Source organism: Martes martes (genome assembly GCF_963455335.1).
Source record: "Martes martes genome assembly, chromosome: 14".
Classification (NCBI taxonomy): domain Eukaryota; kingdom Metazoa; phylum Chordata; class Mammalia; order Carnivora; family Mustelidae; genus Martes; species Martes martes.
The window spans coordinates 37,380,809-37,451,356 of record NC_137902.1 but is presented as its reverse complement, the minus strand read 5'-3'; the positions used below and the strand labels follow the sequence as shown (position 1 = coordinate 37,451,356).

At 46.7% G+C, this 70,548-nt stretch overlaps 2 protein-coding genes and 1 long non-coding RNA gene across 14 annotated transcripts in view; 2 read left to right on the top strand and 1 right to left on the bottom strand.

Moving 5' to 3' along the window:
• HNRNPF (heterogeneous nuclear ribonucleoprotein F) overlaps positions 1 to 193 on the top strand; it is a 20,326-nt gene extending 20,133 nt beyond the window's left edge. For all 8 annotated transcript variants that reach the window (XM_080823410.1, XM_080823408.1, XM_080823414.1 and 5 more), the window contains one exon: positions 1 to 193. This exon is cut by the window's left edge and continues 1,725 nt beyond it. The gene's annotated coding sequence lies outside the window, so the exon portion shown is untranslated.
• Positions 194 to 11,807: 11,614 nt separating this feature from the next.
• FXYD4 (FXYD domain containing ion transport regulator 4) lies at positions 11,808 to 18,363 on the bottom strand. Of its 5 annotated transcripts, XM_080823405.1 has the most exons (10): positions 18,027 to 18,363; positions 15,641 to 15,741; positions 15,004 to 15,050; positions 14,133 to 14,192; positions 13,542 to 13,574; positions 13,402 to 13,425; positions 12,653 to 12,727; positions 12,521 to 12,557; positions 12,193 to 12,230; positions 11,808 to 12,000 (listed from the first exon to the last, which is right to left on the bottom strand). In XM_080823405.1, exons 4-10 carry the CDS (start codon positions 14,170 to 14,172, stop codon positions 11,981 to 11,983), a joined length of 267 nt encoding a protein of 88 aa, XP_080679531.1. In that variant the 5' UTR covers positions 14,173 to 14,192; positions 15,004 to 15,050; positions 15,641 to 15,741; positions 18,027 to 18,363; the 3' UTR covers positions 11,808 to 11,980. The 5 variants fall into 5 exon arrangements, with proteins under 5 accessions (XP_080679531.1, XP_080679528.1, XP_080679532.1 ...); XM_080823402.1 differs by lacking the exon at positions 12,193 to 12,230 and having other exon boundaries at positions 18,027 to 18,286; XM_080823406.1 differs by lacking the exon at positions 15,004 to 15,050 and having other exon boundaries at positions 11,809 to 12,000; positions 18,027 to 18,170.
• A 19,339-nt stretch (positions 18,364 to 37,702) lies between these two features.
• LOC308355285 lies at positions 37,703 to 65,106 on the top strand. Its single transcript, XR_013967946.1, has 4 exons — positions 37,703 to 37,770; positions 54,585 to 54,742; positions 62,107 to 62,149; positions 64,525 to 65,106. It is a non-coding gene; the product is annotated as an uncharacterized lncRNA (long non-coding RNA).
• Positions 65,107 to 70,548: the final 5,442 nt, after the last annotated feature.

The window sequence follows — 70,548 nt, the reverse complement described above, 5'->3', positions numbered from 1 at the left end:
GTTTAAGCTTTTAAAAAATAAGTTAGTTTTGAAAATTGAGACACATTACTAATACTGTAGGAATTGGTGAGGCCTTGACTTAAAACTTTCTTTGTACTGTGATTTCCTTTTGGGTGTATTTTGCTAAGTGAAACTTGTTAAATTTTTTTGTTAACTAAATTTTTTTCTTAAAATAAAGATTTTTTCACAATGACTGGCACCGACTATATACTCACCAGAAAGGTAGCAAAATGGGTGGTTGAAGAGAATTTAGTACTGCTGTATTTCAGTGTGAATTTCAAAATAATTTAGCACATGAAATCTAAGATTTCCCTTATATTCCTATAGGCTAAATTAGAAGTTTGATTTTAAAAATGTTAAATGTGAGTGGTGGAAATGGAAACACATCCCAGAGATTATGAAAATTAGAAGCACACAGGCCCCAGCCTCCTTTGAGACTGGGGTGCTGTTATCAGCCATTTGTAAGGTCCTGCTTTTCACTTATTTTATGCTGGAGTCATGTTCATTTCTTATAAGCAGAGATCCTTAATTTTGGGTGCCACATACATTGGCAGTCACTGACCACAGAATAAGCCGATTTGAGCAGTTTTTTCTTAGTAGCTCCAATACTCCTGGGTTAGCAGTTACTGGTTATTACAGTATACACACAATAAGTTTGGGACAGACCTGTTTCTACATCAGCAAGTGGTTCCACCTAGCAGTAGAAAACTGTCCAAATTCCAGGCACCTCTGCACACAGCATTATACACTAAAACAGACTTTGAGATGGGAATGGAGTTTTTATTAACTGCTTGAGAAGGGTACTATTGGTGATTTCCCCACCCCTACTTATCTTTAATAACTGTAGAATGTAGCCCAGATACCCTAACTATATGCCACTTCTAGATCTCCCTCTGGTATAATTTCAAAGGATCAATCCTCTGTTGGTTAAGCCCGGAAGAATTTGTTAAAACATTTATGTAGACTAGAGTCTTACCCAGACTTTCTGAGCCTCCTGTGGCTTCGCAGACCCTCTTTTTCTGCCCATCTTTCCCACCAGTGTTCCGCAGACTCAGATGGCCTGAGATACGGCAGTTTCAGTGCCCAGGAATGCTAGAGGTGCTTGGACACAGGCTGAACTAGAAAAGATCTACTGTGAAGACTAGGTAATACAAGAATTCTAGGGAGGCGCAGATCACACAACTGGTTTAAGCCATGTTCACAGGGTCTCCACCCATCCCACGCATCTACCGTGTCCCCTGGTCTCCCAACAGCAGTCCCCCAGAGGGAAGTAAAGACCTGGGTTGTGAAGAAGACTCAGAGAAACCCAGATAGAGCACCTGGGAGCTTATGAAACTTGTCCTGGTAAGATACCATGAGAGCCCAAGATGTGGTAAGATAGTGTGAAGTTTAAGGAATACACTCACCCCCCCCCCCCCTTAAAACCTCCCTACCTCCCTTTCTAGGTTTAGGGTCCATATAAGGAGTAGGGTTCAAGAACCTGGTATGGGATATCCAGAGGAATGTGCTATATTATCTGAAATTGCTGGGCTAGCAGCAGTGGCTCCGAGAAGTGAGACTATGTGGAGGCCTCGCCTGTGGTAGATGATTCATGAGGTGATGTCTACCTCATTAAAGTCTCCAGGTACCGTTTCTAAAATGGATTGGCAAACCACCCATCAAACCCAGACTACCTGTTTTCACATGATCTGTGACATAAGCATGGTTTTTACAGATGAGTTGATTTAATGTCTGGGGACCCCAAAGAAAACTCCCCAAATGAATTCAATTCTTAACAGTAGAATTGCACTGTAAAACATTGTACTGAGTTTCATAAGTAAAAAATACTGGAAATTTCAAATATGCCTCTGCCTGCAAAACCTAAAATGCTCACTATCTAGCACCTTCAAGAAAACTTGATTTTTATGTTCCAGAAAACTAGTGTCAGGACTTAGCATGACACAGAAGGGAGATGCCCCACTATGGAAGGAAACACATGCTACCAAGAAGCTTCAGGGCCTGATATGTGTGGACATGACTCCTGGCACCCCAGGGGATTCTGGAGGGGTGGGCCAGAGGGTTGAGTGTAAAATGATTGGTAATGGGTACTCGGGACTCAGATTAAAATTCTGAATAAAATGCTTGGGGAGTTCATCATCATTTGCTCAAGTGAACTCTTGAAACTTGGAGATTGTGACTTAGAGGAGGGAGGGATGTTGGGTATTGAGAAAGGGATAATCAGACTCAAGTGGGCATGGTAGGGTTTTGCATATGAGGTGGGAGAAACAAGCTAAAAATGTTTGTGGAGGAGCGCACGGTATCCCTTGATCTTGGGGTTATAAATTTGAGCCTCATGTTGGGTATAGTGCAAGTTTTTGTTGAAGGACCCAAGGATGCTTCTAATTTGATAAAGGAATGTGCTAGTGATGTGCACCGGCATTTTAAGTTTAATGGAAATTCTCAGCCGTGGTTGGCAGTACAATAATATAGGGGCTAAAAGGATGACAAAAGCAGAGACTGGGTAGTGGCATACAGTAAAGCCCAAAAGGCAGTATAAGGGTTTCACTTCTGTCTGCCGAGGGGCCACATGGCACAGCAGCAAGGTCTCAGCTTCTCCCAGCTGTTAGACTCTGGCTGTATGAGCAGAAAGCTGATTGAAAATCAGAATCTTCTCTGTTAGAGTGGGAACATGAGAAGGCTAGGTGTCAAATGGGTCCCCAGGCCAAGTTCATCTCACTGTAGGTCAGAATAGGTTTGCAGACCCTTTAGGTTATCTCACTGGGTGAATTAGGAAGGGGCACTAGACAACTGACAGAACACCCACCCCACCCCCACACACGATCCTTGGCATGTGAAGAGCCATAATGGTAGGAAAGGCCAAGTCCTCTTGGCCTCTCAAATGGCCAATTCAATTGGCCATTTCAATTCCCCATTCAAGACCTGAATAAGAAGTGCCACATCTGAGGCTTGGGCCATGCTCATAGACTAAAAAGGCAAGTGAATGCCCTTTTTAAAAAAAAATTTTTTTTTTAAGATCATACTTAATTTACAGAGAGAGAACTGAGAGGAAACACAAGCAGGGGGAGTGGGAGAGGGAGAAGCAGGCTTCCCACAGAGCCGGGAGCCCGATTTCAGAGCTCAGTCCTAGGACCTTGGGATCATGACCTGAGCCGAAGGCAGACGCCTAACAACTGAACCACCCAGGCACCCTGCAAATGCCTTTTTTTTTTTTTTTTTTTAAAGAAAGGCAGTGTTTTTGTTTTCAAAGATTTTACTTATTTATTTGACAGAGGGAACCAAGCAGGGGGAGTGGGAGGAGAAGCAGGCTTCCCGCAGAGCAGGGAGCCCGATGTGGGACTCGATCCCAAGACCCCGGGATCATGACCTGAGCTGAAGGCAGACTCTTAATGACTGAGCCACCCAGGCACCCCTGCAAATGCCCTTTTAATTTGCTTGTCTGATCTCAGTGAGCATCAGTTGAATTCTGGCAGAGGATAGCTGATGACCAGGACCTTAACCTAGTAATTGCCTCCCACAGCTCAGTGCTTAATGTGGTGCTCTTGCCAGTTACAGAGCATTAAGTCTCCAGCACTTGAGAAGCTCCTGACCTAGTGAATACATTCTCCTCAATCAGGAGATTATACCTTCTCATAACATGGATATTAGAACACATTCCCTGTCTTTTCCAGGGCTCTGGTAACTCTCCGGCTGTGTGTTACAGTAGAGGCTGAAGAGACTGATCATCTCGCCATGATCCACTGTATTAATGACCTCATTGGGTTTGTTGGGGAAAAAGCAGCGAGTACTCTGGATGCCTTAGAAGGAAATGTGTGTGCCAGAGGGAGGAAGAATTCAGGCCTCTCCCACATCAGGGAACTTTTTAGGGTCTAATAATCTTGGGCAAGGATGGGCAAACTAGGCCCTAGGGCCAAATTTGGCCTGCTGCCTGTTTTTTGTAAATGTTTTCTTAGTACACAGCCATGCCCATTCGTTTTGTCTGATGGCTACTCTTGTGCTACACTGGCAGAGAGATGGGTAGTTTCATCAGAGACCATGTGCCCCACAAAGCCTAACATTATCCTCATGTATGTACAATCAGCCTTTACAGGAAATGTTCACCAATCTTTGGCCTTGGGCAGAACTGGGACATTCCCTCCAAAGTAAATGTCAAGATACTACATCACTCAGAGGCAGAATTTTTGGTAAGGCATTTTGGATTTTGGAGAAAGCTTATTTTACACATGAAAATACTGCTTCTACCTAATTATTAGGTGACCAGAAAGCTGCAGGGGTTCCACAAGCTGCCCTGCCATCTGCCACGAAGGACAGAGTAGACCCTGTCATGGAGGTGTCTTGTGATCACAAATGGTTTTGTGTGGTGTCTCTGACAAGTCTCAGTGAACAGTCACAGCTTAGACCCTGAGTATTATGAATGAAGGCCATGTCTCCTGTATCATAGGGCTATTTACTAGTCAAAAAGCAGCTCCTGGAGCTGCTGAGCACTAATACCACCCATCCTCTGGGATGTTGGCAGGTGCAAGTCCTAAGGCTCTTTTAAAGCATCTCAGTTTTGTTTTTAGTTTTTGTGTAAAAATCCTTGCATGTATTATATGAGATTTGTTTCCAGGTATTTTATTATATTCTACATGGTGTCTTTGATTTGATTTGCCGAGAATTTGTTGCTGGGACTTCTTAGGATTAAAAAAAATAATACTATTTTTTTTTTCTTTTTAAGATTTTACTTACTTGACAGAGACACAGTGAGGGTGGGGGCATGGGGGAGAGGGAGAAACAGGCTTCCCGCCAAGGAGGGAGCCTGATGGGGGGCTCGATCCCAGGGCCCTGGGGTCATTATCTGAGCCAAAGGCAGAAGCTTAACGACTGAGCCATCCAGGCCCCCCTGGATTGTTTTTAAAGTAAACTTTGCTCCCAAGTGGTATTTGAACTCAGGACCCCAAGATCAAGAGTTGCAGGCTGTACCGACTGAGACAGCCAGCCAGGTACCCCAAGAAATACTATAAATTTAAAACATTTTTATTTTAGAGAGTGAGTGTGGGGGTGGAGGGCAGGAGGAGAGGGTGAGAAAATCTCAAGCAGACTGCCCGCTGAGCATGGGGCCTGGCATAGGGCCGAACTGCACAACCCTGGGATCATGACCTGAACAGAAATCAAGAGTTAGACGCTTAACCAACTGAGCTACACAATGTCCTGAGATACTGTGGCTTTTTATATTTGTGGCCTGCTAAATTTGCTTAACTCATCTATGCTAATTTAAATGTAGATTTTCTACATAAAACATGCTGTTTGCAAATACTGATAGTTTTGTTGATTTCTTTTTTTTTTAATATTTTATTTATTTATTTGATAGAGATCACAAGTAGGCAGAGAGAGAGGAAGGGAAGCAGGCTTCCTGCTGAGCAGAGAGCCTGATATGGGGCTTGATTCCAGGACCCTGGGATTTTGACCAGAGCTGAAGGCAGAGGCTTTAACCCACTGAACCACCCAGGCACCCCTCTTTCTTTCTTTCTTTTTTTTTTTTTTAATTAAAGATCCTATTTATTTATTTGACAGAGAGAGATCACAAGTAGGCAGAGAGACAGACAGAGAGAGAAGGGGAAGTGGGCTCCCTGCTGAGCAGAGAACCCGATTCAAGGCTCCATCCCAGGACCCTGAGATTGTGACCTGAGCCCAAGGCAGAGGCTTAACCCACTGAGCCACCCAGGCACCCATGTTGGATTTCTTTCTAATCCTTATATACTTTTCTTTCCTTGTTGCCTGCTCTTAGATCTAAGTTTGTTTTTTATCATTAGAACCACAATGCCGAAAAAAAAAGTGACACTGAGCAAAATTGGGGTCAGATTACACCCTTGTCTTATTACCAGTTTCAGAGAGAAAGGTTTCATTATTTCTCCCTCAAAATACTGACTGTTCGGGCACCAGGCTGGCTCAGTCGATGGAGCATGCAACTCTTGATCTCAGGGTTATGAGTTCGAGCCCACGTTGAGTCTAGAGGTTGTAAATAAACTTAAAAAAAAAAAAAAAAAACTTCCATAGTTCTAAAATTTCCACTTGGTTTTGTTTGTTTGTTTTGCACAGTGCAAACACTTTGATTTTTTTCATAGTCCTTGAGGTGAGAAATCAAAATCAAGGTGTTGACAAGGCCATGCTCCCTCTGGAAGAATCCTTCCATGCCTCTTTCTAGCTTCCATGGTTGCCAGCATATTTGGTGTTCCTTGGCTTGTAGCTGCATCATTCCCATCTCTGTGTCTCTGTTGTCACATGGCCTTCTAGCTGTGTCCAAATTTTCTTCTTTTTGTAAGGACACCAGTCATTGAATTAGGACTCAACCTAATCCAGTATGACCCTATCTTAAAATGATTATAGGTGCAGAAGCCCTATTTCCAAATAAGGTCATAGTCCCAGGTACTGGGGGTTAAAACTTGAACATATCTTTCTTTTTGAAGTACACGGCTTAACCCACAATGCATACACTGAGTTTTCTTCTGAGAATCTCCACATATCATCTCATTCCTTGAACATATTAGTTACAGTTTAAAGTACTGGTTTGATCACTCCAGTACCTCTGCATCTTCTTTCTCTGTGTTTATGTTGTCTGGTGTCAGGCTGTCTTTTATGCCTGGATATTTTTGATTGGGTACAGGTACTGCGTACATATATTGGAGGCATAGGATCACTATACGACCCATGTGCTATTATCATCTATGAAGGGATGAGGGCAGGAATGCAGCCAGATTTTTAAAAATTACGCTGAGAACACAAGAAGCTCAAAACGGCCAATATGTACTCAATAGAAACCATAAAATGGCAATTCGAGAAGAGCCAAATCTGTGAATCAAACTCAGGAATTCTGTAGGCACCAATTTGAATGTAAATTCTGGTCGGGGTAGGAGACCGATAACAAATCAGTAAAACGTCAATAGTATGAGAATTAGGACTGAATACAAAGAAGCAGCAGCGAACAGTGATAGTGTGGCCAGGAGGCCCCCTGACAAGGCCCTAGAGAAAGGGAACCGGTAATGCAGGGGTGCTGGGGAATTGGGACAAGGGCCAGCACAGGGAAGGGAGTGTTTGCGGTGCCTCAAGGCTGAGGCCGGAGCCTGTGCTGTGTTCAAACAACACAGCACAACAACCTAGGAGCAGGGCGAGTGCAGGAGAGGAGAGTGGGTGAAGATGGAATGTTTGTAGGGCCTGGGGTTAGAAGTAGGGCCCATTGGCCGTGTTAAGGGGATTTTTCTGTAAGATACATAGAGTATCTCTGGTTCGTTTTGAGCAGAGTTGATCTGATCTTGCCTTAAGAATATTCCTCTGATGGCTGGGTTGAGACTTGAGTAATAAATCCCTCTACAGAGCCCGGCATAGGACCTACCCAGTGATCCACCCAGATGCCTCCGGGCATGCTCCCTGTGTTCCCTGTTAGCCTTTCTTACCCTGGGTTCTATGGCATTTTACACAAAGATTGAAGGTAAGGGGTGCCTGGCTGGCTCAGTCAGTGGAGCATGTGACTCTTGATCTCAGGGCTACAAGTTTGAGCCCCACATTAGGTGTAGAGGTGACTTAAAAATAAAACCTTAAAAAAAAAAAAAGGAGGGTAAGGTGCTGCTACCTTCTGGGAAACAAATATTACAGTGTTTAAGCACAAGTTTTAGAATAAAACTTACAACTTTTTCTTAAGCAAGCCCTTTTTAAAAAAGCTCTCAGAGGACTTCTCAGCAGTAAAAAGTAATGAACTACCGATTGACGTTAACAACAACCTGGCTGGATCTCCAGAGAAATACAGAATACTGTATCTATATATTATACTATATATATACACAGACACATACACATATATATAAATACTATATACATGAAATAATATTCATATATAACAGCTATAGAATATTACATCAAACTTTTACCTTGATTATTTCTGAGTGCTGGGTTAAAAACTGATTTACCGGGGCGCCTGGGTGGCTCAGTGGGTTAAGCCTCTGCCTTCGGCTTGGGTGGTGGGCTAAGGGTCCTGGGATCGACCCGCGTTGGGCTCTCTGCTCAGCCAGGAGCCTGCTTCCCCCTCTCTCTCTGACTACCTCTCTGCCTTCTTGTGATCCCCCTCTCTCTGTCAGATAAATAAAATCTTTAAAAAAATAAAAATTAAAAAATCCTGATTTACCTAAATGAGGTATCTCTATAATGTTCAACTTTTCTGTAATAAGCATGAAAGATGTTCAGAAACATCTTTAAAACATCTTTAGAAAAAAATAAGATGGGGTGCCTGGTTGGCTTAGTTGGCTAAGTGTCAGACTCTTTGGCTCGGGTCATGACCTCATGGGTCATGGGATTGAGCCTGAGTTGGCCTCCACTTTCAGCAGGGAGTCTCTTTGAAGGTTCTCTTCCTCTGTCCCTCCCTCTTGTGCCCACTTGCTCTTTCTTTCTCTCCCTAAAATAAATAAATAAATCTTAAAAAAATTATTTAAATTTAAAAATGGGTAAGGGGTGCCTGACTGGCTCACTGGGTAGAGCATAAACTGTTTGTTTGTTTGTTTGTTTGTTTAAGTAATCTCTATTCCCAACCTGGGGCTCAAACTCACAAATCCTAGATCAAGGTTCTCATGCTCTTCCAACTGAGCTAGGCAGGCAGCTGGAGCACGCAACTCTTGATCTCCAGGTCATGAGTTCAAGCACCACATTGGGCATAGAGTTTACATAAAAAATATATATATATATACACATACACACATACATATACATACACAAAGGGGAAGGGATATAGATAGTTCCCAAGCAGGCACAGTCACTGGGTTCTTTCTCAGATAGTGATACCAGAAAGGCAGGGTAGCCCAGTCCTCCAGAAACAGCTTAGGAGCGAGATGGCCTGTAAGACCTCTGAGAACCTTGGTCTCCTCCTGTGTATAGATGGAATAATACAAGTTCCCATCTCATAAGCTGCTGGGAAAATTGAGTTAATATGAAGTGTTTGTAAGAGTGACCTTCACATATTAAGTGTTCAATTAAGTAGAAATTACCCTTTGCTTACTTGGATTCTTTCCCGGGCAACCTCTCCTCTGGGAGAAGAAAACAAAAGGAGGGAATTGTGACTAAAGCCATGCGCCTCCGAGGAGAAGTAGACCCAGGGAAGGGGACTCTTCCGCACAGAGAAGCCTGGGCAGAGACTCCTCTCATCCTATGGCTACTTTTCCCTCTCCCTGCCGGAGGGGTGGTGGTTGAAATGGGGGGTGAGGAAGGGGGTGGGGGAAGGACTTGTTTTTCTCGGGAATCAGCAGCCCAACTCCAGAGCCCAGCTGCCAAAGTCACAGGCTAACATGGACTCCGACCTGCATGGTGCCCCCCCCACCTCCTGTCACATTCCCTGACTTCCACCTGTGGTTAACCCAGACCCAAGACGACCTCCGAGAGCCCCTTGCCCCAGGCTTGGACAGGCAGAATCAGCCTAACCTACTAGGTACCAGCCCGTAATTGGACAAGTCAGGCTCACTGGTGCTGGGCAATGAGGGAGTCCCACATTGGGGGTGTAGGGCTCATGGGGTCCTTCACCCCAGAGTGGTTGCTTACAGGAGGGAACTGTGCAATTTGTTCAGACAAAATTGGAATAAAGCCGTGTTTGGCAGGCTGAAGGTACAGGAGGACGGGGACTGGTGTCCACTGTGAAGTGGAGCCAGGGAACGAAACCGTTCAGAGGGATGTGGAAGGTTGTGTCCGGAAACCCTCTACCAGGAGGGGCTCCCAGGTTGGAATTGCGGAATCTCAGGCCAAAGTGATTCAGGTCCCCCTGCGCCTGGCTGGCTCAGTGGGTAGATCATGCTGTTCTTGATCTCCGGGTGAGTTCCAGCCCTACCATGGGTTTCTGAGATTACTTAAATAAATCAACTTAAAAAAAAAAAAAAAGCAGTTTTGGTCACTCAGAAGGTGGCGTTCTGACAATGTCACTTCAGTCTCTGCAGCACCAGCCCCACACACGAACGGTCACAGACTTCGCTTTCCTAAGTGGAGCTTATTTTTACTTCACAGGTGCAATCCACTCCAACCAGCGTCCTCCCCTGCCCAAGGAGGAGAGGGTTGGGCACCCCACTTCCCAGGATGGAAAAGCTAGCTTGGAAGCCACTTCTGGCTGTTCCCCTATGTTGGGCTCCCAGCACCTGGTGCTCTCTTGCCTTCCTCCTGCTCTGACCTCCCATGGGGCTCCAGGGTCTCCCAATTCCCGGCTCAAGAGGGGGCAGTGTTTCTCCCTGCAATGACCGCACCTGCCTCCTCTTTGATCTCCTCGCTGATGTTCCACTCACACTGGCTTTTCTCTGGTCCTCCAAAGGCCGATTGCAAGCGCTAGTCTCTCTACCAGGAAAAATGTCTGTGTGGCCAGCTCCTCTGATCATTCACCTTCGAGGATTCAGCTCAGAGGTCACCTCTTAACCCGATCATGTCACTCATTGCTGCCCATGCACGCCGGCTGCTGAAACACTCGTTTTCTTCACAGGGTGCCTCAGCTCAGAATCCTGGGGCCTTAAGGGCCTTATAGGATTGGTCCTGCTGGGTGATGAGCATGGCTCCCTGCCACCCTTGGTCTTCCATTAGACAGGTGTCTCTGGTCTCACTCAAGTTCCTGGACTTCCTGCGGCAGCTCATGTCCTGCCTTGGAACCCTCCCCCACCTCCACCTCCTTATGTGTCCTGTTTCAAGGACCCTAAGCAGATCTATGAATCTCCTGGATGGGCTGCCAACCAGGAGGAAGGGTTCAGCTTTCAGACTCCCCTGCTCTGGTGTTCTAACCCAAGTCTACAAGTCAGGGGCCTGAAGTCTAGGACACAGGATAATTTCCAGGACACGGCCCCACCCTGAGAAGTGGAGGGAGGATCTGGAGCAGTGCACCATTAGAGAGCTGGCCTGAAGCAACACCAAGATATACCAGGTTGCACCAACATGTCTGTCCATCACTCCAGATCTGGTGCACCCCAGACTGTGCACCACCATCTGGAAGGGACAGGGGAGATCTCTGCTGCTTCAGTCTGCTTCCACCCTAGGACTGATGTTGGGAGCAGGGGCTGGACTGAGGGCACCTTAGCTCCTTCTGTTCTGGACTATGGAGGTTGGCATGAAGGATACGGCTGCAGGACAGATAGGCTGATGAAATGGGAGAGGCATTTCCCCAGCCCAACCCCATATATGTAGGGACCTCTCAAGTGAGGTATTCTGGGAGTGGACTTTGGACATACTGGGGAACCTAGATTTGTATTGATGGTCTTTGGTTCTAAGATGCAGGGCTTCTTGGGATGTGGCTTATATTAGGGTCCAATAGGATATTATCTAGGGTAGGCAGAGAGTCCATGGGTTTGTCTGAGGGTTATATAGGTTTTACTGGGGTGGGTCAATGAAGGAATTGCTTCATTTCCTGAGCTGCGTGAACGACAGCATTCACTGAGTGAGGTGGCCTCTTCATGGAGGCCACCTGGGGAGCCCCTGGGGATCATTCTGGGTTAGAGAATGTCATGGGTACCTGGCTCACGGGGATTTCTAGGGTCTCTAGGCAAGGTATGGAAATTGTAAGGTCCTTTGATATAACATTGAGGTATTTTGCACAGTGCATGGATGAGGGAAAGGGGCAGAAAACCAATGATCAGGTTTTCAAAGTTGGGGGCATGCTGGGAGTAGGCCTCAGGACAGACATGTGGCTATAAGAAGCAACAGCAATCTAAAGGACCCCTTCCCCACCATCCACTGAGGGCCTGAGCATTTCTGAGCAAGATGTCAGAGTCCCTGCCCAGCCTGCCCATCCCTGGGATCAGACCCACAGAAGGACCCACTCACACACTGGAGGGAGTGGTGAGACAGTTTAATTTAGAAATAAGCTTTGGACAGCCTTCTGATCAGAAGAGTGCCTAAGGGCCCATCCTGGGGGGAAAAGGCCATCATGGAGCACAGGGCCCCCAGGTGGGGAAGGAACAGCATCGGAGCCGGTACCAAGAGTGCCATGAAGCTGGTCTTGTGCTCAGCAGGTACTGGCAGAGCCTGAGGAGAGAATGGGAGTCAGGTCCTTGCGACATTGTCATTACAAAGACAACCCCCTCAGCCTCCAGAAACCCCCAGGCTGGGCTGGCTCAGACCAGCCTTACACAAGGCATTTGATAATGCTCAAATACTATGGCCACCCTGCCTGAGTGCTCGGAAGCTTCTCAAAGACACCAAAGAAGCCCGTCTTACCTGGAGTGATGAGTGGAATGGCTTTCTCAGGTAAGGGGCTGAGAAAGGAGCACATCAAATTAGCATTCCCAGACCCTCTGTCCTTTATCGCCCAGGAAGACATGCCTGGTGCTCCCTCCCTAGGGGGCACACACACTTCCTTGCTATTCTTCCATTGTCACTTTAAACAATAACAAGAGTTATAGCTTTCCCTGATTTGGGGCACTTCAGGGCTCACTGCAAGCCCAGGATGCAGCCCAGGGGCTGTCCTCTTGCTCTAAATTACAGGATGTTACCCCAAAAGAGGTGTGCTCTGCTCCCAGGGCATACAATAGGGGCCCTGTCTCACCTGTGCTTCTGATTGTACTTGCATTTGCATTTTCCACCTGTGAGAGGAAGAGCTGGTAGGTGCAAAGAACCTGGGGCACCTGGGCCACCCCACACCCTTCCCCATGCCTGGCCTGGCAGCCCCACTACTCACTCAGGGCTATCAAGATTCCAGCGATGCACAGGAGCCCTCCAAAAATCATGCCGCCCAGCTGCAGGCTTTCCCAGTCTGGGGGAGCAGAGAGTGAGCTGGCACGAGCCCGGCTCCACTCCACTCACTCATTCATTCAAAACACACATCTAATCACCTGCTTATCCCCTGCTCATGTATTTGCACTTACATTTCAGGTAACAGGAAAGACAAGCCAGTAAATAGATAGGGGTATAATATCCGGGAACAGCATGAGGAAGAAAAAATAAGCAGAAAAGCACAGAAAAAGAAGGGAGTTGGAAGCCTTTTTGATCAAGGAAGTCTTTTCTGAAAGGTGGCATTTGTGCTGAGGCTGGAGGGAGAGGAAGAGTGTATAGAACACTGGAGGACAGTGGTGGACAGAGGAAGAGGAAAGCTGCTGAGGGCTGTCGGGCGAAAAGGGACCATGCTGGGGAAGGCAAGTGAGAGAGTGGAAGATGAGGTGAGATACCTGGCGGCTCAAAAGCCTCCAGCCCCTTCCCCAGAAATCTTCCTAAATATCCTGTGGGTACCTTCCCTCCTTGCTGGAATGAAGTTCTCCCAAAGCCCATGCTGCATATTGCCCTCTCGCTCTTTTCATAGACCATGCCGACTCTGTAATCCCCAGTCCAGCCCTATGCTGCCCCTTTCCTCATTAGCCTTCACCAAGCTCTAGCAAAGAGGTCCAGGATAGGCAAAGGCAGGGGTTGGGGATGAGGGAGATCAGCTCTTACCATAGTAGAAGGGACTGTCTTTATCTGCAGGAAAGGGGGTGGGGAAAAAAAAAACAACAATAAGGACCAGAACCAGGATGTGGGGTGTTAGAGGGAAAATGTGGGGCAGTGGGAGCAGGGCAGTCTGGGGCCTCACTCACCAACCAGGTCATTGGCTTCTAAGGCAGGCAGGCCTGGGTGGGAAAAGGAGGAATCAGGTATTAATTCATGACACTGGTCTCAAAAGGAAGCAGCAGGCATGTCCTCAGCCCAGATCAGCCTCCTGGGTGGGCAGGGGAAGACACCCTCATACCTTCCCCGGCCCCAGATAGTCCTGGGATTTTGTCTTTTACCCCATAGCCGTTCCCCCCACCCCCCAGCCCTTCCTGCCATTTCTCAGGCTTCCTGCTATTTCTTGCATCTGAAATGCATGCTATGTTGGTATCTTTTTACCCTCTTCTGAGCAGCTTCCTACAGAGATCCTGGCTAATGCCCTACAGGGAACAGGGAATGCTTCTCTCTTTATGCCAACAGATGGTTACTGTTTTCCAACATTCAATTATTTAGGACAATTTTTGCAATATCCACTTCCTCCCTGTACTATTATCTCCTTAGTGTCACTCTTTAAATGGACAGTTTAAATGAAAAAAACATTTGTTCAACATCAGGCCCCCTTTGGGAGCTGCTGCCCTGGTTTTCACTGCCTTGTGGGGAGGGTAAGTGGTAGCAGGTTCATTTCTGGGAGGACTCACCTGCCAGTGTGAGGAGAAGGCCCCGGGTCACTCTGTTCATGATATGGCTGCAGAGCAGGGCTGCAGGGGAGGGGGGCGGGCTGGGGTCAGATAGCCAGGACCTGCCCCAGATTCACAGTGCCTGGGGCACAGAGCCAGGGCACAGATCCCAAGGGTGCACTTAGTTTATGAGGTGGGCTTGAGAAAGTTACTGATTTCTGTTTCCTCATCTAGAGATGATAATAGTAAATGCCCAGTGGAGTTACCTGGATTGAGTTAATACTAGTTAAGTACTTCGAACAATGCTCACACCTAGTAAGTGATTTGTTAAATTCTTTGTTAAAGTCTTTAATCAGAAGCCTGACCCTAGGTCAGAGGAACAGGGCTACTGTTCTAACTCAGGCTTTGGTTCCTTACCCCCACTCAAAAGGCTAGGTACCCTGAGCTATTGTTCCCAAAGGTCTGGGCCTCCGGCGATATCAGGATGAATTCCAAGATAGTCTCTGCAAAGGGCGAGCACACCTGGGCTGAGCCGCAGAGAAACAGGCAGCTGAGGAGGGGAAAGGTGGTAGTGGAAGCATGTGAGGGCCTCCCACTCCAGCCCCAGCCAGGGATCCTGCTCCAAGGCAGCCCCAAATCCCACAGCAGGAAACTGCCTGGTGGGTTGGAAGGAACATTGCTCCTTTCTTTCCCCCTGGGGTGGGAACCATCCATGTCCCTAAGTACTAGTTCCTAGGGTGGCTGTTTCCTCAAGATAAGACCCCTTCCAGCTTTCTGCATGTTGTTAGCTGCAGGCAAGCTTAGGGACTGTCAGCTGTTGCAAACTGAAGCCCCCATTCTTATCTGCTGGGCCCAGCCGGCAGGAACTCTAATCCCCTCAAACCCAACTAACCGCTGTGTGACTCAGTGGCTTGCTTCACCTCTTGGTGCTTCAGTGTCCTGTAAAATGAGGACAATCGATAGCAACTGCATACAGGTATGATCGAATCAAATGCATTATTCTATGTGAAGCCTAAGAATAATGCCTAGCACACAGTAAGTAATGAAAGGTGTTACAATAAAGAAATACACAGCCCTCCATGTTTGCTAAATGGGATGCTGCCTGATTCATGAATCGCTTAATAAAAGTTGATATATAAATACATACATACATACATACATACATACATAGGTTCTTTTGCCCTAGATGGAAGGGACTAGTAATGTCCAGCTTCTGAATGTGGAAGTTTGTCGACTTTTAGCAGTCTCTGAAGCCGGCCCTCCTTTGGACTCACCCTTCTCACCACCCTGGGATTCCTTAGCCAAAGGAGGACTCCCGTTTCCTCCCACCCCTACCCTGCTCTCTGTATGACAGTGGTCACAGAGCCAACAGCCTCTGATGCTCAAAACCCTCAAACATGCACCCTGTTACTGAGAATACCCGGGCACCCACCACCCCTTCCCCAGACTGGTACCCCCCTCCACCCTCACCCTTCTTCTGCCACCCTTCCGCCCAGCAGCCCTGAAGTCCTAGCCAGACACTTGCTCACCTGAGAGCCGGGTGCAGATTTGGAGAGGCTGCTGGGGCTGGGTTCAGCCTAGGTGGGTTCCAGCTCTTTAAACCCAGCAGCTCCGCCCAGGGCAACAATACCTGTAGGCAGGAGGGAACTGGTCAGATTCCTTGAGATTCCAGTAGCTCCTTCTCCACTCCTCCCACCGCCCCCCTCCAACCCTGTGAGCTCTTGAGACAGCTTGCCCTGCCACACCCAGTGCAGAGCTGAGCTCCTGGGGGCGCAGGGGCCATCGGAGGCTAAGGTGGTGAGACTTTTCTTGAGGAGAAAGTGGACTTTCAGCTTCTTTAGCTCATTTAGATCCTAAAAGAGGGGTCCAGAGGGTTGCTGGAAGGGGGATAGGCTGTTTCTGGGTTCTTGTGCCAGCAGCAGGGGTTCAAGGACTCTGTGTGGGGTGTCTAGGGGACAACCGAGTCAAGGAGTCAGGGACTGGCCTTGAGGCTCCATTTGCTCAGTGGTCCCACTGCTTTCCCCTGGACTGGGTGTTTACTGAGGGGGACGGCTGGAGTTGATGGCTTCCCACCGTCTGACCAGGCCCTGACACCCACTTAAGCCCAGGGAAACTGATGGCTAGGATTAGAAACCACCCTGGCCCAGGCCCTGGTTTCCTGCCTGCTCCACAGAGTGTGGTGGGAGGGGTGGTGCCAGGAGGAGGACTGCCAGCTCCAGGCTGAATAGTGGGCTGCTTTTCTCTGTGGACCCCCATATCTGCCTCATGGGCTGCTGGCCAAACCCCCCTTTTCCCCCTCACTCCACCACATGCTCTTGGCCTGGGTGAGCTCTGGCTCCTCCCTTCTGCTGTCCCTCCTCCCCAGTTCCTCTCTTTGCTGCTTTTATCACTGGATGGTGATCAGCTGAGGTCAGGGCTGTTGGTTCCCTTATTCCCAATGGCCAGTCATGAACACCAGTAAATCAATTTTCATTGGATTGTTGAGTCAGTGAGGACAAGAAGCCACCAGAGGCTCCCAGTCCTGGGGATGAGGGGGCAAAACAAAACCTTGAAAGGCAGGGCGGGGAGGAAGGGTGAGTAGGAAGGGGGCGGATATTCCTGGTACGAACATGTTACACCTTCTCATGAAAAGCCTCCACGGTGCTCCCTGCCTTCAAAAGTTCAAGTCCAGGGGCTCTGGGGCCAGGAAGAGCTAGAATTGAAGCCCAGCCTGCCGTTTGCTCACTGGATAAGCTCAGGTAGCTCCTTTATCATTCCAAACCCCAGTTCCCGTGACAGGACTGACCTTTGAGGTTTGGGGTGTAGGTTCTGCGGGGGTATGGGCCTGTTCCATGATCAGCCCTCAATATGTATTTGTGGAATGAATGCCTCCTAAGTCTGGTGCGAGGAAAGTTCATTAACCTCAAGATTCAGAACTATTAATTGCACATACTTGGAAGTCAAATCCAGGCTCTGTTAGTTGCTTGCTATGTGCACTTGAGCAACTAATTTACCCTCTTCCTATTCATCCATAAAGTAGGAACCATGACCGAGCCTACTCTGAATGTTTGTGGGGACGATGACATCAGATTATGCTGCTCAGTTCACTGTAACTGGAGCTCAGAAGGCCCTGTTAGACGCCCAGAGAGATCTGCAGCGTAAGAGAAAGGGGGTCTTCAATAGAGAGCCCCCCCACCGACAGAGAAACCACATTCCAGAGAAGAGAAAGGTCTTGCTCAAGGTCACACTATGCCTTCATGGTAGAAAGGGGTCTTAGCTCAAGTGATTACACCCTTCAGCAGTGTTCTTCTGCCCTGTCAGGCCACAGTGAGGAAGCAGCAGCCATGAAGCAGGCATTCGCAAAAAGGGTCCCCTTTGCTTTGGGAGGTCTCCAGGAAGCATGGAAAGGACCTCAGACCCACTTCTCCAGAAGGCCCTAGCACCTTTGCTCTGCCCTGCAGCTTCTGTCTTTAGTCAGGCATCCTCCACTCCCATCCCCATCCCTGTGAGATAGCATCATCTGTAACAGGTAGAAAGAGAACTTCACCTTAAGCCTTGTGGTCTTGACACTGGTCCAAGTTAGGGGATGGGTTGAGCCTGGCGCAGAACCAGCGAGAGAGAGCCCAGCTACCTGTGTGTGACTTCTGCAAGCACAATGGTAAGTCACCGGCTCATCTCTTCCTTTTGCCCCAACTGGCCATAGGTGTCGGTGCACAACGGCTGAAGAGCGCATCTGTCCCCTCTTGGAGGGGCCTCAAAGGCTGACCATTCACTCAGTGGCAGGCAGCAATGCCTTCCCCGCTGGAAGTGGTGGGAAGTCAATTCCCAGGTTAGTGAATTTATCTTTTTAGATATTAAAATCAGTACTTACACGTGGTCATGAAACTGGTTGTCGAAACCTTTAAACGTTTGGCATATTAAGAAGTGTTTACTAACCTGTCCTTTTCATTCATTAGGAGTGTTTAGGATGAACAACTGCTCGTTCTCTCAAAGTATAATTCCTGAGAGGCTGGACTGGCAGTGAAGGCTGTTTTCAGGAAATCACTTTCAAGGAGGGCTGGTCGCTTGCCCTGCTTCTTGGATATGCATTCCTCGTCAGAATCTCTGGAGCCATCCGTTTGGGTCTGGTTTCCTTTCTTCCTTCTTCCCTTCCTTCTTTTCTTTTCTTTTCTTTTTTTGATTTATTTATTTGACAGATAGAGATCACAAGTAAGGAGAGAGGCAGGCAGAGAGAGAGGAAGGGAAGCAGGCTCCCTGCTGAGCAGAGAGCCCCATGCGGGGCTTGATCCCAGGACCCTGGGATCATGACCTGAGCTGAAGGCAGAGGCCTTAACTCACTGAGCCACCCAGGCGCCCCCCTTCCTTCTTTTCTTTTAAGATTTTATTTATTTATTTGGAAGAAAGAGATAGGGAGCATGAGCAGGGTGAGGAGCAGAGGGAGAAGCAGAGTTCTTGCTGAGGAGGGAGCCCGATGCGGGGCTCAATCTTGGGACTCCGGGATCATGACCTGAGCTGAAGGCAGACGCTTAACTGACTGAACCACCCAGATGTCCCATGAATCTGATTTCTTACTTTCCAGATTGGAGATCTGGGTAAGAGGCACTGAGACTTACAGGGAAATCAAGCCTTGGGGTGATGGAAGGCTGGAAAGAGTGGGTGATGGAGAGCCAGACTTTGGCAGGTGCAAGTGACAGCCTGGAGGTATTAAAAGTTGAGAGGGAGAAAATGGAAAGATTCAGTCTGAACTCTTTCTTCCCCTTCTGGAGTCAGTGTTGCAAAGGATATAAAGGACCTTGTGTGGAAGAAGGTAAGTCTGTTGCCAAGAGTGTCCACCTGAAAATCAGCACTGATGCCCAGGATCCCACCTCCGCTCATGTCAATCACTGCCACACCTCTTCACCCTCCCACACTGTGCATCTCCCCTTCTGCAAGCACCAGTATTGCTCTGTGAAAACCAGAGATGCATCCTCAAAGCCATTAACTTTCCTGAGAAAAGGTAATAAAACAGGAATTATCTAAGAATGACCAGAGGTAAAATGAAAGGGAAGTAGTAGTTATCTTGCCTAGCACATAGTGGGAGCATAATGTGTTTTTTTCCTACCTTCTAAGAGGGACTGAATGTCAGCATCAGTAGAAGGCTGAGACTGTCTATTTTAAGGGGGTTTGGTAGAGGAGGGAGAAGACTGCATTCATGAGGTGAGAGGTTATCTCTGACCTCTGAGGCTTCTCCCAGTTGTCTCCAATGTTTCATCCCTGTGAGAAATACATACTGAATTCCCACCTGGACCCACCTCCTGTGCTGTCTCCCTCAGGAGTCCCCCAGCTCCCCTTCCCCTCTCTCTGCATTTTCCCCAGGTCCCCCAGGTGTGTTCAGAGAGCTGGGCTCCTATCTGGGAGCACACAGATCTGGAGCTCACTCCCTTTGATGATGTGGGAGAGGAGTGGGAGAGAATGAGGCAGCCTGTGAGAGGAGGGTAGCGGGTGTAAGGGTGCAGGGCGGCCATCTGAAGGGTAGCCACTGTCTGCGGGCTCACTGTTAGGTCTTTGGCCCACTCTTGCGCGTTAGAAAGACAGGAGGAGGGGGCCTTCACTGCGGATTCCAAGGGCCTTCTGTAAGAGAGGACACGGAAGCGATGAGAGGTAGGTTGTCTCACGAAGGAGGATCCATGCGTCTCGGTGGTAGCCACTCCCCTTAGGACTGTATTAAGAGTCTAACTCTCAGGCCACGCCGACTCCGGCCTCCAGAAACCACTCTTCCGCCTCTAGGAGGCCCCTTTCAAGCGCCCATCCGTTACCACCCTTCCCCTTCGCGCATAGGACCAAGAAACAGCCAATCGGAATAGAACCGTGGTGGCTTCCAGCCAATCAGCACTAAGATATGGCTGTTGAGGCGGGGCCGCGGGTGAAGCCGCCTTTGGGGCGAAGACCCAGGCTGTGTGGGCGGGGCCTTTCTGTGGTTCCTCCTCGCGCGGATTGGCTGCTCCGGTTCAACAGCGCGTTTGTCAAGTAGTCGCCTTGTTACGCATGCGCAGCCACACAGGCTGCTGTTTGCCCTGTGAAGGGCGTGACTCTGTTTAAATCTTGCGGAGTCTTTGCGCATCTGTTGTTAGTTCGTGCCACCGTGATTGTCACGGTTTTCGGGAAGTCGTGGTCATCGGTAACTGGGACCCTAGAGGCTGTGAAGGATAGCCGAGGTGAAGGGACAGCACAGCTGCTGAGCCCAGAGCAGGCTAGGGAGGAGGAAGCCAAGAGCAGGGCGGCATGGGGAACGGGCAGGAGGCGGTGAGCTGCTTGGAGTGAGGCCAGAAAGCCGGCAAGGGACCTTGGACTTGGGGAGGCCTTCACACAAGGGCGAGATATGAGGCTGAAGTCCTAACGGAAGGAGAGAGGCGGAAACTGTTCACTGAGCTGAGGTCAGGCGACGTCACTTCTCCTTGACTTTTGATTGTTTCTGTTAGACCTCAGTAATGCTTTCCTCCCACTCACAGGGCCCTAAGCATACTTGTCCAACAACTACGCGTGCCTCTCATGAACCAGATTTCTCAGCTCTCGACCTTGTAATTGGAGTATCTCGTGGACACGTGTCCTCTTCACTTCCTAGGGGTACTTGACAGGCAACTTCCAAAACAACCATTCCTGGGTGCCTGGCTGACTCAGTCGGTAGGACTGTTGATCTTGGGGTTGTGAGTTCGAGACCCACGTAGGGTGTAGAGATTACTTAAGGGCCACCTGGGTGGCTAAGTTGGTTAAGTGTCTGCCTTCAGCTCAGGTCATGATCCCAGGGTACAAGGATCAGAGCCTCCTGTCCTTCCTCCCTGCTTTCTCTCTCAAATAAATAAATAAAATCTTAAAAAAAAAAAGAAAAGAATCTTACCGCTGTTTAACACCCCCCCCCAATATATTTCAGAGTTCCCTCTTTTAGGTCACCTGCTTATCCACCTGGCTACACAGGCCACCACTAAGCACATAAGGAGTTCTCTATTGATTAACCTGCTCCTCAGGCTAGGACCCTTCAAGGGCACTAACACTTCTCACTCTGGTGACTGCAGTTTCCTCACTAGAGCAGCCTAAGTGAGTGCTTGCTACCTGGCAGGCTGTTTTCCAGCACTTTCCGTGTGTTAATTCATGTTATCCTAAGAACAACCTATCTAGAGACGATTCATCACCTGATTTCAGGATGAGAAAATGAGGTGAATTGTTAAGTGAAGCTCTGGGCCACACAGCTGGAAGTGGCTGTCCAGCCCTAGAGCTGGCTCTTAACCATCACTCTCCACACTAAATTGTGCACGTGATTTATTTTTAATATGATTTAAAACAGCTCTGTTGAGAAACGATTTACCTACCAAGCAATTACCCTATTTAAAATGTAGAGTTCGGGGCGCTTTGATGGCTCAGTCGGTGGAGCGTCTAGCTCTTGGTTTCTGCTCAGGCCATGATCTCGTGAGTCACGGGATGGAACCCTGTGTTGGGCCCGTGCTCAGTGGGGAATTTGCTTGAGATTCTTTCTCACCCTCTCCTTTTGCCCCTCCCCCTCTGCACGTTTGTGTGTGTGTGTGTATGCCCTCTCAAAATACATCTTAATTTTTTAGAAAATTATTTATTTGACAGAGAGAGTACAAGCAGGGGGAGTGGGAGAGGGAGAAGCAGGCTTCCTTTTGAGCAGGGAGACTGCCTCGGGGCTTGATCCCAGGACCCGGGGATTATGACCCGAGTGGAAGGCAAAGGAAGGCCTAATGACTGATCCACCCAGGTGCCCCTAAAATACACCGTAAAAAAAAAAAAATATATATATATATATATATATATATATATATGTGTGTGTGTGTGTGTGTGTGTGTGTGTGTGTGTATACATATATATACATATATTTACTTTGGGGGTATGTGTGTGTGTGATTTTTATGCAGGTAATAATATTTAGCTATTAAAAACATTTTTTGGGGGGCGCCTGGGTGGCTCAGTGGGTTAAAGCCTCTGCCTTCAGCTCAGGTCATGATCCCAGGGTCCTGGGATCGAGCCCCACATCGGGCTCTCTGCTCAGCAGGGAGCCTGCTTCCTCCTCTCATTCTCTCTGCCTGCCTCTCTGCCTACTTGTGATCTCTGTCTGTCAAATAAATAAATAAAATCTGTGAAAAAACAAAACAAAACATTTTTTTGAAGTAATTTCTGTGTCCAGTGTGCAGCTCGAACCCACAACCCTGAGATCAAGAGTTGTATTCTAAGTGTACTTTTTATTTTCACTAGGGGGCCAGTTGTCAAAAAGTTGGTATCACTATACATGTATATGTGTGCCATGGTTTTTAAAATAAGTTATAAGTTGGGTTCATGGGTGGCTTAGTCATTAAGCATCTGCCTTCAGCTCAGGTCATGATCCCACGGTCCTGGGCCCCATATCGGGCTCCCTGCTCAGCGGGAAGCCTGCTTCTCCCTCTCCTGCTCCCTCTGCTTCTATTTTCTCTCTCACTGCGTCTCTCTCTGTCAAATAAGTAGATAAAATCTTAAAAAAAAATAAAATAAGTTATAAGTTATAGAGGTTCCTGGCTGGCTCAGTTAGTAGAGCATGAGACTCTTGATTTTTTTAAAAATATTTATTTATTTGACAGAGATCATAAGTAGGCAGAGAGGCAAGCGGGGGGTGGGGTGGGGAACAGGCTCCCTGCTGAGCAGAGAGCCTGATGTGGGACTCCATCCCAGGACCCAGAGATCACAACCTAAGCAGAAGGCAGAGGCTCAACCCACTGAGCCACCCAGGCTCCCTGAGGCTCTTGATCTTGGAGGTCATGAGTTCAAGGCCCACCTTGGGAGTAGAGTTTATGTACTAAAAAAGAAAAAAAAAAAGATAAAATGTGTTAAAATTTGATTTTACAACTTTTCAAAGTATTTTCATTCTAATATAATTAATTTGATATCTATTGAATAAACATGAATTTTGATTCTCACCCCAGTTCCAGGAACTGGGGGCCCTGAACCAGGCAATGCAAAGCTCCTGCCTCAAGTGACTGACATCACGGTGAGGGCAATGAGTTGGAAAAAGAAATAGATGGTACAGTATTTCAAGTACTGATGGACAGGTGCAGTGAAGACACAGAAAGCAGCTGAGATGTAGAGAGTGATGGGGGAGAGACATCTTTCTTAGACTGGGAGGTCAGAATTGGTCAATGATAGAAACATAGATTTAAAACATTTGTATGCCACAGTCAAATTTTCCTTTGCCATTTTTTTTTTCCTGGTTAAATTGAGCCAAGGAAGTCAAACATATGCCCAGATTTTAGGTTAGAGCATAATTTACAAAAAAGATTTTCTTTTTTAAGATTCTATTTATTTATTTATTTGTCAGAGAGCACAAGCAGGGGGAGCAGCAGGGAGAGCAGGCAGTGGGAGAAGCAGGCTCCCCACCGAGCAGGGAGCCCAATGTGGGACTTGATCCCAGGACCCTGGAACCATGACCCGAGCCGAAGGCAGACTCTCAACCGACTGAGCCACCCAGGCATCCCACAAAAAGGGTTTTTTATTTAAAGCTAGTGACTCTCATTCCAAGAAATGTCTCTCCAACAAATCTGTTTATCTTGTTAAAACAAGACAACAGGCCCCCAAATGGAGTCACTTATGCTAAGACCCTCGTCACCAAATTTAGATTTAATTTAATTATAGTTTTGACACTTTCCAAAATGGAATCTTAAAGCAGTCAATCAGGAACTACCTGATTAGCACTAAAGGGGTAATCTGCCTGATAGACCCCTGCCATCTCCTAAAGGAAAGTGACCTTGCCACAGCCTGTCCACTTTTTGCTAGTATAACGTCTTTGTTCCTGCTCCTTTCTGCCTATGAAAGTCTTTCATTTTATACAGTGCCTCAGAGCTCCCTTCTGTCTGCTAGATGGGATGTTGCCAGATTCACGAATCATTGAATAAAGCCAATAAATAAGATCTTTAAAATTTACTCAGTTGAATTTTTTCTAACAGTCTCTATATATAAGTTATAATAAGTGTCTTTTAAGGAAAATTACTTAGTTATTGGCAGAATAGAATAAAAGAATGTTTTTACTGGCACTGTTAAAGTTGAAAGATCAAAAATGGTGGTTAAAGGGGCGCCTGGGTGGCTCAGTCAGTGAAGGGTCTGCCTTCAGCTCAGGTAGTGTTCTCGGGGTCCTGGGATTGAGCCCCTCATCAGGCTCCCTGCTCAGCGGGGAGTCTGCTTCTCTCTCTGCAGCTTCCCCTGTTTGAGCTCTCTCTGTCTCTCTCAAATAAATAAAATCTTTAAAAAGAATAAAGAAGTAAAAATGGTGGTTCAAGAGACCAAAGGCAGTATGATTGGAAAGGGCCTGCATGAAGCTGGTTTTAGTTCTGTGTTAGCACAGAATGTTGATTATGAATGTCAATAGTTTCTAGAAGCTTGCCAAGTTAAAGGACGCATTGAATTTGTGGCCGCTTGAAATCTTAATTCAAATACAATCAAAGCTGGACAAAGTCTTTGTTGTCTCCACTGCATTAGCTAATTTTAAAACCCTGCAACATTTTGCTGTCATTCATTCTGCAGTTTGACTAGTACACAAAGGGAGTTAGTGTTATGTTCTACTCTAATCAGACTACAAAAGAGAATAACAAGTTTACCGAAGCAATGTTTACCGAACTAAAAAGAACTATTGAGAAACTGAAGTTTAGTGAGCAATAGGAAATAAATCATACTATAAAAATTGAGTAGCAATTTTAACTTTTTTCCTGTAACGTAAAATAAAATGCCTTGTAGGTTGATGTACAAAGTCTTGAGAGCTATTACTTACCTTCAAGTTCTTAATAAACTAGTAAAATATTAATATATTAACTTCTAATGATCAACATTGGGATTTTCCACAGTGAGGGCTTGTAGCCATTCCTTCCACTACACGCCCTTGGAGAACCAGTTTTGCTGCTAGAGGTGGGTGGAGTTTGCTATATTCTACCCTTTCATTCACCGTGACAGAGACCTTCTAGGCTTCTAGGTCTGGGCACAGTGGGGTACCACTGTGGGGTACTACTGTGCCCAGACCTAGAGAGCCTAGAAGGTCTCAGTTCCATTTCTAAAGGGTTACACCTGTCTTGAAAAACAATATTGCTTCTGAAAACTGAATTTCTGTGAACCTGGTGCCCAGCGGCGATGCCCCAGATATGTCCCTTAGAGAACAGACACACCTGCCCTAGAGGAACCCCATGGGCAGATCCCGGAAGTGGAAGCTGAAGCCACGCAATGCCGGAAGTTCTCCCTAGGAGGAGAGCACAAAATTATGAACATAATGTTTGTGTGAAAGTTTAGGTATATATACACACACACACGTATATATGTGTATGTAATATATATACTGTGTATAATATATATTTATAAATATATATAGAATAAACAAACTAATAAAATATGTAATATATATTTAAGATTTTATTTTTAACTAATCTATATACCCGTGGTGGGGCTCAAACCTGCAACCCCGAGATGGAGTGTCATGTTCTACTGACTGAGCCAGCCAGGAGTCCCTGAAGGTTTATTTTTGTTGAGAATGACAAAGCAAAGCAATTGCAAGTTTAAAAAAGCTGACTACAAAATTTTTGATATAACATTTTAAAATTAATTGCCTGTCAAAATATTAATTTTACTGGTAACATTGCTTAATCATAGCCACTACTTCATATGATAGTGATTTTGAGTATTTTTGTAAAAAAATTTTATTTATGTATTTGAGAGAAAGAGAGAAAGAACACAAGCAGGGGGAGCTGCAGACAGAGGGAGAAGCAGGCTTTCCATGGAGCAGGGAGCCGGACTATGACTCTGGGCTTGATCCCAGGACCCCAGGATCATGACCTGAGCCAAAGGCAGATGCTTAACCAATTAAGCCACCCAGGCACCCCCTGATATTGAATATTTTAAATTAGAATATGTAAAATTAAAATAATTCCTATGAGAAAAAATGAAAGATAACTGAGCCTTCTAGGGTGATTAGCCCACTTTTTTTTTGTTTAAAGATTGTAATGTATTTATTATTTGAGAAAGAGAGGGAGAGAGAAAGAGCATGCACGAACAGGGGGAGGGGCAGAAGGAGAGGGAGAAGCAGATTCCCTGTTTAGCAGGGAGCCCCACAGGGGTCCAGATTCCAGGACCCTGAGATCATGACCTGAACGGAAGGCAGATCCTTAACTGACTGAGCCACCCAGGCACCCCAGCTGTGATTAACCCACTCGTCTAAAAATATTTTTACTGATAATTTAGAAAATTTGCTTTTGGCTTTACAATTTATCACTGCTAATGTCTTGTAAAAATTTTGGGTGCTGTTAAATTAGGGAAAACCTCTAGGGAGTGTTTTTTATTCATGAGCAGTCAGAATGCAGGACATCTCACGTTTTCCTGTGCATTGACCAGTCTTCATGTTACACTGCTTCTGCCAAACCTCCAGAGGCCTTGCAAGGGGCCCTGGGAGTGTGTGTGTATGTGGGGGGGGGGGGCAGGGGCGGGTGATGAGGGCCATGGAGAGCGAGGTTGGGGTCAGCGTGGAGCCTGGACAGTGTGTGAAGGAGGTCTGGCCACTGGGTTGGGGGTAGTGGAGGGATGAGGAGGTGGAGTGAAGGGTAGGGTGGGGTATGCACAGAGATTGGGGAAAGTCCAGTGGAGGGGAGGAGATGTGGATGTGGGGACACAGAGTAGGGGTGGCCTGGAAGTAGGGTTGTGGCCAGAGCTTGGGGGGGATCAGACTTGGGGTGGAGGCTTGGGACCTGGGCAAAGATCGCCTGGAGGTGTGTGAGGGGGAGGCCTGGAATTGGGGGGATAGGGACACTGAAGGACATCAGAGAGGGGTTCAGATGTGGAAAGAGGCCCAAGTGTGGGTGGAGTTGGGTGTGGGAGGGGTCAGGCCCTGGGGTGGGGAGTCGGTTGTTTGCCAGCATGCCCGGGCCTTGGGGAGGGGGTCTGGCTGTGGGCTGGCAGATATGAGGGTGGATCCCGGAGCAAGTGTAGTGGCTAGGATTGGGGGGACAGAACTTTGAGGTCATGTGGCTCTGGGATGTGTGAGGGGGCGTCTGGACGTGGTCGGGGATCTGAGGGAGGGGGTCTGGGGATGGAGAGTCCTCAGGCTGTAGGCAGAGGCCCAGCTTGGGTGAGCTTGGGGCAGGGACCCCAAGCTTAAGCTTCAGTAGCTTCAGTGGCTCAGAAATGTTCCCATCAGGACTGTTTTTGGTGGAAGAAAACCCAGTGTTAATAGCCAGTGACCAGAGAAAGAAAATTATGGCACTTCGTGGGTTAGAACTTTATTCAGCAGGGAAGAGAGTGATTTCGTTATGGATTAGGTTAAATACCAGCATATCAAATGAGAGAAAGTTGTAGAAGCATGTCATTTATATATAGTTCAAGACTGTATAGTAGTAAAACTATGAATGAAAGTACTGGACTAGATAATAATTTAAAAAGTAAGCGCACAATTCAGACTGGGGTTGCTCCTGAAAAGCGAGGAAGGGAGTGAGGCCCCATGTATACAGGGAGGCTTCACCTGCCCCAGTAATAATAAGTCTGTTCAACTAGACCAGATGCTCCCTGTTTCACTGTTGTGCTTTATGGTGCAAAAGAAAATCCACCAGAGCGCAGGAGAAGCTTCCTTAGTGCCGGGCAGAAGGCTGTGAGGGAGCAAAGGGACTGCTTGTTTGAAGAAGGCCTTCCAGGCTTTTCATGGGAGTGGTACAGCCGGTGTCAGAAATGAGAATAGAGGGATTGATTATTCTGAGGACCAGCAGCTGCTGTTCGGACAGGCTGGAGTTGTGGAGGAATGGAGGGAATGTTCTGAGGATTGGCAGCCATAGGCTGGGCAGACCAGACTTCATGGAGAGGGATGAAGAGGATGAGGTAGGGGCTCAGTGATGTGGAGGGATGATGAGGCACAGCTGAGGGGACAGGACATTCGAAAGCCTCGGTAGCCGAATCTCACATCTCAAGTCCTTTAGGGTCTCTCAAGACATTTAAATTAGACAAAACTGATGAATTTAGAGTCCCTGTGCCCATTTTACAGACAAAAAACTGAAGTTTGGAGAGATGAAGTGAATTTCCCAAGGCCAGTCGGACTCCAAAGTGTCCCTTGTCTTAATACTGTTCATTACCACACTTTGCAACATTAACTCATGGACTCCTCCCCACAGCATGATGAAGTTGACCCTACCAGTATTCTATTTTATAGTCCCTGCTCTTAATCTGTTTTATAGTTGGGGAAGTGGAGGCACAGAGAGCGGGATGGTTAAGTGGTGAGACCAGAATTAGAATCCAGGTCAGGTCCCATAATCTAGGCCTCCGGGCTAGTGACGGTGGCAGTGTTTGCTGAAGACAACTGAGTTGGTGGGGGGTGGGGGCAGGGGGTGACATGTGTTGGGGAGTGTGAGAGGAGAATTCAGGAAAATAGTGGATTGAACAGGTGAGTTCCTGTTTCCTACGTTCTCCATCCGAATGCACCCTGAATTCTTCCAGAGCCTGCCAAGTGCTGGGGTGGGGAGGGGCGGGGTGGGGGGTGGCGTCCTGGTTCTGGGGAAGTGATGACCTGGGCAGACTGCCTGGGCAGGTGAGGAGGTGGCTCAGAACAGGCCCGGCGGTCTCTCGGCCCACCAGCAGGGGTCCTCACTGAAACCCAAGAAAGACGAAGGGGCCCTCTAAATTCATAGCTGTTTATCAGCCTCGGCAAGACAGCCAGTGGGGAGAAGACCCAGGGTCAGTTTTGTTTTCTCCTAGGCAAGTGCTGCAGGCGTGTTTCTGTATATGAAAATATACATCCCATATATGAAAGGGAGCCATCAATTACTCACCAGGAGAGGAGCAGGGGTGAAGGTTTGGGAAGCTGGACAGCTGGACCGGCAGCAACAGGGCAGCCCCCTTGTCTGTCTTCTGTCCTGGGGAATGCTCTGAAGTAAGCTAATTTGTTCTTTTGTTTTCTTCAGTTTTTAAAGGTATTTATTTGTCAGTGGGGAGAGAGAGAGAGAGAGAGGAAGAGAGACAGTGTGCACAAGTGGGGGGAAGGGCAGGCAGATGGAGAGGCGGGCTCTCTACTGAGCAAGGAGCCCAATGTGGGACTCGATCTCAGGACTCTGGGATCATGACCTGAGCCAAAGGCAGACGCTTAACCGACTGAGCCACCCAGGCATCCCTGATTTATTTGTGCTTATTTGTGCCAGAATCCCAGGAAGGACTAGGAATGAGATTGCCCAGGACCTTCGGAAAGTGGGTGTTCAAATGTGCTGGAGGACTTCCTGGAAGGGCTGAGAGTTTTTCCTATTGCAGGATCCTCTTGCCTGGCCGTTTTGTGTGTCTGTGGCTCTGAATTCCTCAGTATCAATTTCTGGGTCTGATTGGGACCCTCTTCCTCTTCCTTCCTCTCTCTTTCTTTCATCCTTTTGGTTTTTTGAGGTTTTTTGCACCCTTCTTTCTTTCTTTTTTTTAGCATTTTTTTTTAAAGATTCTATTCAGCACCCTTATTTCTGTTTCTTTGTTCTATCCAGGTGACTCTTAAACTTCCCTGAGTTTGCTTGTCTCTGACATTTCTGTGACTCCACCCTTCAGGCCAGGCCCAGCGACTCGCCCCTCGGGCTGCAGCCCTAACCAGCCATGAAGCCCGTGGTTAGCTCATCATTTTCCCACCTGGGGCCCTTTCTGGGCCTTGACCTCTGAGGCAGGCAAGTAAGGGTGTGGGATTCCAGGGCTGTTTTCATTCGTGGGAGACAGGGCCGAGGCCACTGCAAGTGGCCACAAGGTGGCAGTAGAGGACCGTTACCATGTAATTCCCCTCCGTGGTCTCACTGCTGAGATACTCCCAGGTTAGGGGGGGTAGATTTGGGGTGTATTTGTCCAAATCTGAAGTTTTCTTTAAAAATCAGGACTAGCCCACCAATTCTCATAGCATTTGAAGGGTTTATAGAGTTACTACTGTGCCAGATGTTCCCTGTTGGTCCCTAGTTTCCTTTCCTCTAACCTGGGGATAATGGAATACTCTTCCTAGGGGAGGTAATGAGAAATGAGTCCTGGTACAAACTTAGTGCTTAATGCCTTTTGAGAACCATGATGGTCACATGCTCCTATCCATGTTCACCATGTTTTACATACTGTGTGCTTGCTGTCACTGACATGTGTGCACTCTTCCAACGTACTTCCTGAGGACCTTTTCTAAGTAGATGGCTGCTTTCTATCATTCTGAACAGCCATCTTCTGGCGGGACGTGATGGCCACTCTGATCCAGAGTTTGTGGCCAGAGAGTCCTAGCCTGAGTTTTATCATCAGTAAAATGGGTTTAAGAGTTAGGATTGTGATCATTATTCGGCACCCAGGGGTTAGAAGATAGACATTTCTGTTCCTTCAAAATTCATCTGCTGAAATCGAATTCCGAATGTGATTGCATTTAAAGAGGTGGAGCTTTGGGAGGTGATGAGGTCATGAGGGTGCCTCATGACTGGGATTAGTACCTTTTTAAAAGAGACCCCATATTGCTTTGGAGGCGGCCGAGATACTGGGCAGTGAATGGTTGTGCCGGGCAACTGTCTGACCTTTCACGCATGCCCAGTGGTCCTGGTGGGGGCATGAAACAGAAGCCATGGTGGACGGGGCGGCTGCAGCAGGCAGGGAAAAAAAAAGAGAGAGGGAGAGAGACTCCAGAGAGCTCCCTTGCCCTTTCCATTGTGTGGGTACACAGTGAAAAGACAGCTGTCTATGAACTAGGAAGTGAGCTCTCAATAGACACCGAATCTTCCAGTGCCTTGAACTTGGACTTCCCAGCCTACAAAACTGTGAGTAATACATTTCTGTTGTTTATAAGCTGTGCAGTCTGTGATATTTTTGTTACAGCAGCCTGAACAGACTAAGTGTCCATTTTGGCAGACCCTAGACTAAGGGCCCTTCTGCTCACGAGCTTATGACTTTAAAAATAATAACTTAAAAAAACTTATTATTGGGGCGCCTGGCAGGCTCAATTGGAAGAGCGTGTGACTCCTGATCTCGGGGTTGTGAGGTCGAGCCCAGTGGTGGGTGTAAAGATTACTTAAAAATAAAATCCTTAAGAAAAAAAACACTTTATTGAAGTGTAATATACATATAGAGGAGTGCCAAAGGCCTCTCCCACTGGGCCCAAGTAAGGACTCCTCGAACTTCTAACCCATAGATTGGTTTTTTTTTGGCCTTTTAACTTCATATAAATGGAATCAAACAGGCTGTACTATTTTAGGCATTTATGAGCTTTTCTCATGCACTCAAGGCCTTTTTATTCTCATTACTTTATGGCATCGCCACCGTGTATATTCTTCAGTTTATCAGTTTCGCTGCTAATGAACATATAGGCTGCAAATTTGGGCTTGGGCTATTAAAAATAGTGCTGTTAGGTAAACCTCTATCCACCTTTTTCTTGGGTGTATTCCTGACAAACGCCAGTCATAGGGACCGCAGGATTTGCACAGATTCTGCCAAACAGGCTCTAAGTGATTGTTCATTTCACATTCCCCCTGAAGAGCCCTGTCTGCTCCCTTGCACCCCAACTGGCTTGGCATTTTCTAATGTTTTTGTGTTAATCTTTTTGGTAGGTGTGCCTTAAAAAAAAAAAAATTATTTATTTATTTATTTTAGAGAGAAATTGAGAGAGAGAGAGCACACTAGTGGGGGGAGGGCAGAGGGAGAGAATCTCAAGCAGACTCCCTGCTGAGCACCAAGCCAGCTGCAGGGCTTGATCTGACCCGTGAGATCAGGACCTGTTTTGAAATCATGAGACAGTCACCTAACTGACTGAGACACCCAGGTGCCCCTTGGTAGGTGTGCCTTTATTTTTTATTTTTCTTTTTTAAAGACTTTGTTTACTTGAGAGAGAGAAAGAAGGCACGAGCAGGGGGAGGGGCTGAGGGACAGGGAGAAGCAGACTCCCCGCTGAGTGGGTAGCCTGACAGAGGGCTTGATCCCAGGACCCCAGATCGTGACCTGAGCTGAACGCAGACATTTAACCCACGGAGCTACTCAGGTGCCCTGGTAGGTGTACTTTTCACGTGTGTTTCCGTGATGACTAATGAAATGGAGCTGCTCCTCATGTCTTCTTGGTCATTTGCATCTCCTCTCAGGCGCTGTGGGCATTCTGTCTCTTCTGGTAGATGATCTGTCTTTTCCTTTTATCTGTAGCAATTCTTTAGATATATTCTGGAAGCAGGTATGTTGCCTTCCCACTCTCTTAATGATATTTTCTGCTGAAGAGAAATTATTAAGTTAGAAATTAAAAATGCCTATTTTAAAGTCATGAAGGTGTTCTCCTTTGTTTTTCTTTTAAAGATTTTATTTTTTTTACTTTCACATTTTGATCAGCACTCCATCTGGAAATGATTGTATGGTGTCAGATAGGAGTCAAGGTATATATATTTTTCCATTGTGGAGATCCATTTGGCCTAGTACTATTTGTTAAAAGGTATATCTACACGTATTTTTCTCTTTACCCGATTTAGGATGCTCCTTTTTTATTTCTGTTATGCAAAGTGTTTTATGTATCATAAATGGACATAATTTTGTAAAAATGCTTTTTACTCCTGCATCTGTCTATCGTGGTGCATTGCATATTGATTTTCTGGTCTTTGTCCAGCTTTGCAGTCTGCTCTGCTCATGCAGAAAGCAGGTCTGAAGGGCCTGGGATTTACTGTCCCCAGGAGCAGCCCTCAACCAGTGACTGAGGTGAAGTGGTGGAAAGACACCCCTTCCTGTGGGATAACTTGAAGTGGGTGCTTTCCACAGTATCCCAGAGTTCTCCAACGGGGTTGAGTTCCAGTTGTTTGCAGTGATCACTTACTTTACAGTGTACCTTCTTTTGGTCTGTCTTGCTCCTGCCTAGCTTCCCTATCCTCTTTTTGGGATCAAGTCCCAAATGGCTTATACCGAATCCTGGTTTCAGAGTCAGCTTCTGGGGGACTGGAAAGCAAGACACAATCTGATACTAATGATTACTTTCTTCAATATTCTAATACTGCTAGAACCTTAGAATATTTAAACTGTGTTAACTCCTTGTAACTTCTGCATGATTACTGCCATGCATTTTAGTTTTATGTGTGTATATATACATGTATTTTTTCTTTTTCATTTTTTAAAAAGATTTTATTTATTTATTTGACAGACAGAGATCACAAGTAGGCAGAGAGGCAGGCAGAAAGAGAGAGGGGAAAGCAGGCTCCCTGCCGAGCAGAGAGCCCGATGTAGGGCTTGATCCCAGGACCCTGGGATCATGACCTGAGCTGAAGGCAGAGGCTTAACTCACTGAGCCACCCAGGTGCCCCTTCTTTTTCATTTTTAAAAGCAGTTTTATTGATATATAATTCACATACCATATAATTCACCCATTTAATGTGTACCGCTGGGTTTTTAGTATATCCGCAGAGAAGTGCAACCATCACCACAATTGCATTTTAGACTTTCATTACCTCAAAAAGAAACCCCATACTATGTCAACTATATGTCAATTAAAAAAAATGAGATAACATTAAAAAAAAAAAAGCCCAATCCATATCCTTTAGCTGTAACCTTCATGACCCCTTGTCCTCCCAGCTCTAAACAACCACTGTGTCTTTTCTGTGTCTTTCTATTTCCCTCTTCTGGACTTTCATATGAATAGAATCATATACTTTGTGGCCTTCTGTGACAGACTTCTCACATATAACCATTTTTTCAAGATACATCTGTGTTCTAGCATATATCAGCATTTCATTCCTTTTTGTGGCCAAATAATATTCCATTGTGTGGGTATATCATATTTTGTTTTCCATGCATCCACTGATAGACATTTGGGTTTTTCCACCTTTCAGAAATTAGGAATAGTGGTGCTATAAACATCTGTGTACAAGTTTTAGTGTAGGAATATGTTTTCATTTCTTTTGGGCATATGCCTATAAGTATAATGTCTGGGTCATACGGTAATTCTGTTTAATCATTTGAGAAACTCAGACTGTTTTATAAAGTGTCCGTACTATTTTACATTCTGATGGGATATGGTCCAATTTCTTCGCATCTCCATCAACACTTATTGTTAGCTGGCTTTTTTGATTTTAGACATCCCAGTGGGTATGAAGTGATATCACTGTGGTATTAATGTGCATTTCTCTGGTGACTAATGTGTCCAGCATCTTTTCATGTGCTTTTCATTTGCATATCTTCCTTGGAAAAATGTCTGTTTGGATCCTTTGCTCATTTATAAGCTGGGTTATTTTCCTCTTATTATTTTATTCTTTTTGGTGTTGTTGTGAGCATTTTCTTAAGTTAATTTTTCGATTGCTCACTGCAAGTGTGTAGAAATACAATAGACTTTTGTATATTCATTTTTTTTTATCCTGTAAGCTTGCTGAATTCACTTATTGGTTCTAATAGGCATTTTTTTTTTAGCAGATTCTTTAGGATTTCTTATAAACAAGAGCATGTCATATGTGAATAGAGACAGTTTTTACTTCTTCCTTTACAGTCTGGATGCCATTTATTTATTTATTGTTTTATTAAGTTCAGTGAACTAACATATAGTAAGTACATCATTAGTTTTTGATGTGGCTGTCTTTTAATTCTTTTTCTTGCTTAATTGCTCTGGCAGCAGGGAGCCCGAAGCAGGTCTCGATCCCAGGATGCTGGGATCATGACCCCAGCCTAAGGCAGATACTTAAGGACTGAGCCACCCAGGCGCCTGCAGAAATTCTATTTCTTCTTCAATTTCCCTTTCCCAGGAAAGCCTTCTGACTTCTATCATTTGATCTGGCTTACCTCCTCCCACTCCCCCAGGAGCCCTTCTCCAAACTCTGCCCTCCACCTTCTGCTGCAGCTGGTTGGCTTCCTCTGTGTCCCTCACCCAAACCTGTGAGCCGCTGGGGGGAGGAGCTGGGCCTCACCTGTCCACAGGCATCCTGGCGCCCCGGGTCCAGCGGCTCCGTGTTCACAAATGTCGGCTCAGTGCCTGATCACGAGCCAAGGGGCCCGTGTACAGTGAGCAGTGGGGTGGACTTCTCCATCAGCAAGCTGGGGGGAGACTCCCAGAGAGAACACCGGGGGTGCTCACTGCGCAGAAGCTGTGTCCATCTGGGACACAAGGGTTGTGAGCCTGTCACCAGAGAGAAGTATGGCCAGGAATAAAGATTCAGAGGCTGTTTCCTGTTCCTGACCTGATGCTGTGTCCAGGGACTCAGTGGGCAAACTTCGCCTGTCCTGAGCCTGATCCTGAGGCTGGGAGGCTGCTGCTGGCCAGCCCTTCTGCTAGGGCTGCGGGGCAAGGAAGCACCCATGAACCACCTGCGGTTTGTGGCCAGAAGAGTTGATGGGCTCAACCGCAGGTCCCCCACCAAGATGTCCTGCTCTGGAGACCCGGGGACATCTAACAAATCTGGGCTTGTCATGTTGTTTTCCGTGTATTTGAAAACCAAAATTGTAATTTATTTGTTTTTAAAAATATTTTACTTATTTATTTGAGAGAGAGCAAGAGCACAAGCAGGGTGAACGGCAGGCAGAGGGAGAAGCAGGCTCCCCGCTGATCTGGGAGCCCAGTGCGGGGCTTAATCCCAGGACCCTGGTGTCATGACCTGAGCCAAAGGCAGATGCTTAAGCAACTGAGACACCCAGGCATCTGCAAAATTGTAATTTAAAAAATGAATAGCCAAGACAGAGTGCAGTGAGCGAGCAGAAGTCTGGGAGCCTCTCCGAGCACAAGGGGATCTTCCTGCGGTTTATGGTGAGGTTATCCCAAGGTGAGCCTGAAGCTCTGACATCCGGAAGGAGCCAGAGACTTGATGTCAGGCCCCCAGCATCCAGGCCAGGACTTCAGGTGCTGCTCACCCTATCTGAAGAAATGAGAGAAGGAAGAACCAAGTCTGAGACACGTACTGCCCCCGCACAGGCCCACTCCCCAGTTCACCTAAGGTCTGTTCAATATAGAAGAATAATTCAAGGTAAGGTAGGGCTGACAGAACTGAGAAGAGGGTTAATGGGGAACCGGTAAATAATCACCTAGTCCAGGCTGACAGGGCAGCTCTTATTTCTCCAGGGCGTTGGGATGGGATATCTGGGGGCTGGAGCGCATGCAGGGGGAGGGTGCTACCCCTGCCCAGCCCTCCCAGTGCTCTGGTGGGAGGTTGTCTGCGCTCCCACCAGCCCCGGTTCCGCCTACTTCTGCTCTCAGTGCCTCTGTCTCTGATAGCACTTCAGAGGGTTGTGTGTCTACACGCAAGTTTACAAATGTAGCCCCATCACCTGTGGGTGCTGAGCCTGCCCGCTTCTGCCTGCAAGGCTGAGCTGTGGGAGGAACTGGGAGGTTCCTTCTGACACCAGGTCTCTGCTTGCTGGCAGCTACATCTCTGCCAAGGAGGTTGGCCTCAAGGGGCAGCATCTCTTTTTGAAGCCCCTTCCCCCTGCCTTCTCCCCAGGCAAGTACCTGGTCTGCTTTCTGCCAGTATAGATGAGTTTGCATTTTCTAGAATTTTCTGTAGACAAAAATCATGCAATAGATACTCATTTGTCCGGCTTCTTCCCATCAGTATAATTACTTTGAGTTTCATCCGTGACTACGTCAATAGTTCGCTCTTCTTATTGCTGGGTAAGTGCTTCATTTTGTGGACGTGCCGTAATTTGTTTATCCCTTCTCAAACTGATGGTTGCTTTAAGTTGTTTCTCATTTTTGGCTATTACAGATTAAACTCCTATGAACATTAATAAGTCTTTGTGTGGGCATATGTTTTCATGAAACTTGGATAAATAGCTAGGAGTGGGACGACAGAGTCAAATGAAATTTGTATGTTTAAATTTGTAAAAACCTGCTAAACCTTCTTCCAAAGGAGTTGCGCCATTTTACAGTCCACCAGCAGCGTAGAAAGTTCTGGTGTCTCCACATCCTTGCCAACACTGGTACGGTCAATCTTTTTGATTGTAGCCGTCCTAGTGGGTGTGTAGTAGTATCTCTCTGTGGTTTTAATTTACACTTCCTTAATGACTAATGATATTGGGCATCTTTTCATGTGCTTATTTACCATTGGTTTATCTTCTTTGCTGGAGTGATTATTCATATTTTTAATCCATTTTTTAAAAAACAGGAACAAAATACTGTGCAAGTAAGTGCTCACAGCCTTCCCCTTCCTCTGTCTTCTGAGGAGGTGTTGATGTCTTTGCTGCTTATTAAGGGTAGAGATGAGAAGAAGGGGCATGGGTCTAGAAGGATCTATTTAGAACAGACCTGAGAGTGCTGGGGTAGGGGGAATTAAAGAATCCTTTTGGAGGCGAGAGGGAGGAGAGGAGGAGAAGCCTGGGAGCTAAGGGGGAGAGAGGCATCTATGACAGAGAGGAGGTGTGGGGAGCTAGGGGATCTGCTGGGAGGAACCTCCCCTCAGTGTGCCCTCCAGAAAAGCCTAAGGTCTTCATGTCTGCTCAAAGCTTTTGGAATTGGGTCAGTGTTACTTTTGGCTGTGTCACTACATGGAGATGATGGGGGCGGGGGTGGGGAATGGTTTTATTTGAGTGTTACATAAACACTGAACAGTTGTAGTTTTATTCTTGGTGTTGGCCTTAGCAACAGAAGGACAGCGACGGAGAGGAGCAGGGTGGGGAAGCATTTTAAAAAATTATATGTATTAAAACATTTTTATTTTGCAATCATTATAGATCCATGACAAGTTACAGAAGAATGCACAAGGAGGTGTCATGTACCCTTCACCCAGTTGTCCCCAAAGGTAACATCTTCCCTAACTACAGTACAATATGAAACTAGGAAATTGATAGTGCTTATTCAAATTTCACTAGTTTTACCTGCACTCGTGTGTGTGTGTGTGAGTGTGTGAATGTGAATAGTTCTGTGCAATTTTTATCCCAGAGGTAGGTTCATGTAACTGGCCCTATGCTCAAGACCCAGAACAATTATGTTATCTCAAGACTCCCTTGGGCTGTTGTTTACTGACCTCCACCCCCCCCCCACTCCTAACCCTCAGCAGCCACTGATCTGATTTCCATCTCTACCATTTCACCATTTGAAAATTGTTATATAAACAAAATCATACAGTATGTTGCCTTTCGAGATTGGATCAGTGTTACTTTTCTCACTCAACACGATGCACTTGAGATTCGCCGAGTTGTTGAATGTATCAGTACGCTGTTCCATTTTAGTGCTACTTCCTGGTGTGGATGTACCACAGTTTGTTTAACCACTCACCCACTGAAGGACATTTTTTCCCCCCAGTTTTTAGCAATTGGGAATAATGCTGCTATAAACATTTGTGATCAGATTCCGAAGTGAACATAAGTTTTCATTTCTCTGTGACAGATGTCCAAGAGTGTGATTGCTGGGTTGTATGGTGAGCGTATATTTAGTTTTATAGGAAACTACCAAATTATTTCCCAGAATGGCTGTACCAGTTTACATTCCCACCAGTAATGTATACATGATCTAGTTTCTCTGTATCCTTGCCAGCATTTGGTGTTGTCACTATTTTTTATTTTCATCGTTCTGATAGGTATGTAGTGATATCTGATTGTGGTTTTAATTTGCATTTCCCTAATGGCTAATGATATTTAACATCCTTTCATGAGCTTATTTGCCCACGTGTATCTTCTTGGTGAAATGTATGTTCATGTCTTTTGCTCATTCGCTGACAGGATCTTTTAAAAAATTGGGTTGTTTCTCTTCTCATTGAGTTATAAGAGTTCTTTATATATTCCAGATTCAAGTCCTTTGTCAGATATATATTTTTGCAAACATTTTCATAGCTTCCCTTTCCATTTTCATAGCAGTGTCTTGTGTCTTTTGAAGAACAAAAGTTTTAATTTTGATGAACTCTACTGGTTTTTGTTTTCTTATGGATGATGCCTTTTGTATTTTATTTAAGCAGTCCTTGCCACACCAAAGGTCACTATGATTTTCTCTTTTGTTTTCTTCCAGAAGTTTGTGCTAATTACACATAGTTATCTTCAGTGTTCAATTGCTGAGATGACCTACAGGACTCATATAGTTTAGACTCATACTTATTACAGGCATTGCAGTCCCAGCAGAAGGAGGATATGCACGCCAGGGGTCTGAGATCCCAGGGGCAGGCTTCTTTGAACTTCTACCACTCAGTTACTCAGGACACACTTTTATTTTGGGTCTCAAACCATTTGTGTACTGTGTGTGCGAAACTCCTCAGTATTGGAAGCCCATGTCTGCTTGTGGTAAGGTCTTATATTGAGCTGGTCCCAGAGGCACATAACAAGCTATGTGACCAGCCTTAACTTCTGACATCCCCCAGGTCTCTTTAAGACTGGGTACAAATAACAAAATTCAGTGATTACTGAACAGTGTTGACAGGTTGGTGGTCCTGCTCTGAAACAACTCTATTATCCATGGGCTTTAAAAAAAAAGTATTTCATTTGTTTATTTATGAGAGACACAGAGAGAGAAACAGAGGCAGAGAGAGAAGCAGGCTCCCCATGGAGCAGGAATCTTGATGTGGGGCTGGATCCCAGGATCCTGGGATCATGACCTGAGCCGAAGGCAGTTGCTTAACCCACTGAAGCTACCCAGGTGCTCCACTACCCGTGGTTTAGAACATCATTTATCTTTAGTTAATATAGTCCACAGCGTTGGCCAAGGGTCAATACCTTGAGATGATTGTGTAGTTAACCCAGATTTCCTGAAGCTGACCCGTGCCATACAAATATTATAGTTTTAGATTGTACATTTGGGTTTATGATCCATTTTGAGTTAATCCAGTTGATTTATATGTGTTGACCTTGTGCCTTCTAACCTGTTAAGCTGGTCAGTGAAGATTTTAGGGGCCTCGTGGTTTGCAGCATGCTTAGATATTCTCTCCAAAGTGAAAAGGCAAATGATTATATCTCATACTTGCCTCCAATAAGAATGAAGCACAATGTTGAGTAGGCTTCTTTGGGTCTGAGGTTGGCGGATTCCATGGGTGAGAATGTTGCTGTGGCCGTTTACTGAATGACCATGGCGGGCTGTTGGTGTTGACTGGATAGGGCTCTGGAGTGAGTCAGGCTGTGCTGTGGGCAGCCCTGCCCCATGCACCACATGGTCTGGTAGACTCACTGTATTTGTGTTACCTGCATTAGGAAAAGATGCTCTCTGGCATTTATGGCAAGCCCCCGAGAGAATCACAACGTTGATGTTGATCCTTACGGTTCTGGATCAAGGCCATCTCATCTGTAATTGAGAATGATATATGTATCATCTGAAAAACCCAACCCAACCTAACTTCCCCTAGTGTGCTCTTGGACCTTGATAGAGACAGAACCCATCAAGACAGTTCAAGTGACTCTACAGCCAGAGCTGCCCATCTTGAGTTTCCAGACCCACCAAGGGATCAGGTCAGTAGGCCCAACAGCAGTTTATAGTAATATGGTAGCAGCTCACCCCACGTAGGGCATGTGGCTGACAGGCCAGGTGACACAAGTCAGCTGCACAAGCAGGTGGTCCAGGCCCCATGTGATCCACGAATGTTGCATCAGGGCCTCTCAGCTTATACCTGGGGCTGCGTGAAGGGTCCCTTGTGAGGAGCTTATGCAGGAGGGGAGAAAGGGGTCAAGCGTGAGCCATAAATGTGTAGGTTGAGCTAAGCTAAAAATGCTGCTTATATGACAGCCTCATAGGAGATGGCTGTGAAAAACAGGGGTGAGGGGAACCCTCCTGATGGGCAGGAATTCAGACAGTGCAACTGGTCCTTCACTTTGTGTGAAAAGAAGTGACTGAGCTCGGAAGATGCATGAGCTCAGGGCAGTGACTAATGGCTTGGCTAGTTAAGCGTGACTCTAGAAGGAGAAAGATTGGAGGATGTGGTTGACAAAATTGCGCCCCCATCCTCCAAAGATATGTTCATGTTCTATTCCTAGAACCTTTGGAAAAAGGGTCTTTGCATATGTAATTCATTTAAGTATTTTGAGATAAGAGCAGCTGGGTTATCTGGGTGCATCCTAAATGCCATCATAATTGTCCTTATACTAGCGGCAGAGGGAGAGGAGACACACAGAAGAGACCATGTTGGGGCCATCCAGGTGGCTCAGTCATTAAGTGTCTGCCCTCAGCTCAGGTCATGGTCCCAGAGTCCTGGGACTGAGCCCTGCATTGGGCTTCCTGCTCAGCAGGGAGACTGCTTCTCTCCCACCCACCCCACACTGCTCATTCTTGTGTGCGTGCTCTCTCTCTCAAATAAATAAATAAAATCTTTGGGAAAAAAAGGAAGAAGAGAAGGCCATGTGGTGGTGGAAACAGAGATTGGAGTGATGTAGCCCCAAGCCATGAACACTAGCGCATCATGAGTTGGACAAGGCAAGGAGCCAGTTCTCTGCTAGAGCCTCTGGAGGGAGCACAGCCCTGCTGAGGATACACCGATTGTAGTCTTTTGGCCCCCAGAGTTTTGAGAAAATAAGTTTCTGTTTTCTTAAGTCATGAATTTGCTATGGTGGTCCTAGGAAACTGCCAGACAAGGTGAGGACCTGTGGGACTGGGCATGTAAAGGTCCAAGTGTTGCATATGCCCATGGAGGAAGCATTTACTAGGCCTGTATACAGCATGGCTTGCCCACTGGCATCAGCCAGGATGGGCACCATGGGCACACAAACAAGGCAGCCATGGTGGCAGGGGTGAGGTGGGCGTGGATCCCACAGCCCAGTCTCCCCCTCACCAAGGCTGGTCTGAATACCACTGTGGCCCACTGTCCAACCTGCCAGCAGTAGGGACCAACACTGAATGAGCAATGTCGCGTTATCCTCCTAGGAGACGAACCAAATAGATGGTGGCGAGTTGATTACCCTGGACCCTTCTGCTCTGGGTTGTCTTCCGCTCAGTGGTGACCTTGAGTGGAGCTGACACATATTGTGTGAGTTTGCCGTGCTTCACTCTCTGAGGGCATACAGAGTGTTTCATCCCTCAGTGTGGGATTCTGCAGAACATCTCATTGAACCAAGGAAGCTCCTTGGCAGCAAAGTGGGCATGTGACTCTGGGCTGTCCTGGTTCTGGTGTATGATACCTGTCCCCTCTCCCCAGAGCTGCTGTCCTGACAGAGGGCTGGAATGGCCTTTTGATGAGGCAGCGGAGGCACCAGCTAAGAGACTAACCCTGTAAGGATAGGGCGCCATCCTCCTTAGTCCTTCCCATTATGTGAGGCTCTGCCCCCTCACATTGCCTTTCAGCAATCCCCTTAGAGAGTTGAAAGTTTCTGTCTCCGCAGCTCTAGGCCTCATAAGCCTAGAGGTCCTGGTTGCAGAGGGATGTGACTTCATCAGCAAACATGAAGCCATGACGGTCCCCTACTAACTTGGGATTCTTTGTGCCAAGAGGTCAGCAGGTAAGCAGAGGAGACACCATCCAGGGAGACTGAGTCCTCAGAGGAGATGGAGCCGACCTGAGCCCACAGGACACCTGCTCCCATCCTGATGCCCCTGAGCCAGAGCCTATTTCTCTCTTCCTCCATTTCCCAGACAATCATTTAGCCCTTTCCTCCTTCTGGGTGTCCACATCCTGTGTGGTTTGATCTCTTCAAAGGAAAGGCCACCCCTTTCCTTGCTGGCTTCTTCCTTCTGGTCCAGCCTGTCCTTCCATCCATCTATGAGCATCCCTTCTCCTCGTATTTTATATCAACCCACCCGAGTCCTTCTCATCCTTTCCAGGCCCTCCCCTTCCTAGTGAAAGTGGGAGGGCGAGACAGACCACTCTGGAGAGAGACAGCCTCATGGGTTTGAATTCTGCTCCAACAGTATCTGTGTCCTTGGGCAATAAGTGCTTTGGGGCCTGGTTTTCCCCACCTGCTCACAATACTACTCATATCACAGGGTTTGCAGGGTTTGAAGGAAGGTTAAGAAAGCTTGGGGTGGTCCATTAGGAGTAATCAGTGTTAGCTGTTTTCATGGGTGCTCTTTGAGGGGATGAACCTTCTTTTTAATCTCTGAGGGGATGACTCTTCTCTGGCCATGAATGGGGACAAAGGCACACCTTGGTCCTATGCTTTCTCTCTCCTGGCCCTTTGGTTCATCCCATTGGCAGGCTGTCTGCCCTTGAGCTGAGTTCTCAGGTACCCCTGAGGAGAGAGAACCTGGGACCAGTACTCTGGGCTCCCACCAGCCTAGCACCAGGGAACACAGAGCCCCAGCTCCAACTCTGCTGTCAGTGGTGAATACAGAATGTGTTTCTTTCAGTTACCATGGTGGCCTCACCAGCTATCCTGAAGCTCATTGGCTTAAAACAACAGCCGTGATCTCATGGGTGAGGAGGGCAGGCAGGGCTCAGGCAGCTACTCCTGCTTAGTGAGCGTGCACTGGGGTTGCTTGCTGATCTTCACTGGTAGCTGGAGTGATTGGGGGGCCCACGATGGCTTCATTCACATGCCTGGTGCTTGTGAGAGATGCGTGGAAGCTGGCTCAGCAGGTTCTTCTTCTTCTTTTAAAAAAGATTTTATTTATTTATTTGTCAGAAGGAGAGAGATCACAAGCAGAGGGAGCAGCAGGCAGAGGGAGAGGGAGAAGCAGGCTCCCCGCTGAGCAAGTAGCCCGACATGGGACTTGATCCAGGACCCTGGGATCATGATCTGAGCTGAAGGTAGATGCTTAACCAGCTGAGCCACTCAGGTACCCTCAGCAGATTCTTTATGCAGTTCCAGAATTTCTCAACGTGATCTCTTCAGAAGGATAGTGGGAATTCTTAAATGGCAGCTGAGAACCCCAAAGCTGAGTGTTCCAAGAGACATAAAATCCTGAGCCCAAAGCTGGCCCAGTACTATTTCCTCTGTTTTCTATTGGTCAAAGCAGTTAAAGAGCCTGCCCAGATTTAAGGGCAGAAGACAAAGACCCTACCTTTCTATGGAGGAAGTTCCAAAGAATTCGTGGCTGTCCTTCATCTGCCACAACGGACCAGCCAATGACTGATGAGTTGGGAGGGGAGGAGGAGACCACTAAGCAGACGTTACAGGGCAGGTGGAGGTTCTGCCAAGGTGGGGCTTCCCTCCAGGGTCAAGAGTCTTAGTGTCCAGCTAAGGCTATTTCATGGCAAGTCTCTGTGCTTGTTTTCCTTCTATAAAATAAGAGTTGATGATTTCCAGCCTGTCCAGAAATGTCTAGCATCCACACATTTCACCTTGATTGTGGCTGTGAGATTTCCTGCCTCATGAGATCATAGTCATGGGAAGCAACATATCCTGGGGCAGGAACTGCCCCTTGGGGCACCTGGGTGGCTTAGTTGGTTAAGCAACTACCTTTGGCTCAGGTCATGATCCTTGAGTCTTGGGATCGAGTCCCACATCGGGTTCCCTGCTCAGTGGGGAGTCTGCTTCTCCCTCTGACCTCTCGCCTCTCATGCTCGCTCGCTCTCATACTTTCTCTCTCTCTCAAATAAGTAAATAAAATCTTAAAAAAAAAAAAGAAACTGCCACTCTTCTGAACATTTGCCATCCACCTTTCTAAAGTCAATGTGTGCCCAGACACAGGGATGAGATATGGTGTCATACAAAGCAGCCTCATTAAGCAGTATTCCTCAAGTATAGTATGGAACTATTCATGTAAATTACTTTATAAAACACAGTGTATCTGTATCAGTCAGAGTTCATGTCATCACAGCCAATATATTTTTTTAAGATTTTATTTATTTATCTGACAGAGAGAGAGCACAAGCAGGGGGAGCGGCAGGCAGAGGGAAAGGGAGAAGCAGGCTCCCTATTGAGCAGAGAGCCCAACGTGGGGCTTGATCCCAGAACCCTAAGATCATGACCTGAGCCAAAGGCAGATGCTGGTATTTATAATGACCTTCTTCATTACCCATTCTTTATTCCCTTTGCCTTTAGCAAGCATCTCAGCTGGTTGTGATTGTTTACCTGGTAGGGTGACCCAAATCTTCATTCCTTGAATGGTCTGGGCCATTAGAAGTCGTGCCTGACTTGGCTGGTTAGTTTTCCATAGATTTTAATTACAGGGCATGGCAGTATAAGAGACTCCCTAAGGGATCTTTTCCTTACCTCCTTTGTGTAGGAGCAGCCCAATTTGCCCTTGGTAATCAGGATCGATCACCCTATATAACACAACAACTTCCTTATTTGCTTGTTGGTTCAGAGGCATGAAGAGCCTGAACTAGTCAGGTGGCGTCTCAACTTCTAGTCCAGTGGAGTCATTACTGTGCCTCCAGGGGCAAGCATGTCTCCCTTTGGAGCTAGGGCTTCTAGATCAGTGGAGCCTAAGGCAGTGGGGGTGGGAAGCAAAATTTTTGCTAGTGGATCATGAGGAATAATAGTGAGTGGATCCACTTCCATTTCTACTTCTTGATTCCTGGACCCATGAGTCCTGGCTCTGGGGAAAATAGCACCATATATTGGATGCTGGTCTTTGCATCCTGCAGGACATTCTGACAGTCCCTCAAGGTATTTTTACCTACCTGGCACCAAAACCGAGTCTTTGAAAGGCCCTTTCACCATTATGTCAAGACAATTGCCTTAGGATGATGGGAAACATGGTGAGATCAATGGATTCCATGTGCACAGGCCCATTTCTTCACTCCGTTTGCTATGAAGTGAGTTTTTTCACCAGAAGTGGTGCTGTGTAGAATACAAGATGGTAGATAAGGCATTCTGTAAGTCCACAGATGGTAGTTTTGGCAGAAGCATTGTGGGCAGGAAAAGGGAGTCCATATCCAGAGTAAGCTTTTATTTCCATAAGACCAAAGTGCTTGCTGTCACTTCCAGAATGGAAGCTGTCCAACAGAATCATCTTGGGAATGGCGCCATATTGGGGACTTAGTCTCTGCTGCTGGCAAGTGAGGCAGTGGCTGCAGCCAGGTTGGCCTTGGTGAATGATCCCTGTTGCCGAACCTATGCATAAGCTCCATCCCTGTGATCAGAGCCACTTTGTTCTGATGATAAGCCCATCGGGTGATGAGTGGGGTGGCTGGGAAAAGGGGCTGAGTAGTAACCATGGAATGGGTCATTCTATCCACTTGATTATTACAGGCCTCCTTTGCGGAGGTCACCCTTTGGTGAGCATTCACACAGGACACAAATCACGTTTCTTAGCCCAGAGAGGTCTATCTACACACCTCTTCCTCCAAATTCACCATCCCCAATTTTCCAATTGTGTTCCTTCCAAGTCCTTGATCGTCTAACCAAACACTGGCTACAACCCATGAATAGGCAGAGACTCATGCATCTCTCCTTCCAGGAAAAATAAACAACCAGGTGTATTGTTATTCTCTAGGATCAGTCTGTCCTCTGCATAGGTGAGTTGGGTGGGGATGTGGAGGAGGTCACCAGCCCTGCATTCTTCAAGTCCTTGATGGTGGCACTAATCTTTGCAAACCTTCCAAGAATTACTGTTTTCCTAGGCAGAGGCAGTTCTAGTGGCTTCCACTTGGCCTTTCTTGCCATAATAGCCCTCACTCCACAGGTTAGGGAACTGATGAGAACTCTGCCAGTTGCTGAGCTTGTCTCTTCCAATTCTGGAACTGGGCAAGTAACCAGAGGGTGGTATCAGGGGTCCACTGTGCCCGCTGTGAGATGAACCAGAGCCAAAACTCCATGGATCACCTGTGCTCCATAAGCCTCTGCTCTGAATGGTGGGTTTCCAGCAATCAGTTCAGAGTCAGTGTCCAATAATTTCTGAAGGTATAATTTCTTATCTTTCTCCAGTGCATAGCAGTGACCCTGGCAAGTAGCTGTTGGTCCCTTTGGGGAAGGCTAAGAGAAAGATTAACAATATAAGTTTTTGGCAGCTTAGCGGGGTCCTTCCTCAAGGGGACATGGCCTCCCCTTTATTTAAGAAGTTCTGGGTCTGTAAAATGGCTTAAGACTGGGAATTGCATGAAGGCTGTGACTCCATTTTTATGATTCAAGTTCATATGATTCAGTTCACCTGACCTAGAATTCTTCTACTAATACAGATCAAATAAGAGTTTAGTATACTGCTCATCTATTTGTCTTCTAGGGATGCCGTGATCAATTAGCCAACATCATAGGTCTGTGTGAGTCAGACTATTCTGATTACTGCATTGACCCTGTTTTCAAAACATTAACCACCTTGCCTATTGGTGATTGAAGGCCATCACTTGGCTCCTGCTACCTCATGACCCAATGATTCCCATTGCTTTTGGGGATCCCGATTCAGTGGCAGCAGTTCCTACTGGAATTTTTGACCTACAGTATAGAGAAGAGTGACCAGATTGTTCTTCAAGGATGCTGGGGGCCCCTCACAAATTTTTCTTACAGTCATGGTGAAAAATGTCTCTTCTGGACCCTTCTGGGATGGGTGAATAGGTCCTGCATCAAAAGTGAACTCTTTTTTTTTTTTTTAAGATTTTATTTATTTATTTGACAGAGATCACAAGTAGGCAGAGAGGCAGGCAGAGAGAGAGGGGGAGGCAGGCTCCCTGCTGAGCAGAGAGCCCGATGCGGGGCTCGATCCCAGGACCCTGAGATCATGACCTGAGCCAAAGGCAGAGGCTTTCACCCACTGAGCCACCCAGGTGCCCCCATAAGTGCACTCAATATTATAGTCTTCCTGAGGATTTGGATACTTTCCTCGATAGTATACCAAGGCAGTTCTGGCATTTCAGCTTAATTTAGTGTAGACCATTTTGGGTTCAGCTTTCAGTCAGCCAAAACAACTGTTAGAGGGGCGCCTGGGTGTCTGTCAAATAAATAAATAAAATCTTAAAAACAACAACAACAACAACTGTTAGAATGCTTCCTAGCCCCTTGGCCTACAACATCTGTAATCTGTACTCTCTGCTCACTAGGCCTACCTCAGTAAGTTGGGCCCCATCTAACTTTCTGTTTTTTCCTGCCGTCATCCCATATCCTTAATATCCATTCCACACATCACAGGGTGAGCAGAGGGAAGGTGCCAGATCCATGTTGATGGTTGAAAAACCTCTCACAAGGCCCCAAATCTGCTTGTTAGCAGCTGAAGACAGAGGGTGTCAGTTCAGATGCTCTGCCTCAAAGGGAGGTGCGCAAGAGGTTTGTTGGGGAGCAATGCCTATGAAAGGGAAAGCAGGAGGATACAGGCCTGGGCAGAGGGAGACTCAGTCCATGATGCAGGCCTGAGAATGGCTTGGTCAACCCAGTGGGAGTTCAGAGCAAGGACTTGCCTTTTGAAAAACGAAGTGCTGAGATGGCCAGGTGAGCCTCCTGCCTTGCTCAGTTATTGGGGGCTGCGCTGAAAGAGTGGACTTTATTTATTTTTAAAGATTTTATTTATTTATTTGACAGAGACACAGCTAGGGAGGGAACACAAGCAGGGAGAGTGGGAGAGGGAGAAGTAGGCTCCCTGCTGATCAGGGAGCCCGATGTGGGGCTTGATCCCAGGACCCTGGAGAACATGACCTGAGCTGAAGGCAGATGCTTAATGACTGAGCCACCCAGAAACCCCAAGAATGGACTTTAGTCTCAACACCATGATTCAACAGAGAAACAGTAAATTATCGTAACCTGTAAGGTCTTTCAGTAACTCCGATTTCACTAATTGAGAAATATTGAAAGTTTCTGGCCTGCCAGGGGAGCCTGAGGCGTGCCTGCCCCCAGTAACCGTACCTTGCCTCTAGTGCAGGGCTGTGGAAATTATCGTAAATAACAGAGGGCACCAGTTTTCGTGCCGACTGACTCAGTCAGTGAATACATCTCTGGTTCCTATCTTGCATTTGCCTGTTCAGTTGAGAATAACTGTAGAACATGCTGACCCCCTGGAGCTTCCCATCTCCCCAGGAGCCCCTGAGGCTGGGGGCCACCCTTAGTTTCAGCCTACAGGAGCCCGCATCAAAGGGAAAACAGAATCTGAGGCATTCCTTGCCATGGTGGTACGATTTATTTTCCTTCCTGTGATTCTCAGCTTTGCCCTTCATCTCCCAGACAGAGGCAAGGGGACAAGAATAAATTTGTAAGCCAGGCTGATAACTGGGTTAGCATAAAGAGCTAGAGTCTTAGAGCTCACAGGAATGCTCAGTCCCATATGGAAAGATCTGAGCCCTGGAGATTGCATCTAACTCCTTACTGTGCTATGCCCTGGCCATGGGGTGTGGAAGTTTCTTTAACTTCTGTGGTTCCCAACTAATGTGATAATCACAGAACCTATCTCACCAGGCTGAGAATGCAATGAGTTACTCTATGTAGAGAACTCAGGTCAGTCAGTGAGAGGCTTAGTGAGGGCTCAGTAAGTGTGGCTTGTCATTATATCTACTAGCTGTTGAAATGCTGAAATCAAATAATTTCTCCATGCTTCGATAAGCCCTCTCTACCCCACAGCACAAATGAAAGTTATTTGTTGTCCCCCCGTCACAACCCAGTCTCCCATAGAAAGAACTCCCTAGAAGAAAATGGCTCCCAAAATTATATGTTCAGAATCCCTCCAGATAACCAGATCCAGGTTTCAGGTGTTCAGGCAGGGGGGCCACTAGCACCTCTGTGAAGGAGTAAAAAAAAGCACAGGGCTCTGCTCAGCTCTGATCCCCTGAGGACACCTCATGGGCAGCCTTGCCATCTTGCCTGAGCCCCTTTGGGCTTCATTCCAAGTATCCTGGGGTGCGTCACGGGCTCCAGTTCCACTGTGGGGCCATGGTCTTCATTTCCTTCATTGTTGTCTGTCGTCCTAGGTTATCCTTTGGGATCCATTTTTTGGGTTTTATAGAGGAAGTTTCTTTGGGGAGTATGGGGGCTCAGGAGTGGCCAGGGGGTGGCTATTTTTTATGCAATGTGGGCATTAGTGGCGTTGCCTGGCAACAATGTTTTTCAAGTTTCTGTCCCTACTCTTTATCCTCTTCACCCCAGTGGTAAGGGACATATGCCTCCTTATTTTTTTAAAAAATTAATTTAATTTTTTAAAGATTTTATTTGAGAGAGAGAGGATGAGAGAGGGGCGGGTCAGAGGAAGCAGCAGACTCCCTGCTCAGCAGGGAGCCTGATGTGGGACTAGATCCAGGGAGTCCAGGATCATGACCTGAGCCAAAGGCAGTGGCTTAACCGACTGAGCCACCCAGGAGCCCTTTTAATTTTACGAAATTTCTACACCCAATGTGGGGGCTCCAACTCACAACCCCAAGATCGGGAGTCACATTCTCTGCCAACTAAGCCAGTCAGGTGCCCTTGCCTCCTTCTGTCTTTGCCAGTCCCCAGCGATGGGGCGTTTCCTGAATGTCTGACCAGCTCTCTTAGCTGCAGCTTCCCTGCCAACTCCCAGGAGGCCTCTAAGCTCTGTCCCCTCGCAGTCCCCGCCCACATCGCACCTGATGACCAATCCTGGGCTCCGCTGCCCACGCATCATAATTGCCACCTTGGGACCACCTCCTGCAGTCCCGCCCACGCTGGAGTGTTGCCATGGGGACCGCAAACAGTCTGGGGTGGTAGGAGAGAGGCCTTTCCCAGGAGGAAGCGGCCTCACCTAGGGAGACACGCACAGGTACCCAAGGAGCAGGTGAGGGGCTGCGACAGCCGAAAACAAGTCTTTCAGAGGCCCCCACAGCCCTCTGTGCTGGTTCCTGAAGATTTGGGCTCTCCCTCCTGTCTCCTTACCTTTGTCGCCTTTCCAGATTCCTCCTCCTCCTGCGTACCTGGGCCTCGCTGGTCCTTGACTCCTTGTCCCCGACACCAAGGTCGTTTCTTCCCCCGTCCTTCCTTTCTTCTCCATCAATGTGATATTCTTTGGGTGTCTTGAGCAAAGTGCACAGAGCCGAGTCTCCCAAGGGCCTTTCAGGCATTGGATCCCCAGACATTGGATTGGAAAGGAGAGTCTGGCCCGATTCTGACGCCTGGCCGCGGAGACCGGGGACTGGGTGTGTGTGGTCTGGGAGTGTTGTCTCCGGGAGATGACGGTGGAGCTGGGGTGCCCTCCCTCACCTCCAGGAAGGAAGAGTGTCTTGGGGAAGGGGTCTTGGAGTCCTGCTTGCAGGGACTGAGAAGTCGAACTGACTCCCCTGCAGGTGATACTCATTTCTCACCTCCCACCGCACCTCTAGGCTTTCCACTTCACCTCACCTTCCCTCTTCCTTGAAGCCATTTTGCTTGAGGGGACATTCCTTGGTCTTTTCTCAGTGGGCCCCCTGAACCTTGCCTTCTCCTCCTGGGATGGTGGCAGTACCACACTTTCCTCTTCTCTCCATTCTGCTAAGTGAAGTTATTGTGGCTGTGGATTTAAATCCCGAGGGCTGACTCTCCAAACCACTGTCTCTAGTCCCTTTTTCTGGACACAAGGCCCACAAAGCCAACTACCTTATACACATCTGCATGTGGGTGTCCAATAACTCTCTCATATTATGTTAAAAATAAAATTACTGATTATGCTTCAAAAACCATGAACACCCATTGGCATTCCCTATTCCCAGGAGAGGAGCCAGTTTTACCTGGAGGCCCAGGCCTTGACCCTGTTTTCTCTCCCATCTCTTATCTGGCCCATGTCTAAATCCCACTGCTCCCCACTGCTCCACTGCTCCTGCTCTAAAGTATTGCAAGAACCCAAGAAGGGATCCCCCTGCTGTTTCTCTGGATTCTGATCAGCTCTCCCCACATTTTATTTTTTATTTATTAAAAAAATTTTTTTTTAACTTTTTAAAAAAATATTTATTTGACAGAGAGAGAGAGGGAACACAAACAGTTTGGGAAGCTGGAGAGGGAGAAGCAGGCTTCCTGCCAAGCAAGGATCCCGATGTGGGGCTCGATTCCAGGACCCTGGGATCATGACCTGAGCCAAAGATAGACGCTTAGCAACTGAGCCACCCAGATGCCCCTCTCCCTACATTTTATTTATTTATTTATTTTTAAAAGATTTTATTTCACAGAGAGAGATCACAAGTAGGCAGAGAAGCAGGCAGAGAGAGAGGGGGAAGCAGGCTCCCTGCTGAGCAGAGAGCCCGACTCGGGGCTCGATCCCAGGACCCTGAGATCATGACCTGAGCCGAAGGCAGAGGCTCAACCCACTGAGCCACCCAGGCGCCCCTCTCCCTACATTTTAAATGAGAGCACATCACTGTGACCTGGGCAGTTGGTCCCCTCCTACCTCCCCTGCTTCCTTGCTTGGCCCTATGTATTCTCCTAATGTAACAAGCTCACTGTTGCCTCCAGGACTTTTACCTTCTCTGACCATCATATCTAAACCTGCCCACTGTTCTAAGGCACTCCCAAGAAGCCAATACTCCAAAGAAAGAAATACTGCTAAGAAGCATGTGGAATAGTTTTTAGTTTAACAGTTGTAGTTGCATTAGTGGTCTGGACATTGAACTTGGCAGGTGGCTTGCTTTGACCAGTGAAACCCTTGTGGCTGTGATGTGAGCAAAGGCTTTTTCTCATGTGTTTCTGCCACTGTGAGCAGAAGAATGTGCCCAGGTTGCCCTTTAGTCCCAAGAGAATTAAAGACCTAGAGAACAGACCTGAGCCCATCCTGAGGCCAGACTAAGCCAAGCCTATTGGCTGAGGCCCAGCTACCCCACAGGTGCATGAATATGAAACAAAATCTTATATGCCCCAGAGACTTTGTGGCAGGCTGTTACAGAGCATGATTCTAATAATAGTCAACTGATAAACTCTCATGGGAACTTTGATAATTCACAAAGACATATAATTTTTCATCTAAGAAGCTGGCAGTGATTTATAGAAATATAGAGATAGAGACTATGAAATATGCATTTGGCAAAGCTTCAGGAAACAGGAATGCTAGTTTACTGCTGGTAAGAGTGTAAATTGGTAGCAACCTCTTTGGAAGTCTTTTTCTTTATTTATTTATGTATTTATTTAAGTAGGCTCCCCACTGGGCATGGGGCTTGAAGTCAAGACCCTGAAATCAAGATCTGAGCTGAGCTCAAGAGTCAGATGTTTAACCAACTGAGTCACTGGGTACCCCCTTGTTTGGAAGTCTTATTTGTCTGTCTGTGTCAAAATTCTTATACTAACTCAACAATTCTATTACTGAAATTTATTCTAAGGAACAATTAAGGGCATGCACAAGATAATTATTGACAAGGGCATTCACTAAAATGTTCTTTCTTTCTTTCTTTTTTTTAAAAAAGATTTTATTTATTTATTTGACAGACGGAGATCACAAGTAGGCAGAGAGGCAGGCAGAGAGAGAGGAGGAAGCAGGCTCCCCGCTGAGCAGAGAGCCCCATGCGGGGCTCTATCCCAGGACCCTAGGATCATGACCTGAGCCGAAGGCAGAGGCTTTAACCCACTGAGCCACCCAGGTGCCCCTAAAATGTTATTTCAAAGGCTGGTGAAATGTAAATATTAGCAGGGGACATTGTTGTTTTATAATTTCCAAATGATAACACACTAGAGCACTTCTTCTTCTTTTTTTTTTTTTAAAGATTTTATTTATTTATTTCACAGACAGAGATCACAAGTAGGCAGAGAGACAGGCAGAGAGACAGGCAGAGAGAGAGAGGGAAGCAGGCTCCCTGCTGAGCAGAGAGCCCGATGCGGGGCTCGATCCCAGGACCCTGGGATCATGATCTGAGCTGAAGGCAGAGGCTTTAACCCAATGAGCCACCCAGGCGCCCCACACTAGAGCAATTCTGACAGAAGCATCTGTTAATGTGGAATCCTTGGCAATGTGCCAGGTGAGTAGGTCTCTGAGGGAGGACTGGGACCCTTGTGTCCACATCCCACCTTCTGTCCCATTGCCCAGAGTTCACCCTTGGATCTGGCAACATGAAGAGAAGCTCGGTCATGGCTGTTTGCTCACCTACCCTGCTTCTGGGGGAGGCAGAAATTCTACCCTGAAGAAGTGGAGGCAAAAGTGGAAACAGGAGGTTCTCCAGCAGGGAGGGGCTGCAGACAGGCTCTGGCAGGAGGTTAGAACTGCAGCGGGAAGGCAACAATACTGTTCTAGGGAAACTACAGAAGCATACTGGTTTTCCAGGTCTGCTCCTATGTCATCAATGAGTGCCCTTGATGAAGCACTTACTCATGATCTTAGTTGATTTCCAGGCTGGGGCTAAAACCGACAGTGGTCATCAAAGCTCAAAGGGACAATCTTCCTCCAGGTCTCCCAAGTGAAAACAAGATGACATCATGGTCACTCATTCATGATGCTGTGCTGTTCTAAGGTCTTTGTACATGTGAATTCATTAAAGATTCATAACAAGCCAAAGTGGGAAGGCCCTCACCATTATTCTATGGAAAGGGAGAATAGAAATGCAGACAGACCACGCTAGCTTGTGACAGAGCTGGGACATGAACTCGGGAGTATGTCATTCAGGTTTCACAGGCTCAGTCATTGTGGCTTGAATCCCAGCTGGTTTTCAGCCTGTCTCTCACATACCTTCCCTGCCTCACTGCCTCTTTCTGGGGAAAGGAGCAAGACTGAGGGCTGGGAGCAGGTGGACTGTCCTGGCTGGCCACATCAGGGACTGCTGCGACATGTAAGATTATTTCTTAATACCAAGACTCCTCTGGAGTGGGGCTGAAGCAGAAGATGATCCTGGAGAAGGGTGAGCTGCAGATGTCTCCCCAGGCGTGAGTCCAGTCATCTGTCATCTCATCCCGGGGGCCAGGGAGCAGGAGGCATGCTGGGCTATCACTGAGTCTTCATTTTCTTCTCCACCAGAGCACAGGCCTGCCACTCTCTATTCATGGAGTTTGTAAGTCAGCGTGAAGGCCCATTGACTGAGGATGTGTGATTTTGTTCCCCCGGACGCTGAGGTCAGTGCAGTACCAATGCACAATGCAACAACATACCAGTCTCCACGGATTCTTGAAACACAGGTCAGCGCCTCTGCCCCAGAGTCATGGTGATTTGCTTGTTTCTGTTCTGAGCTAAGTGTCCCAGGAGTCCTTACTCAGTTCCTTGGGACAGTCTTACAGGTAATGTTAGCTGATGCTAAGAATCCTGTACCCATGAGTCTTTTTGTAGTGTCCTTTGGTTAGTATCCAACCAGTCCCTTCCAGGCTGGTTTTGAGACAGTCCTTTGTTGGACATGCAATTTCTGGCTTTTAGCTTATAATGTATCTTCTGGCAAGCATGGTAGGAATGCAGAAGCCATCTGCTGAAGATAAGACTGAGTGGTTAAATTATAACCATAACCAGCAATATCAGAATGAAGAGAAATAACCTTTTGTGGGGTTTGAGATAGAACTATATCGAAGGATGTTCCCAGGGGGCATTAACACATCCACTTAGCCAGGCTTCTCAAGTCATCCTGTAAAGCGTACAGACTCAAAAATGTTCTTGTTAATATAATATCTTACTAATGCTTTGTACCCTTGACTATAGAAAATTAACCTCTGAATGACCAGAACTTCATTTTTAGACTTTATAGATTTTTCTACCCTGTGGGCTGGATACATAAGTCAGCAGGTCAACTCTTTAATGTGGCACTAATAAAAAAATGTGGAGCTAATGAAATGTGAGGATAGCACCGTGCCTGTTATTTTGCGGGTCTCTTGCACGTGACTGCCATGTCAGGGGGGTGAGGTTGAGGGAGCAAGCCTCGGGGGCTGGTGGCCGTCCAGGAAACACCAAAATGGGTTGGGTGTAAAACTGAGTCTTGTTTTTTTTTTTGAGTTTAGTGTCTGATTATAAGGAAAACAACATCTGAAAGGCATGTCTGAAGGGACTGGCCTCTTGTTTGAGAGGTACTAGAGATGAAGACCCAAGCACAAGGCCATGGAGAAAGACTGTTCTAGGGCATATGAAACTAGACTTTTCAGAATACAACACAAGTTAGTAAAACTACAAAGAAAATCAATCAAGGAAATCATGACAACTGAAGATAAAAGCGGACTTGAGGGTGGGTCAGGGGATTATGTCTATATCCAAGGCCAATGATTTGCACTGTTGAGACGTAGACTCAGGCTCAGGCAAACAGAGGGTGGTTGAGACAATGGTATGTTCTGTTTCATAGGCTGAGTCTTTACTTAAGAACACACTGGCCCATATTTATTAATGCTCTTTATATCTTACCTTTATAACCTCTCATGTACAAAATATCACATTTATTCTTTTAAGGTGAGAAACACGATTACACACAAAAACTTGAATAGCAACAAAATCTGTGCGAGTCTAGGACACAACACTTGAGTCTCCCTGGCACAAATGTCCTATGCAAATATGGTTCCTCTTCAAGATGCATTAAGGAAAGAGAACCAGCAAAGGATCACTTTGAAGATACTGCCCAAAAAGAGAAGTAAAGGGAACACAAATGAACGAGGGAGAACACTTGCTGCAAGGTGCTTGGAAAGCTTGACCAAACGTCTTTATCACGTGACATAAACTGATAAAAGAGTCATTCTGCAAACAAGGGACACATGTTGTGATACAAGAGCTGAGGGGAAGGTGGCAGGACCTCAGAGGAAGGAAACACAACCTGGCAGAGCTCAGGGATGGAAAAGCCCAAGGGGGAGATGATGTCCTCTGAGAGCTGGCAGTGGGGAAAGGAGAAGGGAGTAGCTGTTTTCTGTGATGCAGCCTTGACTCTGTGATCTAGAACTATGATTTGAAACATTTACAAAGAGCCTCTTTCTTCACTCCCACCCGGTGTTGGGGTCCTCTGGCCAGATTCCCTTGCAGGAATGCTAAGAAATCTGCTCGCATGTCTGTAGCGGCTAGAAGGCCCAGTACAGGACTGATCTGCAATGGAGGAGGCCTTCGTTAGGACAAGCTGTTCTCTCCCCTCCCCCCTACTAGCTGGTCCTAGATCTCTGCTTTCTGGGGCTCTAGGAATCTTCTAGGCAACCTCTCCTGGGCCTTTCCTAATCTTTCCTAATTAGGAAGATTTTCCTAATTCCTAATTCCTTAAGATTTCCTAATCTTTCCTAATTTGTTTCCTAATCTAAGCTGCTTCTTCCTTTTTTTTTTTTTTTTTTTAATTTGACAGAGAGAGAGAGATCGTAAGTAGGCAGAGCAGCAGGAAGATGGTAGGGGAAGCAGACTCCCTGCTGAGCAGAGAGCCTGACGTGGGACTTGATCCCAGGACCCTGAGATCAGGACTTGAGTCCACGGCAGAGGCTTAACCCACTGAGCCAATCAAGCGCCCCCCGAATATAAGCTGCTTAAACCCTAAATCCCTGGTCCCTCCCAAGAGTTACAGCCTTGGTCCCTAGCTTCATAGTCCCTGACCTCAAGGCCCTATTTCTCCTGTCAAAAGTACCCTGTCCATCCTTTCCCCAGGACCCTGGCCCTTCAATCGAGTCTCGCATTTCTTTGTATTCTGGCTCATTGCTTCTGGATATCTGAGCACTGAATTAAAGATGCAGATGTGGGAACCTGGAAATGATGCAGAGGAAAGAGTTTCGATTGTATACCATTACCATGGAAACATGGGGTCATGTGCTCCGGGTGCAGCTTCCTGGGGTAGGACCTGAGACAGACCAAGAGGAGTGCCAGCCTCCAACCCACATAGTGTTTCTGAGCAGCTGTTCTCCTGCTAGGTCTCTTCTCTCCCCTAATCTTCCCAGACCATTGGATCCCTGGGAAGCATCAGGTTCCTGGGGTTCAGTGAGGAATCGAGAAGCTTTCACGATCGAGGGGCTGCCCCACTTCGATCTCTATGTGTGAGGGAGACAGAGCAAATATCAGAGAAGGAGCTCATCACAGGACAGACAGAGCAGAATAACTACCAGCTAAAGGAGATCATTGAAGGACCCTCAGAATCAAAGACCAGAGTGAGTGAAGTGAGGAGGTTCACTCCGCATCAGGGAACACCAGAGAGTGGAAAAACAAGACTTGGAATGGAAGCACATGAAGAGGGCTGGGTGTACTAGAAGACCCATGGGGCCCCAAGAACTCAGCACCTCTGATTCTGGCTTAGAAGAGGTCCAAGCCATTGAGCTGTGGCGAGGTCAGGGATTTTAATGAAATAGCATCTATTAAGGAGGGCCGGTGACTTAAGGGCTACCCTGCCCAAGAATCCCTGGCCTGGGCCAGTTTCTGGATGTGTTCTGGAAGCCAGTGCTTATTACCACTTTATTCTTGGAGACATTGAGTGAATCAACAGTGAACTGAGCCAAAGTTTAAAAATATCTGCGTAGAAATGTAACAAGTGCTGAGAATATGGCCAGATTGTGAATAGAAGGATAAAGCAGCAGAATTACCTTTTGAAAAACCCACAAGGCTGGAATCCAAAAGCCAGTTCCCAGAAGATATATTCATAAAATCTTTCCAGAAAAATAACATCTGAGTCAAGAGGGCTCTTTCGGCCCACCCCCTGGAATTAGTAAAGTCCTTTGCAACCTCTCAGCAATGTCCAAAACTGGTTCTCTCGCTTCTGAATGTGCCTGAGAACGGGACTCCGCCTCACCCAGGGAATCACCCAAGAGAATTCAAAGATGTCAGGCTGGGTGCAGAAGGCTCAAAGCCTCCCCTGCTGATGCTCCAGAGCTAACCTGCAGAGGCTCACAGGACCAGAGTGAAGAGCAGTGAAGGCCTTCGATATGCAGAAAGGAAGAAAGGCTGCAAGAAAATGCAGAAATACAAAGCAACAAGCAGAACCCATCAAAGCGAGTAAAAACTTGATAAGGAGAGGAGTCAAGAACTGTGGGAAAGATTGCAAAACTGTGGACCCACCTGGAACGTAGGCAAGCATCTTTGGTACCAGAGAGCCCCTGCCCTGCCCACCCCTGTTAGCGGCTACACGGCAAGCTCTGATCAAGGAAAAGCTGTCACAGAAATGACAGCTCGGAAGGTCATAGCAGCGTTTCTCGAACTGAAATGTTTCAAAGACGAGCAGTCTAACATCATTTCTAGGAAGACCTGGAGGTGGGCTCTTAAGGCAACACTTTCTATCTTTTTCATGAAGTAGAATTTGGGCTCAAAATGGGACCTCCCCCTGGCCTCCATTTCAGTTAGGGATCGAGAAGTTTAGTGGAAATGTAATTCTTTTCAAGAATGTTTTTCCCTCCCAATTTCTAGAATTTATCATGAAGTGAAAGTTTTATGAATCTGTGCCAGAGATTTATGTTTGAGGATCTCCGTGCTTGTGTATCTGTGGCTTCATGTGAAAAAAATTTTCAAAATTAAGAACAACTAAAAAAAAATGCTTTTGTTTTATGTTAATTTATTTTATTTTATTTTTTAAGATTTTATTTATTTATTTGACAGAGAGAGATCGCAAGTAGGCAGAGAGGCAGGTGGGGTGGGGGTGGGGAGCCTGATGCAGAACTCGATCCCAGTACCCTGAGATCATGACCTGAGCTGAAGACAGAGGCTTAACCCACTGAGCCACCCAGATACCCTGGTTTTATGTTATTTTAAAGAAGCTCGCCCAGAGAGTCTGCTGTGCACTGTGGAATGGGCACCGTTCATCCTGCCAAAAGGACTGGGATGTGAAGAATTTGGAGTTCATGACCATGTTCCTGCTGGACCCTTGACAAAGGCACTTTACTGGTCATCCCATTGTCCCTCAAACTGTGAGGGAGGCAGGTTCCCTGAGGGTCCTGCCTTCACGGGCAAGGACGGTATCAGAAAGCCATGCCAGAGAGCTCCTGGTGCTTCACCTCAGTCAGAGCGTACAACCCCAATTTCTGAAGTGAGGGAAAGTCCAGAGACATGGGGTCACTTGCTCAAGATCACAGAGTCTCTGGCCGAGAGGTCCTGTCTTCCGGCTCCCAGGACTCCCCTGTGCTCGCCCTTGGTGTGCTGCCTCAGCCTCACTTTCCGTCTCAGTCTCCCCGGTGATGGGAAAGGGGGCCCCATACAGTCACTTCTCCGCCAGAGTCACTTCCTCCACCAAATGTTTGATCACGGAGCGGGTCGTGAGCTCAGGTGCTGCTCCATGGGTGATGGAACTCCTCATCAGCATTTGCCCTGCTGTGCCCTGTCACCCCCCTCTGTGCTGTCACCCCACCCCAGATGCTACAGCCCTTGAAACTGTGCAGCTTCTTATTGTTTCCATGAATTAATTCTCTTTTCAGTTTTCTTAGGCCCTCTCTGCTTTCCCTGTTTTCTTTTCAGAGCACTTGTCTTAAGGACAGGCAGGTGGGGACAGTGACCTCAGGGCCAGTGGGCTGCAAGGGAAGCCCAACATGTTACATCTAGAGGCCACCTCTGACTCACTGAGCCCGGAGCCCCCTGCCCCTTTCCCAGTCCCTCTTCAGCCTGGTCCTAGAGGCAAGCACTCTTGCTTTCATGTTGTCAAGTTGCCCTTGGGAGGCCCTGGCCAAGGCTGATTTTTCTGTCATCCTTCCAGGGTACTTTTGTGTTGACACCATGGTAGGACATCTTTGCCTCAGAACAAGCCTGCCCGGTGCACTGTTGGTTTAACCCTCAACTGACCACAAAGCTGCCTGGCAGTCAGTTTGGCTGCTGCCTAAAAGGACAGGCTCAGAAGTTCTGGGATCAACCCCCAGAAGACCCCCTGGGTAAACAGCTGTCTTGGTTGCCTGGTTCTGGTTTATCTGGCTGACTCTGACAGTGAATTAATTCCTTCTGCACGCTCTTGATGATCTTTCCAATGGATGACCTGGCCAGCAGCTCCCTGGTTAACTGAGTAACTAATGCCTCTTCACAAGCTGCTGGGCTCATGTCTGCTAGGTCTGAGCTGGGAAGCCTGGAGAATGCTGATGTCCCCTTCCTTATGCTCTGCCTCTGTCGGGATCTCAGGGGTCCCTAACAGTCCTCAGAAGCAGGTCTACCTTGAGAAATACTCTTAACTGGAGGCCTATGGAGCCCCAGGGTATCTGGCATCATATTCAGTGTTGTGTGTGGAGATGATGTATTCAGACTTGTGCATGGATGACAATGAGCATTTTCTGAGGAGACGGCCAGTAACATTTGTTGAGTTCTCAAAGGGTCTAGGAGCTATGAGAAGTTATGAACCATTTACCTAAGGAGACCCATCCGTCTCAGAAAGACCCAATACTGACTCTCTGGATCCTTTTTAATTCCTGTTCCCAGACACCAAAGGGACAGGGAGGGGATTTGCAGGGAACCTTGTGGCCTGGGCTGAATGAGAATGTGGGAGGCAGTTCAGGACCCTGTGGTCTTCTGGGTCCCATTCAGGGTCCTGCAAAAATGACTTACACATTTTACTTTGGGACTCACCCCAGTGTCCCTTGGTTCCAGTCTCTGGTGGTGAGTCAGCTGTTTTCTGGGCAACCAGACTTTTCTATTAGGTGACTTTTTAGACACAGCAACAGACCAGACAGCCAAAACCAGAAACTCCCTATCATGTACCTTACCAATACTGGGGACTTCAGTAGGGGCTGAAATCTTTGTAGGGGGCCTTTCACTGAGCTTGAACCTTGATGGTAGAGGACCAGGGAGCAAGTGGTGCCTATTCGGAGGCTGTCTCACTTTCACAAGTCCTAGAAGACATTTTATTTTTGGCTTTCATATGTTACAAATAACCTTGGCTGACACCTTACTTGTCTTGGCAAGTGGCTCCAAAATGTTACAGTGCTATTTGGTTATTCCATAGGGGTATTTTGGTGAAAAACAGATCACCGAGTGGTTCCCAATGACTAATCATTGGATTTGTGACACAAGAGCCTACCTGTTCCTACCTATACACTGGATGGAAACTTGTTGCTTTCTTTCTTTTTTTTTTTTTTTTAAGATTTTATTTATTTATTTGACAGACAGAGATCACAAGTAGGCAGAGAAGCAGGCTCCCTGCTGAGCAGAGAGCCCAATGTGGGGCTCGATCCCAGGATCCTGGGATCACGACCTGAGCTGAAGGCAGAGGCTTTAACCCACTGAGCCACCCAGGCGCCCCTCTCTTTCTTTCTTTTTTAAAAGATGTATTAGAGAGAGAGTGAGTGTGGACAAGTGGGGGGAGGGGCAGAGAGTGAGAATCTCAAGCAGACTCCCTGCTGAGCATGGAACCCAAATGTGGGGCTCCATGTCATACACCTGAGAACATGAGCTGAGCTGAAACTAAGAGTTGGACACTCAACCAAGTGAGCCACCAGGTACATAGAGACTTGTTGCTTTCTTTTAGGATTGCCCCTGATGTTGCCTAGTGTCCATTCTGGCCCATCAGTTTCTCCTCTAGGGAAAAAGAGATTAGGTAACTTAATTCAAGTAGGAAAAAAAACTGGGCCTTGACTTAAAACAGAAACCCTCACGACTCAAGGGGAATTATAGATTGCTTTCTTCTTTTCCTCATGCCTCTTCACTTCGCGCTTTACAGGAGGTCCAGAAAATGGGATATCCCGTGCCCTACGGATGAGCAGGTGAGTTAAATCAAGACTTTGAGGCTATAGATCTCTCCTCGATTAAGAGGTTTGTGAAAAAGGACCAGGAGTTGGGTGAAGCAGGCGTGGTACTCCGCTTCGGCACATTTAAGAGGCTGTCAAAAAATCCTGCAATCAAGCCAACATGTTATTCTGGTGATGGAGCAGTGGATTACCCTGTGCCTGCCAAAGCAGAGCTCGTGAACCCGGCTGTCTTCCCCCATCTGACTGTGGTGCTGGGCCGTTGGCATGTTCTTTTCCGCCTGGCTCTTCATTTATGAAGTATGCTGGGGAGATCTACGGAGCTCCTCATCTCTTTGGTGTCCTCGCTCATCATTGGCTTTGGGGTCCTCTTCCCGCTGCTCGGGTTTGACGTCTACATATGAGCTCCCAAGCGTTCCAACCAGGCAGTTTCACTGAATCCCTGCTTTTGTAAATTAATTTTTTTTTACTATTGCTGGAAGTGTCCCACCTGCTGTTTGCAATAAAGGCAGATATGTGACCCAAAAAAACACCCCCCCCAAACAGCCAAACCCTGTAATAAAGATAATATTTTAATGTAATCTTTTAAAAATTTATTTTATCTTATTTATTTACTTTTTAAAGATTTTATTTATTTGACAGAAAGAGATACAGGGAGGGAGGGGACACAAGCAGGGGAAGTGGGAGAGGGAGAAGCAGGCTTCCTGCGGAGCAGGGAGCCTGATGCGGGGATCAATCTCAGGACCCTGGGATCATGACCCGAGGCAAAGGCAAAGGCAGATGCTTAACAACTGAGCCACCCAGGCACCCCTCTCAGTTTCATCTTATAGAAAGAAAAGGTGGGAAGAAAGGAGGTGGGGGAGGAGAGAGGAAAGGAAAAAAAGGAGGAAGACAGGAAAGGAATGAATAAGAAAAGGGAAAGGAGACAATGGGTGTAACGGATAAGTTTATTTCTATTCTTGGTCTTCTATTTATTATGTAAACGGTAAAGAGAAGTTCAGAGAAAAACCATCACCTAAGATAAAATCTTGTGGAGGGATTAACTTTGTTTTTTCTTCTCTTTTCCGGTATCTGTTAAAACCACTAATAATTTATTTTATTTTACTTTTTAAGAAGATTTTATTTATTTATTTGACAGAATGAGAGAGATCACAAGTAGGCACAGAGGCAGGCAGAGAGAGTGGGGGAAGCAGGCTCCCTGCTGAGCAGAGAGCGGGACCTAGGGCCCCGATCCCAGGACCCTGGGATCACGACCAGAGCTGAAGGCAGAGGCCTCAACCCACTGAGCCGCCCAGGCGCCCCTCCCCATATTTTTAAGTGAAATAAGATTGGGAAAACCCAGAAGCCACATCCAGCACAGGGCGATGGAGTAGAGACAGATGGGGTAGCTATGTCTGCACTCATTCGGGAGTGATCGTGTCCGCCGGGCTAACTCTGAGAACAAAATCAGGATTTCAGTGAAACCTGTCCCTCTGTTCTGAATGTCTCCTTCCCAGTGTTATAGCATGAGGGTTTATTGAAAGAATATTTCCTGACACTAATATCTGAAAGAAGTTTGAGTGGTTGCCTCAGTCTCAAGAATAAGACAAGGAGAAATAACTCTCATAATTTATCATTGAAGAAGCAGAAGTCTAGAGACAAAAATACAAGTATCTGTTCCCAAAAGGTTAGTACATACCCCAATATACAGCATCAGTGCACTTCAGTGGACTTCTGGCAAGTGTCTTTTTTTTTTTTTTTTAAGATTTTATTTATTTATTTGACAGAGAGATAGCACAGGTAGGCAGAGCGGCAGGCAGGGAGAGGGAGAAGCAGGCTCCCCGCTGAGCCGAGAGCCCGATGTGGGGCTCGATCCCAAGACCCCAGGATCATGACCTGAGCTGAAGGCAAACGCTTAACCACCGAGCCCACCCAGGAGCCCCTCAAGTGTCTTTTTTTCTAGGACTCATTTTTATCTTCTGAAAAACTGAGATGAAACTTCTACAGCCTTTCTTCCTGAGTTAAAGCACCCTGATTGGGAGTGGGCAGCCTTGTACCCATTGAAAAGGGTATCTCTTCCAGGTCCCCTAGTGGCTGGATTCCCTGTGTAGTCCCTGTGACTACATTTCAGGCAATCTGTACAGATAAGACTGTGTGTGGTTTCTGAGCAATGTTCTTATTAGGGAGGATGTGCACCCTTCTCCCCTTCCTTCTCTTTGCTGCTCAGGATGCATATATCATGGTGGGAGCCCCAGCAGCCGTTCTGGGCCCTCCTGCCCTAGAATGGCAGTGCAGAGAGTTAGGAGCCCACATCCCTATGGATAAACAGAGTGCTAACCGTGTTTACACCATAGCTCCTTGGGATTCGTTTGGGGATAGAGTTAATCCTTCCTGATAATGCCTCTCTCTTCCAGTTGCTGTGTGGACATGCAGGGGAAATCTCCACGTCGGTCCATGTGGTGTACATCTGAGAGAAAAACCTGAAAGGCCACAAAGCTGGATGTCTAACATGACCAAAGCTCACCATAGGCAGATTTTAGGTGATTACCACTTTTTTTCTACTGCTTGACTTTTTTTGCTTTTATTAATTTTCCATAATCAACAAGTATCACATAATAAAAGCTAAAACAGAATATAAAGAAAATGTTAAGGGGTATCAGCTGATAATTCTCAGAACCAGAAGTGTCCTTTTAGCTGCCATGAAAAAATGTTCAACTTCCTGAGTTATTAAGCGAAAACCCAAATCCTGAGATTCTCTTTTGCAGTTCTCAAGAAGCAGATAATCTTTACATAATAATACCCAGGATAATAGAAGACACTGTGAACCCATCTGTCACAAATATATATAAAACCTCCCCAGCGAGGCACAGGACAGATGGGGATGGGAGATGTAGTGTAGGGGTGAGAGAGTTTGGTAAAGTTCTTGTGGCAAGAAAGAAATGGATACTGTTGAGTTTAAAAAACAAATAAAAGTATGGATCTTAAGGACAACCATCATAAAAAAACAGAGTACATTGCTTTTTAAATTTTTTAAAATTATTATTATTATTATTATTATTATTATTTTTTTTTTTTTGAGAGAAAGAGTGCATGTGCTGTGGGGTTGGGAGGGGCAGAGGGTGAGGGAGAAAGAAAGACTCTTTCTTTCTCAGCACAGAGCCTGATGCAGGGCTCTGAGATCATGACCTGAACTGAAATCAAGAGTCAGAGGCTTAACTGACTGAGCCACCCAGGTGCCCCCAGAGTGCAGTGCTTTTAAAGCACCAGGGAAATACTCCCCCAAATTTGATCTGTACAATGGACACATGAAAGAAAAGTAGAAAAAACCTCTTAGTAAACTAGATCTATAAGGGAACTTCCTTAATCTTGTAAAAGCTATAAACCCAAACCTGTAACATCTCCTTAATTTATTTTTTTATTTTATTTTATTTATTTATTTTTTTAAGATTTTATTTATTTATTTGACAGACAGAGATCACAGGAGGCAGAGAGGCAAGCAGAGAGAGAGGAGGAAGCAGACTCTTCCCCAGCAGAGAGCCCGATGTGGGGCTCGATCCCAGGACTCTGGGATCATGACCTGAGCTGAAGGCAGAGGCTTTAACCCACTGAGCCACCCAGGCGCCCCAACATCTCCTTAATTTAAAACTTTAGCGGCACCTGGGTGGCTCAGTTGTTTGTTAAGTATCTGCTTTCGGCTCAGGTCATGATCCCAGGGTCCTGGGATCAAGCCCTCTCTGAGCAGCAGGAAGCCTGCTTCTTCCTCCCCACTCCCCCTGCTTGTGTTCCCTTTTTTGCTGTCTCTCTCTCTGTCAAATAAATAGATAAAATCTTAAAAAAAATTATATTAAAAAAACCTTTAGAAGCATTCCCTTTAAAATCAAGCACAAAATATGATGTCTACATTATAACTCCATAGTTAGGGGTGCCTGGGTGGCCCAGTTGGTTAAGCATCTGCCTTCGGCTTAGGTCATGATCCTAGAGTCCTGGGATTGGGCCAGTAAGGGGAAGTCTCCTTCTCCCTCTCCCTCTGCTTCTCCCCCACCCTCGTGCTTGCTCTCGCTCTCTCTCTCACTCTGTTTCTCTCAAATAAAGATAATCGTGCAAAAAATAACTCCATAGTTAAACATAGCTCCAGAGTCTGGCAAAACTCTAGGATAAGAAAGGGAGGGAGAGGGGAGAGGATAGGTAGGTAGGTAGGTAGGTAGATATCTAGATAGATAGGAATAAATGTGAGGAAAGAATATAAAGAGGGGGGAATAACACTGACATGATCTGCAGGCAATTGGTCATCTGTTGAGATGATCATCCACTACATAGAACAGCTCTGTGTTTTGTCCTAGACCCTCACGAAACTCCTTCGTCTGGGTGTCTTCTCCTTATGCCCAGGTTGTCTCTGGGGAAGGAGGTAGGAAATACCCAGACAACGGTAGTTCCAACAGTAAGAGCGTCTTTGTTCCCACTTCCAGCATCCCAGGGGTAGCATGAGAGGCAGAAAGATTTGAGATTACCACAGCTTCAAAAGCCAGCTTTTCTGTTTTTACTGTGTTAATACCTTTTGTATCAGTACAAAAATATTATGTATGTGTGTTGCTTGCTCTCTCTCCCCATACACACCCACACCACCTCCCCAACACACACACACACACACACACACACACACACACACACACACACACCCTTATCTTGACCAAAGCAGTGCAAATCAGAATCAGAAAAGTATTCACTAAGTGACATTTCATGTTGTGGGCCATTAGCTGTCTTTTAGGTTTTACACGAGAAAGATGGGTAATTGTATAATTGCATGCCCATCCCAGAGGAATAAAAATCAAGTGTATGTGTTTCACAAGAAAGAAAGCCAAAAGCCAGCAGCAGCCAAAGGAAATTCTGATTTACCTTCTTTGGCATCAACTCCAGGATATGTTTTGATTGAAAATTCAAGGACCAATACATGATCCCTGTGATTGTTTCCAGGAACTGAGCCCAGAGAAAGTGAAGGCATATTTTGTTCAACCCTGGTTAAATGTTAACCTCCCTAGGAGTGTATTTCCTTTGGTGGGCATTTCTTACTTTTCCAGGATGAATTAGAGATAAGTTGATGGGACATGGCAAGCTAAGCACTTAGCCCTGTGCCTCATAAGCTGAGATTTCAATTCTACAAAATCAGAATGCGTAGATGGCCATGTGTTCACAGGGCCAGCCCCTCCATACTCAAGGATGAGAAACCAGGATGGTGTCAGGATGGTCACATGGGCTGCACTGGTGTGGGTGGAGGGGACTTCAGTATTTCATTCCATCTACATGGTGGGCCAGTAGGACATGTGGAAGACACTCCTGTTGTCAGGAAACATATGTAAGAAAGAAGACACGTCCTTATTAACAAGCTAATATATGATATAAGCCCAATCATTTGAGTAAATAATTTAAATAAAAGGTTAATCTGGGGGTACCTGCATGGCTCAGTTGGTTAAGTGTCTCCCTTTGGCCCAGGTCATGATCCTAGGGTCCTCGGATCGAGCCCCGCATCAGGCTTCTTGGTAAGTGGGGAGCCTTCTCCCTCTCCCTCTGCCTGCCACTCCCCCTGCTTGTGCTCTTTCTCTGTCAAATAAATAAAATAAATAAATAAAATTCTTTAAAAAAAATCTGTCAGACCAAATACAGATTGATATGCACAGTTGCTAAAGAATTATTAAATAAGTGGAAAGTTTCATATAAAAAGGAAAAAGAATTTGGAATATCAGTATTTTTTAACTCTTAAGAGAGCTCAATTGAAAAATAATAGAATAAGACTTGAGTGGAAAGTAAAATTTCACTTTCTTTTCTTTCTTGTTTTCTTTTTTTAAAGATTCCATTTACTGGGGCACCTGGGTGGCTCAGTTGTTAAGCATCTGCCTTCAGCTTAGGGTCCTGGGATCGAGCCCCGCATTGGGCTCCCTGCTCCATGGGGAGCCTGCTTCTCCCACACCCTCTGCTTGTGTTCCCTCTCTCACTGTGTCTCTCCTTGTCAAATAAATAGATAAAATCTTAAAAAAAATAAAGGTTCCATTTATTCACTTGGCAGAGAATGAGTGAGCGAGAGAGCACACACAGGGGGAGCAGCAGAGGGAGAGGGAGAAGCAGCCGCCCCACTGAGCAAAGGAGCCTTATGTGGGGCTTGATCCCAAGACCCTGGGATCATGACCTGAGCTACAGTTAGACGCTTAACCCACTGAGCCACCCACGTGCCCTGAAAGTAGGGTTTCTGTGTTAAATCTGTCCAACATGGCCCTATTCAAATCACCTGGAGGTATTCTTTGTAAAAGTTTTTTTTTTTTAAAGATATATTTATTTGAGAGAGAGAGAGAGAGAGCCCATGCGCGTGTGTGCACACACTTGCGGGGAGAGGCAGAGGGAGAGGGAGAATCTTGAGTAGACTCCTTGCTGAGCTCAGAGTTCAACTGGGGGCTCGATCTCATGACCCTGAGATCATGACTTAAACCAAAATCAAGAGTTAGACCCTTAACCAACTTAGCCACCCAGGTGCCCCTAGAGATTATTTATTTATTTATTTATTTTTAAAAGATTTTATTTATTTATTTGACAGACAGAGATCACAAGCAGGCAGAGAGGCAGGCAGAGAGAGAGGAGGAAGCAGGCTCCCTGCCGAGCAGAGAGCCCGATGCGGGGCTCGATCCCAGGACCCTGGGATCATGACCTGAGCCGAAGGCAGAGGCTTTAACCCACTGAGCCACCCAGGCATCCCTAGAGATTTTATTTTTAAGTAATATCTACACCTAACATGGAGCTTGAACCTACAACCCCAAGATCAAGAGTCACGTGCTCTGCTGACTGAGCCAGCCAGGCGCCCCTAAAGGGATTTTTAAACATACAGATGCTTAAGGCCTCATGCGGAATACCAGTGCAGGGGCCCTGGGACTGGGCTGGGAAATGGACAGTTTTAAGAACCTTAAGGTTTTTCATTGAATCGACAGTGACACTAAGTCAGCATTTCATTTTCTTTCCAAAATCAGATAAAAACAGTTATGACCTTCAGATAAACTAGATGGAGCTGAAATGTTGAACCACCAAGTGAGAGAGGAGCCATCAACAGCCCGAGGAGGGAGGGCTAAGAACGGGCCACAGGCGGAGCGCACATCCTTTCTCGCAAGATCGGGTTGGGGTGCAGCCACCTTCTCTGCGGCTGCAGAGATTAAGGAATCTCACATCTAAGCCATATAGACAGAAAAGAGTCAGTTTGGTGGAGAAAAGGGAGGCTGTCCCCAAGTCTGTTCACTGTTGGTGAGAACTGACAAACCCGTGAAAGACATGAAAGGCGCAGAATAGTGGGTCATCTCTGGGGGCTGCAGTATCCACATGGTGGCCACTTGGGAAACCAGCTTCCTGCTATCTAGCAGGGCTGACTTTAGGCATGTCCTGAATCCCAGCCATTCTTGCCCAAAGGAGCAGATCCCAGGGGGCCTCTGGGGTAGGAGCCCCGGGGCCTAGGCTGCTTTGTTGTTCTAGTCTAGATAGATAACATCATAGAGCCTGGGGAGGAAACCAAGGTCCTTCCACAGAAGAATAGAAAAATTGTGTACAGTCCTTAAAGTGGAATGCTGCCCAGCGGGGACAATGACTAACAAATGTCACCACTTCCTCCAACTTGGAGCAAGCTCTCAAATAAAATGTTGATTAGGAAAAGCAAATTGCAAAAGAAGATATACAGCATAGGGGCGCCTGGGTGGCTCAGTGGGTTAAAGCCTCTGCCTTCGGCTCGGGTCATGGTCTCAGGGTCCTGGGATCGAGCCCCGCGTCGGGCTCTCTGCTCAGCGGGGAGCCTGCTTCCTCCCCCTCTCTCTGCCTGCCTCTCTGCCTATTTGTGATCTCTGTCTGTCAAATAAATAAATAAAATCTTTAAAAAAAAAAAAAAAAAAAAAAGAAGATATACAGCATAAAACCACTTCTTTAAAAGTCCAAGTATATGTGAAACTTATATTAAATTAGACTTAAAAAAAAAAAGACATTGACTATCTATGAAGAATACTAGGTGATTAGTAAGCACACATTTGGGGCCATGGATGCCCTGCAAGGGGGCACTAAAGGGTCCCAAAGATGGTGATAATACCCAATTCTGTAGCCTGAGTGCCAGGTACATGGGTCTTTGTTCTATTTTCTTCTTTATCTTAGATATTTTTTATTTCATATCTTCTCTCATGTGTCAAGATATTTCATTTTTTAAGATGGAAAAAGATAATCACATATTAAAACCTTGACTAGCCCTGGGCCCTCCTTCACATGAAACTTCTACAAAGAGATCTCTCAGAAAACACCTCCAAGGAGATGAATTACCAAAAAAGAATCACAAAAGGATCTCTGCAAAGACACTATGAGGAAAAGGGAAGGAAAAGGAAAGCAAGAATGCTGCAAGTCAACAAAAATGGAGACTAACACTTTGTACTGAC

What these genes read in the sequence shown, in the direction of transcription:
- FXYD4 (XM_080823402.1), bottom strand. Translation starts at nt 14,172, where the DNA reads ATGAACAGAGTGACCCGGGGCCTTCTCCTCACACTGGCAG. An exon ending in AGACAGTCCCTTCTACTATG is followed by an intron (nt 12,728 to 13,401) that starts GTAAGAGCTGAT and finishes CTGCTCCCCCAG; the next exon opens with ACTGGGAAAGCCTGCAGCTG. An exon ending in AAGTACAATCAGAAGCACAG is followed by an intron (nt 12,001 to 12,520) that starts GTGAGACAGGGC and finishes TTCTCTCCTCAG; the next exon opens with GCTCTGCCAGTACCTGCTGA.